Source organism: Amblyomma maculatum, chromosome 11 (assembly GCF_055883805.1).
Source record: "Amblyomma maculatum isolate TAMU_Amacu chromosome 11, ASM5588380v1, whole genome shotgun sequence".
Taxonomy (NCBI): Eukaryota; Metazoa; Arthropoda; class Arachnida; order Ixodida; family Ixodidae; genus Amblyomma; species Amblyomma maculatum.
Window position 1 is genome coordinate 140,006,846 of NC_139354.1, and position 72,089 is coordinate 140,078,934.

Below are 72,089 nucleotides of genomic sequence, written 5' to 3' on the forward strand. Positions count from 1 at the left end.
ACAAACTTTAGCGTTTGTCGTAAAGTCAACTTTATATATTATGCCAGTGTGCGTACATGCGTAAATGCTCGCACGCGTGCGCGCGCGCGTGTGTGTGTGTGTGTGTGTGTGTGTGTGTGTGTGTGTGTGTGTGTGTGTGTGTGTGTGTGTGTGTGTGTGTGTGTGTGTGTGTGTGTGTGTGTGTGTGTGTGTGTGTGTGTGTGCGTGTGTGTGTGTGTGTGTGTGTGTGTGTGTGTGTGTGTGTGTGTGTGTGTGTGTGTGTGTGTGTGTGTGTGTGTGTGTGTGTGTGTGTGTGTGTGTGTGTGTGTGTGTGTGTGTGTGTGTGTGTGTGTGTGTGTGTGTGTTTATAGGGGAGACAACGCCAAATTCAAACTGCCTGCGGCAATCGCACATGTAATGCCTTTTATTTCACTCCGTCGCTGTTAAATATGACCGCCCAGTTGTCAGGAGACTTTAATTTACCCTTGCCGCTTACCGCGGGGTCATTTACCACGACCGCGCAACGTAAGCAAAGCACGCGCTGATTGGTCCCTGCGTGCGGAGTCCGCCGGCATTTGACTGGAACGTGGCTTCATCTGTCGTCCTCAAGGTGATCTGCGAATGTGTACTCATGGCCTCCTAGATCACCCTCGCGCGCGTGTTTCTCTCCGGCCGTTCCAACCGGCGCGCGCCCCAGCCGAATGTTGTAAGTTTGTCAGTTCCTCCAGGCGCCACCAGGCGGCAGTGCATGCGTCGAAAGCATGAGCAATCACTTAAGGTCAAAGGGCGAAGGAATGCCGGGATAATGAAGCATAAGGTATTGTGGGGATACAATAGGTATGAGGTTTTGAGGGGTATTTGGAAAGGAATTATGGTGCCCGGACTTACTTTCGGAAATGCGGTTTTGTGCCTAACATCAGAGGTACAGTCGACATTAGAAATAAATCAGAGATCCGTTGCACGATTAGCACTAGGTGCCCACGGCAAAACTACGAATGAGGCGGTACAGGGAGATATGGGCTGGGCATCTTTCGAAGTACGGGAAGCTCAGAGTAAAATATTATATGAGGAACGCCTGAGGAAACTGGACAGTAACAGATGGGCAGCTAAAGTATTTAAATACCTGTACTTAAAAAGCGTTGACTCAAAATGGAGGAAAAGAACTAGGAAACTAACTAGTAAGTATGCTAGTCACAAGAACGGAGAAATAAAGAGCATTAAGCAACAGGTGAAAAACACAGAAGGTAAAAAATGGATAAATTCGATGGAAAAGAAACAGCGTGTGGAATTATACCGAAAGTGGAAAATGCAGATCAGGAAGAAAGATTTCTTTGATAACTCAAGAGGCAGTGCCCTACTTTTTGAAGCTAGATCAGGGTGCCTTAGAACACGCAGCTACAAAAAGAAATTTAACAATGGAGATGACGCATGTGCTGTATGTGGTAACTCCAGTGAAACAATTCACCATTTTATACTCGAATGTAATGGTATCCATCTGGAAGTTGATGCAGGCGCAATCACTGTTCCTGAAGCTCTGGGGTTTAGAGATAACAGTGGCCGGGTGAATAAACCGGCGGTGGAAACTAGCAAAAAGCGACTGGAAGACTGGTGGCTTAAAAGCAGAGAAGTGACATAATGTTAGTAATGCAGGAACAAAAATTTAATAAATAGAATGATGGTTTAGTGAACCATTTTAAATCAATAATTAAGATATAGGGAGAAAATTGAGCATGATAGTTACTGCTACCACCCCGTTTCAAAGGGGACGCTCCTATATTCCATCCATCCATCCATCGATACATCGCCCAGCCAGCTCGCGGCGTACCTCCGCTGCCGGTTCTCTCGTTTTTTGCGCGTGTACAATGACGAAAATTTTGTTACGAACGTGTCACGTAGCCTTTCATTTTCACCTGGTTTTCCCGCAAAGACTGACCGCAAGGTGTGTCCGAAATATTACACAATTTAAGTGTTGTGTTTACTACCGAAGCGGAGTGTTGATCTTCTTGCTGCGTTCACATAATGCGTTCCGTTCTACTTATGATTTACGCATTGTGCTCGGGTAGATAGTTTTCGTTGCTTGTGAAGCAGTTACTCGTCAAGACTACCTCGTGTATGGTAGTCTTTGAGTGCCTAACGGTCACTCGTGAAGCCGGCATCAATCAACGTTATGAGCGTATGCTCGAGTGGGGAAACACATGCATGTTTCTCAGCTGCAAGGTGTTGTTACAGTTTGGTTAATTGATGAGACAATCGTTTTCCTCCCCATTTTTAATCCTAAGGCTTCTGCGCTTGCTTGCAAAGATAACAAATTCCAGTGGAGCGTACATATCGCTACATTTCATGTGCAGCGTACATGTCGCTAGCTTATGTTGCTTACTTCGAGAGGTGCTCTAGCTTTGTGCACTAAGAAAGGACCACGCCACTGAAACAACGAAGATAATCATAGAAATGTTGCTTAGGCCACAGCTAATCAACGCAGGAAAAATAGTAATTGATCAAGGAGCTTACCGGAAAAAAAAAAAAACCTGCTGAGCAAGATAGGAGCTGCGTGTTTAGTCTGGCGAGTTTTATGTTTGCGAATAGAAAACTACCAAGTAGTCATCATATGTGGTGATTGAACTTTGTAAATAACGAAATGTTTGTGTATACTTCTTGATTGTGCTTGTCATTGTTTTTCTCTTTGTCCACCTCATGAGTTTTGTAAGTAGAGAAATATGTACGTCTTTTTTAAATTGCTCACAGTGTTTGCCTAGTAGTTTTGTTCAGAAAGCGGCTAGTATCATTACAACCGGCGGATGTTTAGTGCCAAAAATGTTCTGATAAGTTTCGCATATCATTGAAATTAATGGAAAATTGATAACTAGTTTGGCAGGCGTGTATGATAGCGCCATTCTATAGTCTAATCATAATTCGTTTGAATTAACCCATTTTCTCGGCTTGGCCCTCTGCGTGTATAGACATAGGAGTAAACATTAAAAATAAAAGCACTGCACCCAGTCTGTAGCATATGCAAACAAGTGAAAACGAGAAATAAGCTGAAACTAGCGTGATAATTGCGCACATTTATGCTATGGCGGGCCGCGTAGTTTACAAACGAGGTAATAGCTTCTCCTCACTTTCGATCGTACAAGCTGATCCTATTTTATCGGGATCATTTCCGAAAACCTCGCATATACTCCTGTGACGGCAGAGGTGCCTGAACGAGCCCCGATTACCCTTCACCTTTATCGAACTTTTTTTATTTATTACGCAAGCTTGCCATAAGGCATATTGTAAAAACACGTGTAAATTGTTTTCCGTAAGGACTCTATCGAACTTGCGTGCTTACGATCTTCCAAGGTTGCTTTAAAACCGTGCGAGAAAAAAAAATAGCTATCGTGACATGCATCTAAGAGGCTGTGGTGGAACCATTTAGAGAATTGCATTCGTGCGATGGATGTTTATGTAACTCGCCGCACTCGTAAATACTGTATTTAGCAGGTTAATGAACTCGCAAATGTACGGCGTGTATATACACACTGACAAAAAAAATAAGACGCGGAGTCTCAGCAGAGAGCGCCAGAGCAGGCATGCATGCTTAGGGCCGGCATGCAGCTTCGGGTAGTCGCTGCCTAACTTTGCGCATGTGGGCCTTATATTATTAGTACTTTAACGATAGCGAAATTGATGACTGCCGTCTTGCCCGTGGCATTTTAAAGCTGGCAGCTCGACTGTGGTACGAGCGCAAGCTGAGAAAACTCGTGTTTTATAGTTTGCTCCAAGCTGCGGCGGAACACTTGATGCATAGGTGGCGAGCGCAGCGGTGCGGCGAAAGACGCTGCCATGCCCCTTTTTCAACTTACGCTCTCTCCAGCCGATTGGAATGGCCGGAGAGAAACGTGCGTGCGGAGGTGATCTCGGAGGCCATGATGTACTAACGCGCGCGCGGTAGCAGTAGATGGTAGCGGTAAGCGGTAGTGCTAAACTCGAGAATCTATTGACTGGCTTTTCCCATGCAACAAGCAAAACAAGTTTCGTAGTCCCTGAACACGTCACCGGGCATTTTTTTTTTTTGGTATGGCGCCACCTTTTGCGCATCTTTAACGCTCAGTTTAAGTTTAGTGATTAAAGAACTTGAATATCTTTGCGCTGGAACGCTTTAGCAATTAAGTTTTTCTTGGTATTTAAAAACTGATATGGCGTTGTCTCACTCTTAGCTTCAAACTCCAAATAGGATTGAGCATCATACCGTGATAATTCAAAAGTAATTCCAGATAAAAATAGTTATTTCTGCCATAAAGCATTTCTACTCGTCAACATCTCTGCAAGCGGTATTCAGCCTAGCGTTTCCTTAGTGAAGAATTCATTAAACTTTATAAATACTCACAACGATGCCACTTGCAGTGGCAAACGTCGTCTTTGCAGAAGGCTTCCAGGTTGGTCTTGTCCGGATACTGCTGCTGGCACTGATACACACACCTTGGCAGCAAGCACGCTGAATGCGGACAAGTAAAACGCAAAAAATAATACCAATGCGTAACTGGAGAGCTGAAAGCGTTATTGCTTAAACCCGAAATAAGGGATTTAAACACATTTTGCAACTATTCTCAGTTGGCAGTTACCCTCACGCCAAGATAATAGGCAAATGACAACGGGTAAACCTTGGATTTCAAACCAAGAAAACGGAGATGCGAATTTGGAACCAGGAAGGTTAAAATTACGGTTTGATTCCCGCGAGAAGTAATTCCGCACAATAATGTAATCACATTTATCGTTCAATTTAAAGGACTACAAAGAGCTGCACGCTATCAAAGCTTGCAGGCTACCACAAAATAGGGCTCCGCACGTTAGACCTATGCAAGTCTGTCGCTTTAACTTGAAGCCGAATTTCATTTGAGGCTTATGTGACATTTTCGATAAATGTGTACCGTTTGTCAAATCACGCTCACGAAAATATCCTAGGCAGCAAAACTGCAGCGAAGAATACTTTCTTTATTTTAATATTTCTCTATTTCTTTCTAATACATTCAGGGCATAGATATTAATTGCATATAGGAGAATTCGGTACCAGATGTATAGAATATGAATACAGAAGCCTGATGGAATAAATGTACCCGAACCAATACAGATAACCACATTTGAAAAAAGCAAATAAAATTAAAAACTAGGATGTGGAGCTTAATCCAGGTGTTCGGAAGTTCCAGTCTTCCACTCCGGCGTCTCCCATACCCTGAGCTGCTTTTGTACGTTAAACCCTAAAAACTAATCAAAACATATAGTAATTTCTATGAGGCCTCATTGGTGTTTCCTTATGTCACGGTGCAGGTGTTCACATAAGGTGTGACAGATAGGCAGATACACCGCATTTCCTTTCCTGACAAACCAATCATTAAGTCAAAAGCAGATTTCCTTCCGGTTGTCGTACCGTCACATCCACTGGACATTAGTCGCATGACTAATGTCGAAGGATGTTTCAGTTTATTTTCACATTATTGGTTTCAATAAACAACTCATTCTATCAAGAAAAGTTGTTTTCTGCAGCATCCTCCAATCATTCTCTATCGATCACAACCATTCGTTTGATCCTACCACTTCTGAGACCGGCACAACGGCTGCAGACACATTTTGCGGATATAGACTTGCCGACGAAGCCTCAAAAGGCTTTCGCCGTAATAGTGAAGGCGTGGGAGGAAAAAGAAGCCCACTTACTTTCGAAGAAGCTGCAGTTGCAGCGATCGTTGGTGCAGTTTGCTTGAATGCCGGGCTTTCCTTTAAGCTCCTTCTCGCAGATCGCCAGGCAACGTTTCTCCTCACAGGCTGCAAAAAATAGGATGCCTCCTTATAGTGTCCAAGGGCGTGCAAAGGCTGCGCTATGCAACCATTAGGAAAGTATCGGAGGAAAGTCATTCGTGATGCCTGAAGCAAGGTTCACTCACTCGTCCCTCCTCGCGCTATCTGTCATCGCTACTATATGTCGTCGCTACGGACATCCACATAACAAATGTATTTATATTCGCTTCAATTGCACGATACTACGACATGCCTCTAGACGTAGAGCACGTCGGGTGTTTTAACTGTGCACAGTGCATGCATAGATGTACTTTCTGGACCTGATATGCAAAAACTGTCCCGACCACAACGAAATTCACTATTTTTGAAAGACTGAATTATCAACGTTGGTTAATATTTTTTTTTTTTTCAAAACGAAATGTTTTACGCGGTAACGTAAGGAGTCCGTCACAAAAAAGTCCACCTTGTTGTTGTAATGCGAAATACACGCTTGATTTTGTATCGAAATCATAATATATACCCTGCAGCTTTCAGAGTGGTGTCATGCTAATTGGCTTCACATGTAGCGTCCATTAGTTGCAGGCTACTTTAAGGTAGGGGATTGGAACAATTGTAAGTTTAGCTGTTCACCAAGAAAGAGAAGCGATAGTCAGTTTTCCTTTCCACACAAACCAAGCATAACAAGAAAACATTAGTGGAATGAAAAGCCGGTGTAATGTGCTCTATTGCGTCTACTCTTATGGCGAATATTTAACGTCCCTCTGTGATTTTATTAAGGCTCGTGAGTGTCCGCCCGACTAGAAGTGTCCCTTCGCGAGATATCGCGGGATACCACAAGGTTGTTACGGCATAAAACTGGTGACGACAGTGGCCATTACCGGACGATACGTCATGATTGAATGTGAAGACATCATAATGTCATATCCAGTCAGTCACGAATAAAACCGGAAACTGGCGTCACAATGACGTCACAATCGTTCATGACATCCCGTCTGGCCATGTCCGATGAAGTCACCTGAATACCTCGCCGGGCGCACAACCCAGACGTCCATGCTGCATATTTGATTTGGTGCTTCCTCGAACACCGCACCACACTGCATACAGAAGCAGACACAGTAATGCAAGTTTATATCTGTTGTTGGCCGTCATTGTAGGGGCGGTCGGGGTGGCTTTTCCTGGCCATTCGGAGTTGGGACAGGTAGGACGCCGCCGCTTGCTGCGGGGACTAACCTGCCACCAAATTTTTATCTGCTGTTGGCCGTCATTGCACCTGCCACCACTTAGATGGTGGACGACGGCTGTTGCGTTGGGACGGTGGAGGTGGTGAGTGGCTGTTCCAGGCACTACGGGGTTTGGACAAGTAGGTCCCCGCCGCAAACGGCGGGGACCTACTTGTCCCAACCTTGCGGCGAGGACTAGCCTGCCACCGAATTTTTGTCCTCAGCGGCGATTCAAACAAACGGTTTCACCTCATCGCAATTTAGTTGCATAAAGTGTTCCCTAGAGTTCTTTCTTTTCATTTTTCATTTACCCCCGCCAGAGTGGCGCAGTGGTTACAGCGCTCGATTACGGTTCCCAAAGACGCGGAATCGCATCCCGGCCTCGGCGGTGTTTTTTCGATAGAGGCGAAAAGCAAGGCTCCCGTGCGCTGTGCGATGTGGGTGCACGTTAACGATCCCCAGGTGGTACAAAATATCCGGAGTCCTCCACCCCACAAACCAAACCAAACCGGTTTTTCGTTTACTCTTTTGCGCTAGAAAGAGATGTCCGATATTTGATATTTATGCCTGAAAAGCAAAATTTTGGTTTAAGCAGACATTTTTTTTTGAAGCAATGGTTGACAAAAAAGCTACGGGGACACTCGCATCAATAACAATAATAGCAATAATAATGATAGTTCGTTCACAGGAAGGGAAAAGTTCAGTATTTCTCATACTTGTTTCTGTGTAGACCTTTATCGCACTGTAAGAAGAAGGTGGCAGTGAAAGTCTATGGAGAGAAAGAGAGGCCATAGTGAAGAGCTACGAAGGTATTTCGACCACCTGGATATCCTTAACATGCGCTGACATCGCACAGCTTCATTAACACCACTTTGTATTTTTTCAGTGCGAGATGAACATTTATATAATTATTTTTAGTGCGTAGCACTACTAGACGCAATCGCGGATTTTGCCGATGTCTGTCCGAAGTCGCTCATACTCTCTTCGTGAAAGTGGAGAAAGAGAAGGTGGTGACGCGCACATCGCGCGGCTCAGCATTGAGGAGGAGTGGTCGTATAGCTGCAGCAAAAGCAGCCCTCTCTCTCTCTGTCCATTCGTCTCTTTCTCTGTCCACCCACTGTCCGCCCTCTCTTTCATTGTCCAGGAGGAAGGGAAAGTGGCGACACCCGCAGGTCAGTGAGAGAGAAAGACAGTGAGAGTCACCAGGCAACGTTTCACAGCGTGTGGTACTCTGGAGTGAGTAGTTGTGTGTCGCTCGCGCGTCCTCAACTTCACCATCTCTTCCCTCGCATCAGTCACTCCTCAGCCTTCACGGACAGCGCACGTGCACGAGCGGTGCTCCCTGAATCACGGCTTTGAGCCGCTCGCCGTGTCGTGAAGCTCTCCCCCTATCATCCCACCCCAGACCTTTCGGCCGCAGAGCAATGCATTGTGCCTGTTTGGCTCCTTTCTGAAAATGGTGTAAGAAAGCAGAGGACGCGACTGCGCCGCGCGTTTGCATTGCGTTGCAATGGATAAGACCGGGCCGTCTGTTACTGCGGCGCAGGTTCGCCGTGCTCGACGGGCTGAAGTACAATTGTTGAGAAGTGCTACGCACCTACTTCGCGTTTGATTAAATATGCAAATCGGCCGTAATTTTTTGTTTCAGTTGGCACTGGGGGAGGGAAAGGCGCAGTATGTGTCTGACTTACCAGCGGACACCGACACGACCATACGTACATATGTCATCTATTCGGGTCCGTCTCGTAAACTAGTTTCCAACTTGTCAAGCAGACGGATGCAAATGTAAAGCGAAAATGTACTAAACAAGCTACTTCACAATGCAGGGCTGCGTCGCGATTTTATTATTAAGACACGTGTGCATTTTCTCCGACACCATTTCTCTCAGTTCCACGCAGCAGCGACGGCGACGCCTTTTGAACCGGGCGAGCTGAATACGCTTTGACTAAATGTAATGCTAGAAAGTGTTCTTGTGTCAGTAAATAATTTCCATAGCAAAAAATAACGATAATTATTGAACAGTTTTATTTGTCGCGTTAAATATAAACAGATAGCGGCATGGCCAGGCGGTGGCTGCAGCGTATATTTTAACAACGCTGTAGTTGTAGCGTTTATTTTTATTATATATACAAAAGGAAGGAAAAAGATGTTTGACAGCCCTGATATCTGAAGCACCTGAACTGGGGCGGCGGTATTAAAGAGATAACGAGGAAGCGGTAGAGGAAATCAAAGGCGTGAGCGATAGGGATAATGGACAGGGTAGGTAAAAATAAAAAGAAATATATATACTTTGGCTTTGAAAGTTTTGAATATCTTTTCTTCGTGTAAAGTATCCTGTAGCAATTTTCAGGAGTAATTTAAAACTAAAACACTATGGGGCATAAGTAGAATAGAGTCACTTATAATTATGGCAAATTCAAGTTAGTATACCGTCCTGGAATCTGCTCTTAGGTTTGGCATGTTAAATATGTACATTCATGATGACACATAAGTTATACAGCGAATCTCAAATATATAAGCAAAATTGCACAGTGATTTCTTCCCATGCAGTAAAGCCATATTCCGTAAAATTGTTCACGTTTGAGTCCAGCCTATTAATAGTTTTGGCAGATTGGTCGCCAGAGCACTTCGCCCAAAAACAATTATGGCTGGCGCAGGTATTGCTGCCCTTCTCAAGTACAGACTTCGCACGCAATGCATGCGTGCTCTCTGGCACTGCCTTAACTTTCCTCTTTTTTTTCAGTTTATTCTTGAAGGAAATCTTCCGAAGTGGCAAAAACTAATTATTATATAGCTTGATAGTCGTCACAAACTCCGCATCATAGTTGTTTCGAAAACCGTTGGGCTAAACAACAAGAGGAGTGTCGTTACTCCTCGTTCACATAGCTCTTTGGTATATTTTCTAGTTTTAAAACGGTTAAGTTATATTGACGTTTGCAGTTCGTTTCTATGAAATGCGCTAATGTGCAATCATAACTGCGTAACAGTGAGGGAGCCCAGCTGTGCCATTTCTAAGGTACTGTCGGCTTGTGCTCCACTTTTGAACACATGTGACAGGAGTGGCTATAGGACACTGTTCTTTTAATTTCTTTAGCTCTTCATCACACAAATCGTTGGTTGTTTATCGCAGAGGGTATGTAAGATTCCTAGTTGCATTTTGATACGCTTTCAAAATCTATATTTTTGGCGCAGCAATTTTTTTTTATTTTTTTTGTTTCCGTAGCGCAATACACACCCAGGTAAAATAATGAGTCATTCTTAGTAGGCGCCGCTTACAACTGCAATTGCCTTCCCAACCATGTGGCACACCTCGGTGATCCTGTACACGCTTCAAGGCTGCCATTGAGGAAGCTGTCTCATCGTAGTCTTGTATAACGGTAGCCTGTCACCATTTATCACCGTACACAAGCCCACCCCCCTTGTAAAGTGCCATAATGAGGCCCTTGAGGAATCAATAAATAAAGAAATGAAAAGATAATTCCTCCCTCTTCCCTTGGCTTTTCTTTTTATATTGTATTGCATCAAGTCATTTCAATTTAGATATTTGAGCTAGTCGATTGAGTATATATTGCAATGAGATGCTCTTCACAGCCAAACTCTAGGCTACAAAGCGTTAAAATAGTCGGAAAGTCGTTGGATTGTGTGGTTGAAGTGCGTTTCGGAAATGTGCTGCAGAATGCGTCTATGGTCGTTACATTGATGTATAATTGGTTGCACACTACAGCCCAAGACAGAGCATGTCCGAATTACAGCGTGTTTGAAATAAAACTTCAATATTGTGATACCGAAAGAAAACCTCGACATTAATGCGTGAACGAAAAAAAGTGCATCACAACGTAATAGTGCAAAATAATAGAATTTTTCGCTCTAGGTTGGCTTAGTACACTGAGACATTTTGGTTACATTGTGACTGTGGCGTAATCAATGAATCTTTAACTTTAGCAAAGGTTGTAGTAACAGTAGGCGACCAGGTGTATGCAAAGGGAAGGTTTGAGATATAAGTTTAATAGTGTGTAATTTTGAAGAAAAAGTTATTCCATGTGTTAAGCGGATCGCAACGACAAAATATAAAACTTTCTCCTTTACGTGCGTTTTAATGAGCTTAGTTTTGTATATTTTGCGCATTTCGTAAGTTTCAGTTCCTTTTTTTGTCCTGCTAGTTCACGATTATTTTGTGCCATTTACCTTCCATGTAAAAATTTGTGTTTTGTTTTTGTGTTAAAAAAGAGGCCTCCTGTACAACTGTTTTACATGGGAAACATTTTACGCTTTATACAATCACATTCTCTCATCTTAGGTGTGAAAGTTAGACATGAAAAAATATTTTACAATCACATTCGAAAAAACGGAGTTAACTTACGTGAGTGGTAGTAGCAGCGGCATGTCGAATTCTCGCACTTCCCAATGACCGTGTGATACTTGTCTTGGTACTGCTGCTTACACTTCGTCTCACACAGGAGTTTGTCGCATGCGCCAGTGGCACTAGAGTGAGGACGAAAATACATATCACACGGCGCATCTAAACTCGTGATTTGCGAGCCCTCTACTTTAACTTAACGTTGTTGCCTACTTGACAAAACATTACATGTTAACTAATTATCTCCCTAACACGTAAGTGTTAAAGAAAATTGGTCGAACGACACCAAATCCCTTCAATTACGATCTTCCGAAAAGCATGCTCAAACGTAGCCCTTTTTAGTCAGTGAGGACCAAGGCCTTCGAATCTTAAAATAGTACCACTTGATAGCGCACTTCGTGCGATCGAATGCTCCACAAATACGCGCTGCCATCTGCGACTGTGTAAAACGCCGCCAGGTGCCCTGATCACGCGATGGCCACAAGAAAACTCTGTGTTGTCGCTTCCTGAGAGATATGTGGCAACACTGAAGCCATCGCGCCTGAAATTCGCGCTGACAGCAGCAGTCAAAATGTTTACGTAAGATGTATCTATTCGACATAAGGAAGATGTCCGACACAACAAAGTGTAACACAGAGAAAATCGAGCGTGCTCTAATGAACGGTGGCAGCCTGAAAGCAGTGAAGAGAAAATCAGGCATAGGCAGAAATCAGACGTATGCGCACAAGGACAAGGCAGGCATGTCATCACTAATATGGGCTTAGCCGAGGAGTTCAATAATTACCTATACTGTAGCCGAAGTAGTCAGGAATATAATATGATTGACAGTAGTGAAGAGCAATCAGAAGTTCTTCAATTCGGGAAGGAAAATGTTGGGAAAGCTTTAGAAGCTATTAAAAGAGGGAAAGCAGCTGGCGAAGATTAGGTAATTACAGGATATTTGAAGGAGGAGGAGTGATAGCCTGCAAGAAAAACTTCAAACTCAGAATGCAAAATTCCTGGTGACATATACGATACCGGAATCACGGAAGAACGATAACATTATCTTTATTCATAAGAAAGGAGAAACTAAGAACTTGGCACGTTACAGACTAATCAGCTTGCTTCCGTTGCGCACGAGGAATCTACTAAGGCGATCGCTAATAGGATCGGGGCAACCTTAGATTTCAGTCAACCAAATGATCAAAGAGGTTTGCGGAAATGGTACTCTACTATCGACCAAATCCATACTACCAACCAGGGATATAAATTTCCCGGAATATAACCAGCCCCTATAGATCTTTTTAGTTTCTATGTCTGGGAGCAGCCATCTTAGTTTGATGGTGGCTCCCCGTATGAGCCATACTGAGAACCTCCGCTCTGGCTCCTCTCGACACCACCTTGGGCTGTGCTGTGCGTGTTGATGATGCCATACGGCAGAGTAAAAGTGCTGTTTCAAGGTGCTCGTGAAAGCTATCCGACACCTTGGTGCTATTTCTTTTTTTGTTTTTTGAGCGCGCCAGCAAACGCTATACTATCTGTATGGCATGGCGGCAGCTGTTGGAAACAGCACTTCCGGCCGGGGCGACTGCGAAGGACTGCGCTCCGCTTCTGCAGGCCGAACACGTCAGAGTTAACTGTGAGGATGCATCTGTTGTAACTTTCACGACACGTGTACATTATAATCTCAGTGGTAACTGTACACAAAAACGCATAGCGAATGAACCATAAAGGGGTAACTACCGAACGCGGAATACAGATACTACGAAAGATGCGTTCCATTCATCGTCGCATTAATTTAACGTGAAGTGCGACCCAATACATGTCTGTTTCCTCTCGACTGAGCATATTTATATTCGATATTGCGCTGCTTTATTTTGCTCTACAGGCGCAGGCAGCGTTTACCGCAATTACGTTGCTAACCGCTGCTATGGCGTACCGAGCTTGGCGAATGCATGTGTGTCTGTGATGCACCGGCGACCGAGTGCGAAAAGTTTACGATCGAGCTGTGCTGCTTCAACGATGTATACTTTCAAGCTAAACAACGGTTCAAGAACAGCATATAAAAGAAGTAGTGTCTGAAGTAGCATCCGTCGACGTTTTTATGTAGCCTTGGTGTACGTCCGTTGTTGTTGTTGTTGTAGCTGTAGAAAGAAGGAAGAGAAAATGCACGGGCCTGCTACTGGCTCTGTAGCTGAGCCACCTCCGCTGCCTCGTGCAGATAGAAGAGAATATAGATAAGAAAGAAAAGGAAGAGGGAAAGAAAGACGCGCGCCGCAACAACAGCCATCGTCCACCACCAGCGGTGGCGTGTGCAATGACGGCCTAGAACAGATAAAAATCCGGTGCCAGGCTAGTCCCCCGCAGCAAGCGGTGGTGACCCACCTGTACCAGCCCCATCAGGGCTTGCGGCGCAGCAACACCGCATCCCCGTCCCGTCGTATCAGCATCGTTTGTATGACGTATTGTTGAACAAAACGTCAAAAAAAAAACATGCGCTCTCATCTGCACAATGAACGAAGACGACAAATTCGCAGCACACACAGCAGCGCTTACAAAAACGGCGCCACCCGCTGGCGCGGTGGAAGGCGGCACTCTCGCCGAGCGCTGCTCCCTACACTCTAAGAAAAAAACCGGCTCATATGGGGAGTAACTCACACTTTGGTCCTCAAATCGGGCCGTTAGTCCGCAAAAGGACCAACTGCGGCGACCTGCGTGCCGTGTGCAAATTTCGAGGACTAAAGTTTAGTCCTGGCTTGAAAAAAGGAGAAACGGAAAGACGAACGGCTCACTTGATCCCCCGCGTGCTTTCTCGCGTGTGCACATGCAGCCTGAAGCGAAGTCTCGCGCTACAAAAAGAACTTTGGCGAAACTGTGCACGGCCGGACTGAATGCCGCGCGCGCGCCTGCCTTGCGGCAATCGTTATCTTCAGTGGGCTTGTCATGCATATACCACATATGCCGCGCTTGGCGAAGCGTCCGTGAAGCATCCGGGAAGCATGCGGTCGAACAGTAACAGCTCGGCAGTCGATCTTCTGTTCCATGCATCGCACATGAAAGCAGCTATGCGTCCAACGTACCCATTCGATTGTCGTAAAGATACGGTGGACGTCGATGTATAGTCGAACATAGTACGCATATCCGCATTGCGCTTGCACGTGAATGAATCATGATATCAGCTATAGCCTTGGCGACTCTCGGTGAGATTCTACGAAGGGTTTGCCCATTCTAACATAGTTGCAGATCACGGTCTTCACTCACAATTTTGTGCGGAGAGCACGCACAGCCAAAGGCGACGCGACGTACTGCACCATCTGGCATCGAGATGCGCACATTCACGAGCAGCTTTCGCTTCGCACTAGCGAGCTATTCCTAGCATTTACGCCTGCATCTTTATCTCGTCGTTGAATTTTGCGTGCATGGAGTTTAAACCCCCGCATGCTCGAGGTTAGCGTGACCCGATTGAATGGTCTCCGCTTTCACACGAGCGGCGCGCAACGCCGGATTTCGGTATAGAAAATGTCCGCTGCACATTTAGTTGCAGAATCTGACTCTTGGGATTTTGCAGAGGGTGCCACGCAAGCGATCGTTGTCACAACCACCCAATTATATGTTCCCGTGGCTGGCCTACTCTGTGGCGCATGAATGCAGTCGAGTACGCGCCTTCCTCATGCGTTGACCGGCTGTGCGGAACTCGCAATTCCGCCCTCGATCGCGTCGTTTTATTTTCTTGCCTGTTGGGCGCTTCCATATCGAGTTTTGATGTGTGCAAAATAAACGTGAGGTGTCGCCAAGCACTTGTCCTGTGAATATCGTTCCTCTTGCGTTTTTTATGTATATATATATATATATATGCAGCGTCGAACGTACTGTACGTCCGCGCGCTTTCAAATGAAACATGCAGTTACACGATAAATATTCTACTTTCAAGCGGCTGCAAGCTGTTGTACAGCAGTACGGGAAGGAGAAGTTTTATAATTTCTGCCTTGACCATGCACAACAGGTGTGGTCAGTAGCGCGACAAGCGGAGCGATTTTCCATGCTACACCGCTGTCTTGCTAGAAAGCCAACCTAGGTAGCGTTTGACGTTCAGCTGGTTTTTATGTGCTCCGTAATGAAAAACAACGCCTTCAGAAACGCGCTAAATGTTCAAAAATATTCAAAAAAATGTTTAAAAAAATCACAGTCATCAAAAATCCATCATGGAGGACATTTTAATCATCTTCGCAGAAGACACACCCACACTTGACACAGAGCTTCATACTTATGAAAGAGGACAAACTAATATGCAAAGAGTGGAGACGAACTAGCAATAAACCATTGGGGGGGGGGGGGGATTCTTTTATCTAACACTTTCACTCCAGGTTGTCTTCAACAAAAAAAGTGGGCAGACGCTGACAAAACAATTCAGCACTCCAGTCAAAACCAAACACCCGCACGTCTTTAGAGATCTGTAGAATTTCCTTCACTGTCTTTAAAATTATGCTAGAATATAGAAAAGGTCACTTTCCGATTGCTAGGACATTAGAGCCGCATGACAGTGCTGTCATGTGAATAAGGACCACACCAGACCAAAGGCTTCTCATATAGTATCGCTAACCAGGGTATAGCAGCCATGAAATTAGGAGATGCCTGCTTCTATGAAAGAGAGCCATGGCTAGCCTTGACCGCCTAGTAAAGAGCAGAGACATCAGATTGCCAACCAAGATCCGTATAACTCGTGCTATGGTCTTTCCAGTTGTGATGTATGGATGCGAGAGCTGGACTGTGAAGAAGGCTGACCGCCGAAGAATTGATGCTTTTGAATTGTGCTGCTGGCAGAGACTCTTGAGAGTTGCTTGGACTTCCAGAAGATCAAATCAGTCGATACTGTTGACCATAAACACTGAATACTCATCGGAGGGTCAAATTCTGAAGTTAAAGCTCAGCTACTTTGGTCATCTGATGAGAAGAGAGGAGTCGCAGGAGAAAACTTTGATGCTGGGAAAGATTGAGGGTCACAGGAGGAAGGGTAGGCAGCGAACGCGATGGTTAGATGGCATCCTCGAGGCGCTGCAGATGAGGCTATGTGACATTAGGAAGACAGTGGGAGACCGGAAAGCTTGGCGTGATATGGTCCATAGGGTCACGAAGAGTCGGACACGACTGAACGACTGAACTGAACTGAAACAAGGTATACCTAACAGTGTTGTGTTGATTTTTATGGGTCATAAGCGACTAATGCTACCATGTACATGTACAAGGTGTAGTGTATTTTTTTTTTGCACAATGACTAAAATGTTCTTTAAGATGCAGCTTGTTTACGAACATCGCTTCCTTTAGGAAACCAAAAATGCAGGGAATTTGGAATAGTGCAGTCTCTCCTAGGATCATGCTGGGATAGAAAGGGATCTGTTGCAAAATTGTACAAAATGTTTTCCTCTTAATTTCTCGCGTCTGGTGCATATGAAAGTAAGGTATGGTTTATTGCTAGTTCACCTCCCCTCTTTGCATAGTGGTTTGTCCTCTTTCATAACTATGAAGCTGTGTGAGGTGTGGGTGTATATTTTGTGAAGACGGCCTAAAATGTCCTCCATGATGTGTTTTTGATGACTGCATTATTTCCATTCCTCGATGACAGGTTTGACAAAGTGTAGTTTGTTGTTTATTTCAATGTTCCAAACATTCTGCAATTTCATTCTCAAATTTCTTTGTACAAGCTTCTTGGTATCTTTATGCAGTATATTCACCCTCTGTAATTCACCATTGCGGCTAGGTAACCTGGTTATTTCTCTTCAGCACCTTTCAAGACAGCTGTCCCATCTTCATAAAGTGTAGGGCTTCTGACGACAGGAACTCCTTGCAAGTCATAGAAATAAATAAGACTCACAATCATGAGCTATCTAAGGTATGCATATATATATGTCCATCGCTCAGTGGAATGGTGTCAGCACGCTGTTAGAACAGGTCTTGTAACAACAACCACTGCCTGAGGTGGTCCTTTCATAGGGTGTCATGTAGGTCCTCTTGATCATGTTATGTGATGATGCTGCCCTTGTATAAATATAGGTATACATTTCAGAATATTTAGTGCACCACTTGACCATTTGCCACCAATGTTTGTGCGAAAATGTAGTTTTCATGCATGTTAACCAGCATGATTAACAGACGGACCCTGTGCACAAGCCAAAAGTGCCAAGAGCCAAATGTCACGAGGCCATACCACATGGCAGGAGCTGCTAACACGAGCTTGCAAAGTTACATTTTGAAATATGTTCTGGGACGTTTCAGCTCCAAGTAAGAAAGGTTACTTCTAGGCCATATAGGCACATTTGTACAGTTTGGTTAACACAAGCCTTACAGAGGTCTACGTCAAGTTGTCTTTCACATAACACGGCAGCCTATGACTGCACACTAATGAGTATTTGTGAGATAACAGAGACATGAATTAAGGAATTAGTGATTAAGTGTGTAGCATAGGGCATGTGCAGTCATGAGCAAAAGTGGTATACTCCACGCGCTGCAAGAAGACTGCCCTCCAGATTTTTCCGACAGAGAAGCAGTTATTTCTGAGATATGCATTATGTACCCTCCTTGATATACTAGTTGCAATCTTGGCCAAGCAATTTTACATGGCACATTTTTTTATACTGAAAAAAAAAATACAATCGTTGCGGTTCGCATGGAGTATACCACTTTTGCTCATGGGTGAACATTAACGGGAATCCACAGTGGTATCCGCAGACAAGAGCCATTAACCCTGGCAAATCATACCCTTACAGGTGGAGGTTAGGTGTCTCCCTAATTTTTTGTCTACTCAAGGCTTAAGTCATTTTCTTCGTTCTTCCAGGTGAGGAGGATGTGAAAATGATAGCATCGAGAATGCCCAAGACCATCATTAACGAGGATGCTGGTCTCAATAGCATAATAAAATATTTCACAGAATATGGGTGACTATACAGTGCTAGCAACAGTTGAAGCTAAGCGGAAAGGCATGAAATTGAAATGCAATGAATGCAGAGATGTGATGCGAGACGATCAATTGTCGTGTGTGATATCTGTCTCCGTTAGTTTGATCAAGTGATTGGCCAAAGTAGATGAGGCTTGTGGTTTTGTGAGAAGTGCAGTGTAGTAGCATAGATGCAACCTTGCACATTAACAATTTGAGTGCAGTAAGTGAATCGTTTTGCTTTTGTAAGATGTTCACAGTTTCCATGCAAGCATTGTGAGAATTTTCTTTCTAGTCAGTGTTTGCTGAAATGTGAATATAATGTGCAATAAAACTAGTGTTTTTTTGCTACTTACTTTTTCATGTATACATTACTTCTGTGATGGACTCCACAGGCTAGAAGGAAATGTAATGGCATGCTTTTTGTTACTTGACCCCATCTTGTTGGCTCAGTAAAGAGTGCCCGGCTGTTGAACCCATGGATGCAGATTTGATTCCGGCCGCAGCAGAGGCATTTCAATAGAAGTAAAACAATAGGCTGTCATGCACAGTGCAGTGCCAATGCTTGTAAAAGAATCCCAGATGGTTAAAATTATGCCGGGGCCCTCAAATATTGCATCCCTCATAGCCATAGTTAATTGTTTTGGGATGCTAAACCATATATTATTTATCACATCATAGTCTGAGTAAGATGCTATTCATAGTCAGTTAATCATACACAAAATGACCAGTTTTTTTCTGCATGGCACAGCAGGTGTTCTAGAACTGTATTTTAGCCTTCATGAAGAATGCCACACTGGCTCCACACAGCCTTCTGTCAACCCTTGGTATGTGTCACAATCACACGCCCAATTATGTATTTGTCTAGGCGCACCTGTGCATGCATGGAGGGGACCGTTACCTTCCATTTCTCAGAACTGAAATGCATGCTTTAATCATTCCTGTAATGCAACTGCTTGGTATTTGAACTCTCCAGTGTTGATGCAAGCTTCAAAGAAGTGCAATTAGGAAATTAATCCAAGCAGGAAACCATGCCAAGAACTGCTTCAGTTTCATCTTCAACAACTGTTTGAGAGCTATAATTAGCCAAATGTTGCACAGCATGGATGAGAGGTTACAAAACCTAAAGAAACACACATCCTACAGGTGGTATATGTAGGGTGTCACATCCTAAAGTGACATATATGAAGGATACTGCAGTGGAGGGCTCCAGATTAATTTGACTGCCTGGGGTTTGTATCTTGCGTTGACATGTCGCAGCAAACAGATGTGTTTGTATTTCGCCTCCACCAACGTGCAGCTGCCATCACTGGGATTAAATATCACAACATTGGGGCAAGTAGCCGAACGCGATGCTGAGATGTCGCAGCGTGTATGTACATGCTATACACATCAACCTCTTCAGCATTACACCTGTCACATATGCATGGCAGATATCCATCTTCAGCTTTGGATTGACAAGCTTAAATGTGTACCATTTGCATTTTCCTAGCATGAAAAAGCAAAAGAAACTAAGGAGAAACTAAAAAAAAATATATAAAAAACATAACACACTGAAAAAGCACTAGTCATTAACACATAAAGCATACTTGTTCCTTTATTAATGATAAAGTGGCCTTCAATAACAACACAAAGCCTGAAGGAAGGTGCTGTGCCTGGCAGCTAATATTTTCACCCTATAGAAATGCGCATCTTGGCGGTGTGAGCTGGGCACTTATTTTTCTGTCCACTCCAACATGCGAAAACTACATCATGTGCATTCCCAACTTTGTGCAACGCCAGGTATTGCCGTTCAATTTTTTTTTTCGAAGCTTCAAAATAATAGGCGTGTACCTCGTAGAAATAACGCATTTTCGAGTTTTGAGCTCCGTAGTGTAGTCTGATATAACAAATTGTCGATGACTTATTTTGGTCTGACTTGCACAGCGCGCGTCAATAAGTTGCCACGACGCTCTCTTTGCGCGACATTTTTGGATTTACCACTGAATAAACACAGACATGCACATGAAAAATCGCCGATCATAAATGAAGACGCTCAGCGCACAGCATTCTCATAGGACGTAGTCCGGACATCACGCATCTTACGGAAAGCACAAACCGGCGCCTACAGCTCCAGCCGTACAGCAAACAAAAATGACGCGATGCTTGAACTAGAGCACGATGGACTAGAGACACGCAGGCGGTACCCAGCAACTTTTTCAGCGCACCGCAAAGCAGCGGCAGAAAGCGACGCGTGATGGAAGTGAGAAAACTTCGAAGAATCAAAACTACATAACTACCGTCGTATACGATAATCCACAGGATAACGGACCAAATGAGCGGGCGTGCGGGCCACGGGCTAGCCGTCATCGACACCGATTACATATGCGCTTGCGCTTTGGCCGTACTTGCCACTCTGCCGCGGCCCAACTCACGTAAACCATGCCATCACGTAATCACCCAATCTAGGCTACATGCGGCTGGTGCTACAATCACACATCCGGGGATCTCGAATCCGTTCGGGTTTTCCGACGTATCCCGGAGAAAAAACGCACCGTGTCCGTCCGCCGTACCCCTGAAAACTATTTCCCGGATCCATCCGGCTTTTCCGACGTATCCCGAAGAAAAACGCACAGGGTACATCGGACCTTTAAAACCATTGATCAGGTCCGTCCGACGCACTTTTATCCACAACCTTCACCAAAATGCACATTCAACTTGATCCTCGGGCCTCTTCATGGTTACAGTGTATTTTTGGATTGCAGTACATCACAAATGGGGAAGCGGCTTTGAGTGAATCACACAATCTGCACTCCCGGGGCTTCGAGCTCGTCAAAATTCCAGTTTGATGAACGAGATAACAAAGAATTATCTATGTGCTCTTTAACACTGTACGCAATGTTGCACTTGTTAGATATGGTGATATACAAGTTGAATAACCTTTTAGTTTTGCAGCAGTCTTCGCTCTTATACTTGCGCGGCCTTTATCACTTTGTTTTAGTTTTTCTTCTGCTGGTTACAAGTGTGTTGATTCCGCAATATCTTATGAGCACTTTGAGATAGCAGCGATCAGCAACGAGCCGCGGCGAAACCGTTGTCTTGGTAGATGTCCTGACGGCATACGATGATGACTGCTGCTTGACTGTAGGTCGATCGGTACACTTCACTGAGAGCATACATGTCTGTTAGCACTGCCATGCATTGGAATGCACTTCATCGGAGGTAGAAAATAAGACAAGGCAATATGCATCTGTAGAAATAGGCAATCTCGTGACGCGAAATGTTAGGTGTTGCTGCTGCTCCTCAATAAGTCTAATTACATGTAGCCTTTTATTATTATCTTAGGAGAATGGCTGCTGGTGTTATATGTATAATGGCAAAATGGGCTCAGTACATGGGCAGATAAATGGGGCCAGCTTTTTTCGGCATTGCATCCGCCTCAAGACATTTCACTTGCAAATACAATTATAAATGTCCGTCCGGCTACTCTCCTTGATACACAGGCGTTCAATAATTTTCCCATTCAGCTCTGATTTAAGAAGGCAAGCAGATCTTTGTCTAAACTCAAGCTTAATTATTCAATTTATGCTTATGCCTGTGCTTGGCTCAGCCATATCTTGTTAGTTAATTAAGTGGACAACCTATATGATGTGTGACTAGACTCTACTCACCCCTGGTAAACGATTATCAAAGCAGTCATCATTAGCCTAGCTGTATACCAGCTGACCTTAATCACTTTAACAAAAACAAGCCAATGAAATCTTTGCAATAATGATTTTAGCTGATCAGATATGGAAGGTGACCTAGCCAAATTCAGATTATTATAACCACCAGCCTGACTACACCCACTGCAGGACAAAGGCCCCTCTCATATTGCGCCAATTAATCCGCTCCTGTACCAACTGCATTTGCATAATCCCCACAAATTTCCTAATTTCATTTGCCCACTTAATTTTCTACTGCCCCCTGCTGCACTTGCCTTTCCTTGGAATCCAGCCTATCACCTTAGAGACCACCTGTTATCTTGCCTTCGCAAACATGACCCGCCCATGCCCATTTGATTTCTACCTGCCACAGTGGCTCAGTGGTTAGGGCTCCTGACTACTAAAGCCATGGTTGCGGAATCGAATCCTGGCTGCAGCGGCCACTCTTTGATGGAGGTAAAAAGCAAGGTGCCTGTGTGCTGTCAGTGCACATTAAAGAACCCCAGAAACTGCATGTAAACAATATTTGCGCATCAGCTGAGTGAAAACTTTGGTATTTGAAGTAAACTTCGACTTGCACCTTCAATAGTTAGGCTTACGGCCTATATGACCCTAGTATGCCCTAAGCTTGAGTATGCAAGTGTTGTACGAGATCCTTTGAAAAAATTCCAAATAGATAAAATTGAGAAGGTGCAGAGACGTGCCGCAAGGTTTATACTATCAAAATACAGATCTACAGACTCGGTTACAGAAATTATTGCTAAATTGAACTTGTTCCAACTTTCACAGCGAAGACAAATAACCAGGTTAATATACCTTTATTTAATGAAGAAAGGCAATTCCAATTTCCATTCCACAATGGTGCTATTAAATAAATACATTCAAAACAGCAATCTGTGAGGAATGTGTTTCTTCTTTTGTTTGCTTTCTTTGTGAAGTGTGCGGTAATCTGACGTGCGATATTCAGTAACACTGAGACTCCTTTTTCCCGTTCGTTTCAATTCTTGTGATCTTGTGCATTCTTGTTTTTTTTATCCATATATGAAAGTGCTTTGGAAAGAACTGTTCACGAAGGAAATTTTGTTTATACAAGTGTGTTATTAGCTTGCACTGTGAACCTATGCTGTCATTGATACAATGTGTTCATGCTGCTATGGACATTAATTCCCACCTGTACCAGCCCAAAAAGGGCTGACAGTATTATTAAATAAAAAAATAAATAAACCTTATGCAGCCACCTAACTTCCTGCCACATCCTACTATGTTCCCCTTTCTTGGAATTTTCTTGCTACCTTTAGAGACCATTAGCTATGCTTTCACATTACATGCCCTGCTCGTGCACATTTCTTTATTTTGACCAAGATGTCATTAACTCCTGTTTGTTTGCTGATGCACTGCTGTCCTTTCTTGTCTGTTAACGTTACGACTATCATTCTCCTTTCTATTGCTCACTTTGTTGTCTTCAATTTGAGTGCAGCCTTTTTCACTAACCTCCACATTTTTGTTCCATAGGCTAGCATCGGTAAGATACAGCTGCTAATAATTTTGTTTCAAGGAATATTGGTAAACTGCCATTCATGAAGTGAGAAAACATGTTAAATGCACTCCACCTCATTCTATTGTCTTGGTTATTTCATTCTGTGGTCACTACCTGCCCTAAGGATACATACTCCTTTACCACTTCAAATGCTCTGCTACCTGTCAACTGCTGTCCACCTCCGAGATTGTTGAACATTACTTCAGTTTTCTAGATTAGCTTTCTGCTTTGCCGTTCTAGCTCCTCCATCATGCTCTGCAATTTGTTCCCTGTCCACTTAGAAAGGCTCACAGATAATTAGGGTATTCTTCATTAGCTATCTCTACCCCTTCCCTATCCAATTCTTTGAATACCTATTGTAATTTGGTTTGTGCACCTGGCACTGACTTTTGTACTTTTCAGCTTTAATTGTAGCCCCCCCCCCCCACCTCTCTATTATTAATGCAGGTAATGGAGCTAGAAAATAAATATTAATGCAAAAGCAGTTCTTGACTCATGGTTGTATGAACAATGTGTGCTATCATAGGCTATGGACAGAGTGTGTTCGCATGAACTACATTAACTGCATGTTTAATATTGTCGCGTAAACGAGGAACCTCACAGTTGTGCCCGAGGCAGGGCTCAGGATTTTAGTAACAGGGTTCGAGCTCAGTCTTCAACCTAGCGCGCTTCTTTCTTCCACACCTCTGGGCGTCTTCAGCGAATGCTATAATATCAGTTGTTTAAAGTCATATGTAAGCAGCAGGAATAATTGAGTGAAATGTATAAATTATTGGTTAATTAAGTTAACAAATTTAGCTGTGGACCGTGCATGTCTGCACAAATAACCAGGCAATTTACCAAATTTGGCTTCCAATCTAATTTGAGCATAGCCTCCAAACTGGCATGGGCCACCCCTGAAATTTGGTGTCCCTGGACCCACGAAATGCGACTTTGTCCCAATTTGACCGAAACTGGCATCTAACTCAATTTCAGTATTGCCAACTCAGTGGGGACTTGCAAATTTTGAAGCACCACACTAAAAATTTTGACCCCTGGATCCCCCAAATTTGACTTCATCTGAATTTCACTTATAGAAACAGCAACTGAGCAATAGTACTAAACTCATACAGAACCAGCAACAGAACTCGCAATGCTTTCACATTTATGCACATATGTGCATCGCTGCAGTTTTTGAAGACAGCTGAGACCTGTGAACACACTACATACATTATTATAAAGATTTTATACAAGTACGAAACCTCAAAAATATTTACTTCAAGGCATAAACAGAGATCACAAGGCTGCATTTGTTTACAGCAGAGTCTCCCACTTCGGAACAAGTTCACCACTCCCATACAAGTCCAGAAGGTAGTGTTCAAACTTCTCACTGGGTTTATAGATTTTCTGTTCATTTGTTCTATGGACACAGTAGCAGTACCTGTGTCGGTCGAAGTGCTGCACCTCCAGAGTTCTTGCGAGGATGTAAAGGAGTCCATTTGCAACTAACAGTGACTCAATCTCATAAAACTCTGGGTATTCCTCTCCTATTGAGACTAACACACTCCCACATGAGTACCTGCATCGATCAAGTGTAGCACTTTTAACCTTGTGAACAGTGTTTGGAAGCACTTCTTTGGCACAAGCAGGGAGCGTATTCCAGTCGACAGGTTTACTTGACGATGTTTTCAGGTCTTGGTACAACTGAAAGGTGCGGAGTTGGTAACTCTGTCGCAACTGGTGCCTTTTTGCTAGTGTGTATGTCAGGTTCCTGAAGTTTTTGACACAGGCTGCCAACTTTTTGAGGCTTTGATGCTTTGCTTCAAACCTCATAGACCAAAAATGTCTAAGAGGACCCACTTCACGTACAAACCTGGCATAATGGATCATGAAATGAAGCTTAGGGGTTACTGCACCAGATCCGTACCTGTTAGCCAGGTCAGTTAGAAATGTCTGCACAAGTATTTCCAAGTAGGCAAGCCGGGCAGATGTCATTGCAGATGCAAATACAATGTCAACAATTTCCCGGAACTTTAACAGTAATTCCCAATCCTCATTTCCTTTTGGAATTCTATCTCCAAAGATCAAAGGCAAGTACCTTATCAAGCACCATTTGCTTGAAGCGGTGCCTATTAAAACAGATTTGCTGTCCAAAAATGCCATGTTCATCAATGGAGGCTTGTTTTTAGCATCATTTGCTCCGTACTTAAATGAAGACAACTCTTCAAGGTTCTGCTTAGACAATAAGCCGCTGGAAAGGAGTGATTTTAGAACATGTCGAAGGATACATTCTATCCCTCCTTCCAAAATATCATGCATAATGTCTGGTGGTAACTGTCTGGTAACATCAAAGTATGGCAACTGCAAAAGGGGCGAGGCCACATTTACACCATACAGCCTCCTGTTAGCAGGATTCACTGTGATTGCTTGAAGATGTGACTGGTGGCTGCTTAGTATACGTGACTGGCACATCATTTCAGATGTTTTTAGTGACAAATGTTTCACAGACACCATGCAGAATCTACAGACTCGTCCATGGCTGAAGCAACAGGTGAATCCACCCAAGCGGTTCATAGAAAGGTTGTCTCCACAGAAGCCGAAAACAATGACTGTAGCCCTTATCTCCTGTCCTTCTAAGCAAAAGGTGTGACCTTTTGTGTACAACTGGTTCAAGTCTTCCAGTAATGGTTGCAGCACATCGCTGAGGCCATACATCTTCACATGAACATATCGAACAAGCAGAACCAAATATATATTCTCAAGTTTGGATCTATACTTTACATGAAGATTCAACAAGCTGCAGTATACAGCAAGCAGCTTGTGCTTTCCTCGTTTTGCTCCCAGAGGATTTACAACTTCAATTTCATCCGTATAAAACAAAAGAAGTATTGTGTGTGTGCTCCTCTCTGGAATTGCATCTTGAAGATGTTCTCTGTACACTGCACCATCAGTGTAGTCTCTGTAGACAGACGGTGCGCTGTTTTTAAACACAGGGGTTATTAAATGGGCTGCAATGTCGGGGATTTCACACAGTACAGTGAGCAGTTTGGGCAAACGGACATAATGGTACTTTGCAGTGCCATCCAAAAGCTGTTCCTCAGGAGGAACAAAAGGAAAATTCTCTTCCACATATTGGTCACGCCTGTACTTGCTCTTAATTTCACTGAAGATGTCAGACATAAATGAGCAGCTCAGCATTTGTTGTAGTTCTGTTGTTGATGTTTTTGCAGCACGTGCTACCTCTTTGCCATAAGCCTTCAACACCACCTCAAAAACCAGCTGCAGTTCAGAGAACACCTCCTCAGCCGCTGCATGGGGCAAGCTGTGCTCTTCAGTGACGACGAAAAAGAAGTTGCAAAGGGTCGATTTCGCCTGGCTCAAAAAGTTGCTGAATCTGTCATGCTGGGTTGTTTGTTGGGATGAACAATCATTCTCCGAAGGTCGTCCTTTCTGAGGGTGGCCGCTACCACTGTCCACTGTGTCCGTACAGTCCATTTCATGTGAAAGAGGCTCGTCATCGGGCATTTCTGAATCTATCTCGTTTGGCTTCTTAGTGCATCCATGCCTTAACGTGCTGCCGTTTTCTTCAAGCACATCTCGGTGGCGACGATACAGATGCGATCTGTAGGATGCAAAATTTGAGTACGTGTTCGCACAGCCTCCGATGCCGCAGAAAACACTGAAGTTCGCATCTGCACTGTGAGCTAATCCTATGTGCGTGATAACTTTCGTCAGTTGGAACGAGAAGAATGGGCACCTCGGGCAGTACTTCACGTCCATATTGTTGCATTCACAAACCGCAAGATCACAATGATAACTCGCAAATGCCGTATGCACCGGAAAGCCGCGCCAGCCGCAGATGTTAGCGACGGTCGGGATCTGAACAAGTTGATATAGCCACTATTGCGGCCATAAACGGCAGCATAAACCAAGGTATTTCTTCCGCCATGCATAAACCACGAGACCATGAGAATTAACTCCCCTCTCCACTCGACAATGCAGAGCACCGTGACTGTAACCACTGAAGTGAACAGAATTAAAAGATAGTGTGTTATAAAAAAAAAAAAAAGAAATCCGCACAAGTAAACAGGCGCTTGTCTGGTTGTCGAAAAAAAATACGTTGAAAAAAAAAATGTTGAAAATAAACATGCTAAAAAGATCACAGCATGCCACATAGAAAACAAGTTAACTTGAAAGTAATTTATATTATTTTTCTTTTGCAATGACATTATCGACATTATGATATCTAGCTGCAACACAAAAGGCTGGCTTTCCAGAAATCTCATGAAGCCAATACAAGGTGTTGGATGTCATGTTTCGCGCCAAATTGCCCTATTTTTTTTGTGCCATGCTCACAGTCACCAGTCACGCTTTGTGGGCGACGCACGGCTGTGTTGGTTCGGTTGGTTCCGGACGTTTGCGGTCAGCACTCAACATGACGTCTAAATGCCTAGTGTCATTCCATGAGAGGAATTTTGTTGTATCTTTTAATGAGACATTAGCACGCAACGAGCTGATTGAGCGCATAAAGGGCCACGAGATCTTCAGAGGGATCGACGCCGCCACCCTCGTCTTCAGGGTGAGTAATTATGTTAACTTATTTACATTTTAGGTTCGTGACAAGCCCGGCGCCGGTTCTTTTCTCGTTTCGGTTGGGTGCTCCTCATGCAAATGTGTGTGGGCCTCTTCTCAAGCAGCACACTTTTGCTACAGCGCGTACAGAGCGCGTTGACAGTTTACATGCAATATAAAGCTTATATATCTCGGCACGCTTGTGCTTCCCTATGCATCGTGCATTAGAACTTTTCCTTTTAATAGGAATTTTGCGTCGCAACAAAGGCCTACCAGTATTGAAAATGCACGTCGCCTTAACACTTCAGACAGGTATGTAGTCCATGTACATGGAGTGCTTTTCATGTATTCGTTCGAAAGCACTTATCCGGACATTCATAGCCTAGCAAAATTGTCTGTTATACTTCATCCCACGCCACTGGCCGCTCATCGTTGTTTTCTACGCAGCAGTAATCTGGATGTTGTGCCCCGAGAAAAATCGCCTCTTGCGTGTCCTATAAAAAAAAATACAAATTGAATAAATCACGTATGTGCCTTAGTGCAGTCATTCATGCACGTAAAAATGTAAAAACATCATTGCCCCCCCCCCCCAAAAAAAAAAAAAAAAGCCTGAGCTTTTGTGCTAAATTGCATGTTGTCATTGAGGTACTGTCACATAATATGAAGTGCTGCTAAGGTTTGCAGTATTTTTATTGTCACTGCTGTCCTAAATGTTCAGCATGTAGCCTGGTGAGATCTTGAAATTCGACGCGACAGGCGTGCAATATTCTTTGAACAGTAATGCGACACTTGTGTTGAAGGGTTCCACTCTAGATTATCAGTTCGCTATTTAAATGCCATAATCTTGTTTCCCCCAGGTCTTTGATGAAGATTTCCAGGTATTTTGCGAAATGCCGGAAAACTTTGTTGCGCAGGACCGGACAAAGATAAAAGTCTGCGAGAACAGTCAGGTTCGGTGGGTACTCTTTTACCATTGGATCATTCTTCGACAAATGTCTGACATTGCACTTGACCGTCTCAAATTTTAAAAAAAGATACAAACTAAAAATATGCTAGCCGAAGTATTTTGCCGAAAAACAATTTCCCCCTAAATTCGAGAAACCAGGCATACTGTTCAATAATTAGTAGAAGTTTTAAATTTTTTTTTATTCCTACTGTTACAGGTGATAAAAATGTGTACATCAAGATAAAAGATACTAAAGTTACAAAAAGGAAGTGTGTTTTGAGTCATAAACACCCGCTCATTTCACCTTTATGTGAACAAAGTAAACTTTAGCAGGTTAAGCAGAACAGGTTATTACCTTTCATTTCTGAATTTTTCAAGAGACTGTTTGTTTCAAGTGAGACAATAGTTTTTGAATTTCAGCTATAGTGCGGCAAGTTGCTTCATCTCTTCACACCTCTTCACCACAGAACACGACACCATCTGCACTGTTATTGTTCTCAAGTGAGGTTAGCACTTCATTCAAGCATTGGAAAGATGAGTAGTTGAATTTGAGAAGAGGCTCTTCACCTCTATGCAAGTGGCACACTTTGCTCTGCCAAGGTCGCCAAGGCCTCTCAATCCCCTCAATCTCAATAGCATATATACCAGCTGCTGAATGTCATGCAGTATCTTCTTTAGCTTCAAGGCTAAAGGTGCACAACAATGAGGGACAGAAAATTGAAACTGCCATGAAATAACCACCTGCCCTAAGTATTGTGCCATTCTGGGTGTCGTGGTTTGCAGTGCAGAGGCATTAGATGACACAACTTGCAGCGTGAGGGCCCAACTTCAGAAGTTATTTTCTCACTTAAGGCAGCATCTCGATGAAAAATTCAGAAGTGAAAGGCAGTAAACTGCTCTGCTTAATCCGCTGTTTGTATTTATGCTTGGACCATTTCACTGTGAAATTAATGTGTGTGTATTTTGGAAAATTTTGAATCTGTATATATTTATTGAGCCGCGCCTGCATGCAGTGAAGTCGCTATGGTCACCCGCACCCGGTCCGGAGGCACCCCCCTCCCCCCTCGTCTCCGCTTTTAAGCACCAGATCACAACTTCCCTTTTAATTTCTCTGTAGTGATCAGACTTTCCATTCAACTGAGCAAAAGGCATTCCGTGCCTTTTGGCGCTTTGAAAGTGTGAGGTGGATGTGTGATTGGGTCGAGGAGTGAGAAAGACAGGAGATAAATGAACAAGACAAAAGACTACCAGATAGATATACTGCCAGTGGCCCTCGCTTGGGAAAGGAGAGTGAACTACACACAAACAAAAAGAGGCGGTGTGGAGGTGCGTCTCGCGCAGGGGTTTTCGATGGGTATCGGGTTAATGCAGGTGTTTCCAGGGTACACGCACCACTATCACAAGCAATATGAGCAGGAACACCCCAGCGCATGGCCCTTGAAACCCACTTGGGGCGTTAGGTGGTGCTGCCGCTGTCCGAAACAAAGTAGAAAGGGCGCCGCGGTTCCCCTAGCTGTTGGCACTCCCGCCTTGCTAGCGTTGCTGCAAAAGCGGCAGCTGACTGCAAGACGCCGGCCGCCAGCTGTGATAAGGCGGTTATGGAGCGCACGTCGCTGACCGTGCTGTCTGTAGTTCTGCGACAAATACCACTGTTAACCCTTTATTTTCTATGTGGGCCAATTTAAAACGTTGACCAGAAAATATTCGTTTAGAGCATGCTTGACACACGCACGCCCACATCAGAAAAGAAAAAAAAAAGATAGTAAACAGCGATATTAAGCGCAGTACTTGAGACACCACTGTCCGTAATCCATAAGCGCCCTACCCGAGCGAGTCGGCCCTACGTACTCAGACATTCTGAACTACTATAAGGGGGTACGGATCCGCTATCCGCTGCCTCATCGGGATCTAAAACAACAAGAGGCAGTGTACTGGCGAAGACTGCAGACAGGAACATTCCCAAACCTGCATATCCTTAGCAAGATTTACCTGTCGCAATATCGGGACGCTTGCCCATGGTGTGGTAGCAAACCTTCGTTATACCACATCATGTGGGAATGTAAAAATAACGATAGCTTTCGTAAAGACCTGAGTGCGGAACAGTGGGAGAGCCGGCTCTCCAGCGGCGATCTGGGTAGCCAACTAGGTCTGATCCAGCACGCCCAGCGAGCAGCGAAGCTCAGCGGAGCCCTGGAATAGGGGCACCGACCCTGTGAGAAGAAGGAAGATGGACCTCTTCTGCTCTAGCGCAAGACCTTCCTAGAGAAATTAACATATTTCCTATCCTATCCTATCATCGCTAGCGCCTAGCAATCAGCTGCCGTTTCGCAGCAAAGTGGGTTTCGAGGCTATTCCTGCTCATATTGCTCATGATAGTAAGTACACAGGCCCGGTCCAATGTTAAAATGGCGTGGAGTCTCTGGCGTAGACTAAGCATGTGTTTTCAAGTACTCCTCACAAAAAAAAAGATAATTCGTTCTACACTTGCCAGTCAGTGTCTCAGAGGCACCAATGCACGCCTTATCGCGTCTTTACACACTAATTCATTTTGCTCCCCACCCCTTCCTCCCTCTCACCGTCCAGCTGCACCCCCCTGAGTGCTGCACCCGGTGCGGACCGCATCCCCCTCGCGACCTCGCTGCCTGCATGGTTTCTCACCTTTTCTAAATGTTCAAACCCTGCTCACCTCACAAATAAGTGTTCAGGCTTTGAGTGTACATACTAGGATAAGTTCCTATCACTTTTTTTTTTGTAACAAATCGGATTAGTGAAGCGCAGTGTCTGGTACATTTGATGTGAAATGACCGCAATATTAACTGTTATTTTGGTTTATTTTAAGTAATACTAGAACGTCATGCAGCAGTGAAAAGTGTCCAAGTTGTGTGCCCCCTTGTGATCAATACAGTTAGAGCCAAAATAATGGAAATGTTTGTCACTATGTAATGATGCTTTTTCTTTCCGTCTACCACTGTAGGATTGCAGATGTGCTTGAAAGAGAATTGCCACAGGCAGCTGAGCAGCAGGCTCAAGTAACGGCCACATACCGATTGGCGTACAGCCTTCCAGCTGTGCCACGTGATATAGAAGCAGCTATTAAGCGACACAAGGAAGGCACACACTTTGCATCCCGGAACCGGGTGGTTCAGTGGATATATCATGATCTTTGTTTGTACAGCATGTGAGTTGTTTGCAAGAATTTTACTGGGCTATTTAGGGGAGAGTGGAGTGATTTGGGTTACAAACTTGCATGGCCATGAGCCATTTAATGCTAGCATTGAGGAGCTCATGTCTCAGAAAATGGTGTCTGCATTGATGGCAGCATTAGTGGATTTGGATTGGCCGAAAAGATGGCTTTATCGCATGTGGAGCAGTGCATTTGAGAAGTTTGTAAAAGTAGTGATTACAAGATCATAATGTGACATCATTAGGACGTGGAAGCATATGGTAAAATGATTGCACTGAAAAGGAAATTGGAGTTATTTGGGAGTCAAACTCCTGACCTTTGGGCTGCAAGTCAGTCGTGCTACTGGTAGGCCACACAGGCACGTTCATGGGGCTTGATTGAAGCGGGGCTTTATATTTGCATGGCGTGGCCTTTTACATGATTGTGCTCATGAAAGAAGCGCATGTTTATGTTTGGACAAGAGGAATTGCTGTTGTGCCATACTATCGTTAAAGGTGATGCTTACTTAACAGTCCCCCTAGTTTTCATACCTAAGCTGACAGCATCTAAAATTAAAATAGCTTCATAAGCCTACAAAAGAACATTGTCACTGTGTACTCTCTTATATGTTTGTTTTCACTGTTCTAGGTACCCTGGAAAGCTGTATTCAGAGGCTGCTCAAGCTCTGGTTACCAGTTACCCTAACCTGGCTGATGCGTCCGGTACTGGCTATGTAAGTAGGCAGCTGAAGCTCCTCAAACTAACCTTGTATGGACCCTGAACTTTCTTAACGGGGTGGCTTAGCATTCTGGGTGTGACAGTAACGCCTTCTCTATTTCTTAGTGACAGCACTAGCTTTGCAAGGGGGCCCTTGGGTGCTACTGATGGTAGAGTCCGTGGTACAGTGCATGCTGCTGGCATGGCTGGCTAATTGTCCTTTATAAAATTTTGTCTTGGGAAAAATAGAACAAAAAGTGTTAAGGAAGATTGCAATAATTTCTAATGCAAAATTGGAGCATAGCAGTTGAAGCATTTTTTGAAATACATTCAGGCAAAGAATTTGAGAGATGCTTGTATGTATGTATACATGTATGTATGTGTGCCTGTGCAGTTACACAGCACTCTTTATTTGCTCACGAGTCAAAGGAAATTTCTTAGAAGAAGAGAAAGAAGAGCCCCTAGCAAGTGGGCAGAACTCCTGGCACTTCTTTCTCTTCTGAGAAAGTCTCTTTGGCTCGTGACTGTCATTCACTTGGTTACACTGGCAATGGCAACGTGGCTCAACCACCGAGTGGACACATAAGAGCTGTGCTCTAAAACTTTAGGCATTTCTTGTAGTATGTCACAAATCGCAAGTGATTAGGTGCTCTCTCTCTCTTGCTGCATCAGTGGAGTGGGCTTGATGACTAGAATAGAACAGCATAGGAAAGGGTAGTAAGAGAGGGCTTGATTTGTTTGCATCAGCTCATCTGGCAATTAAACGTATGGGATTTTGGTCTGAGTAACTCTTGGAAGAACCCCAGGTGATTGATATTAAGGCGAAAGCCTTTAAATGCTCATACTCGCGGGGTCTGTCCGTCCATTGCATCCAAAGGCTGGAGAAGTGCCAGCTGTGACCATCCCCCGCACCGGTGCATTTATAAACGATATGCGATCACGGGATGAAAGTTCTCTGAAAGGGCTGCTGAGTTGGCAGCACGTGGTTATGATCGCATTTTGCTTGTGAATACAGCCGATGGCAGTGATATATCTGGTAAATATTTTGCCTTCCCTGTAGTAGGAATACAGTAGTAGTAAGTGGTTTTATTCACATAAACAAAAACGGAAGTAAAAAGATGTTCGCCAGCACCAATATCTGCTATCTAATCACCAGAAGGACCTGAACTGGAGCGGCGGAAATGAAGGAATAGCAAGGAACAGGGAAAAGAAAACGGTTGAGCGACAGGAAGAAAGGACAGGGACTTTTGCCTTTCCTCTCTTACCATATCCCCGTTTTGGTCCGATTATGGTATGGTATATATAACTTTAATGAAATGCCAGCAAACAACAGTTCTATCTTTGTTAATTAACACATCAGTAAAAGCCAACGTCAGTCTATGTCCCTTAAAAGCAGGCCGTTATAAATGCAGAAGACAACAATTAGGCATGGCGAGAATTTTAAAGAAATGACATCCGACTAATGCACTGCAACGACCAGGGCACACCGGAAAGCCTGAGCTCGGCCTGTTCCACATCTGTTGAGACCTTTCGGCTGTCGGGCGTGAGTTGAAATCAACAGCCATTTTTATAGGACCTTTCAAGTAGTTGTATTACGTCAGTCCGTGGTCTGTGCTGTACTGGTTGCAGAATGATCAATTGCTTGTATATACTTTGTCCTTATCATGCTATACAATTTGATTTATTGCTGCTCTAGACTGCTATCCATAGTGTTTCCATTAACTGACAAAATAAATGGTCTCTTCTACGAGAAGTAAAAAGGCTGCAGGCCAAATATCAGGGCAATTATTGCGATGTTGCAGTGCTTGAAAGGCAAACTGGAAATAATGTACAAAGCTCCCCGTGTCCTTTCTTGCTGTCACTCCCCTCTGCACATCCCCTCGCTATACTCTCCCTATCCCTTTGCTTTGCCGCTGATCGCAGCTCACTTGCTTCAGATTTTATGTAGGAGTTGCCGCGGCCGGCAGCACTCTTTTCCTTCCTTTTCCACTACCACCACCAGTCGTCAAATCTAAAGACTTGCGACTGTTAGTGAAAGCCTCGTTCAAAGTAACCGCTGTTAGGGGTGCCTTTATAATACATCCAAAGCAAAGAAAACAAAGAAAGGCAAACTGAATGATTAGAGAACTTTATATGAGGGCCATAACTCTGAGAATTCCAGCTATGGCTTTCTCAAATAAAATGCTTGAATGAAACCTATTCTCCTATTCTCTTTCATTCGTTCGTATAAAAAGGAGGCAATCTTCAGTGCATAATTTTCTTTTTATTTCAGTTTAGAATGTCGCATACCTTTTTTGGTTGGCGCTTTGCAGTGCCCTCATGCCCTTGCCATGCGAACGCTCAGTTCAAAAGGAATGCACAGCAACACAAGCGATCTATGAAGCCTTAAATGAAGGCGTCAGGCATATGTAGTAATTTTTTGAATGGCATGAATAAGCCCGAAGCTAATGTTAACCACATGATCAGTGAGCAGCAGTAGGGCGGCGTCCTTCGCTTCTCCTGTTTAGTTAGCTGGCGTGCGGAAGGGAGCTAGCGGGCTAGCGTTCCCGGTAGCCTGCTTACAGTCGTCTTTGTGAGCTGGGTGTGATACAACTTGAGGGCGGTATGTTTCACAGCTCACTTCCTCAAAAGCGGTCTTATGGTCAGGGTGCTCGCCGTGCTCGGCGACGGGTCGCGTTCGGTGTTCTTTGACCGTTATTTATTTGTTGCCGAATTATCAGATATAGGACTTTAATGCGATACATAAGAGAAGTGCTGTGGCGAAAAACGAGCTTTTACCAAGATGGATGGAGGAATAGGCAAGAAAGAAAGAAGCCAGGGCTAGAAGTATAGATAGAGAGGGAAAAAAGGAAGTGCATGAAGCAGCGAGAGCACGCGTCGGGGAACCGAAGTTGAGCGAGGTGAAATATATGGGCCGACCCGACCCGGCAAACTTCACCGTGTTTCATCCGCTCCAGGAATGCGGTATTGTCAAAAAATGTTCATTAACTGGAAAACAAAGGGCTATACTATGCAGAGCTCTAGAAGCCAATCTTCTAGAAAACTACAGCTATACTCGATCTCTGTACTTCTTGGCTGCGCTACCAAAGCTGCGATGAATAAAATCGGCATGCGGAAAACTGAGATAGCATACTTGCGCCAAACGAAAATATTGATGTCGATGTTGCAGTGTAATTTTTGATCAGTGCTTTTGCATGCGACGCTTATGCAGCAGGTACAATTCGACCGACACGCAAGGTCAGCATGCAGGGTTGCTTGATGTTTGCATAGGGAATCCGGGATTTCTCGCGATAGTGCTAACAATACGGAATGCATTGATATTACAATCAGTGCGCTTTCAGATTGAGTGCAAGATTCAATTTAACTAGAACAAATAGTTTGAGCTCTGCCGCGGCAACTTCTCCCACGTGACCGCACATCAGAGGACGTCCCGGTGTTCGTCAGTGTTCGCATGCAGAGCGAGCACAGTGACTCTGCTCAAACCATTTGAGGCTAGACATACACTATGTCCTGTTGCAGGCTGATGATGATCGCAATGTCAGCAGGTGAAACCGATCTACATGAAACGGACGTTTAGCATGTTTATCGTTTCCAAAATCACAGCTTACTTTGACGCCGGACCCATCGCTTAGAACAGATCTCGTAGCTCTAATTTTGGTTTATTTTTTATACAGAGTGATGATTTTGCCGCAGAAATGGGACCTAACAAGTTTGTTTTTTTTTATATATAAAAACGGCTACAATCCTAACAACACGGTGGCACCAATAGACTGAATTAACTGCTGAGCCAAAAGCGCAGAAGTAACCAATATCGTAATGTCCTGCATGATGCTTTTTTAGCGTGTGTAAACCTATCTGTGCTATTCTAATACTTCCTTGCATCGGTCAGCGCACTCACTCAGCGCACTCACTCATGAGTGCACTAATATTGCCTCACTCACACTCACGCAGTGGTCGTGAGTGAGTGGCCATGAATGGGAGCGGCCATGAGTGTGAGTGTGTGGCCATGAACAGGACCGGGCATGAGTGTGAGTGAGCCCCTCCTCATGGTGCCGACCTATGTGTTAGTGAATGTTTATTTGTAATTTGTTTTCAGCAACATCACTGTTACCAAAATATTGCACTGCGCTGTTGTCACTGCACATAGTAATATTTTCTTTGTGTGTGATGTTTTAAACGCAGGACTCTTGGCGGGAAGCTGTACGCTTTAAAGCGAAATACGAGCGCAGGAAAATAAGACTGCAGGAAGCAGAGGAAGCCTCTGCACCATCAAAAAAAAAAACAAGTTGTTCAGCCAGAAGGCTTGATTGCAGGAGAAATCACGCAGCGTGTCACAAGGCCATCTGTGGTATGCATTTATATTTCTTGTAGGCCTTATTCATCCAGCATACTGGTGTGAAGTGTGAAATGAGTTACTTTTGCATGCAGGCAGCTGCACTGGGTGCCGCAGAAGATGATGAAACCATATCCTGCCACATTCAAGGCATGAAGAAAGAGCTTTTAAAAGCTCGTCCAAACATGGAATACATAGTTGATTCAATGCGACGAACACTCACTAACCGAAGGAATTGGATTTCTTGTGAAGATCCATCTGTGGAAACAATCCTGCAGGAATATCCTGCCTTCTCATTCAGCATGATCGTAAGTCCTTGTAGTAAAGAATAGGACATCAGTCAGCATAGCAAGAGATTTTCTTCTTTTTCCTTTCTGTTTGCCTTTTTTTTCTGCACATGCCATTCTTCAGTTGCAGTGGATATACTTTGCATTCCGTATCAGTGGAAGTGAAATGCAAAAGTGTGCACAGTTACTGTGCACATGTAGGTGCACATTAAGTAGGTGTGCCAGGTGAGGGACATTATGTGGAGCTGTCCACTATGATGTCCCTCATAGCCAGAGCTGCATGGGGACATTAAATTCTACAAACCAATCAGGTGTTAGCGGGACAGTCTAAATGTACAGAGAATTCAGCTCAAATTTATCTAATTTTCCTTCAGTGCAGTCCTGACCAAATTTCTCACACAGTTTGAATTTTAGAATTAAAGTGTCGGGTCTCAGTTTACCGTGAGGCGACTCCACGCTTGGCTATTTTTATTTGCTGCTCTAATTCTGCTATACTGAGTAATTTCTTTGTGGCTTAATAGCCTGTCCCTGCTCAGTGTATTGCTGTATTGCAAGAAATGCAAGCCAGCGCGAAGCAATTTTTTATTTGCTTTGCATCTGCATGAGCATGCCTGCAAATTAATTTTAGGAAATTCCCTATCATGACAGCTTGTGTGTCGGACCTGTGCTAAAATGTTTTGTTGTATGCAAAAGCAACCGATGTGAGATATATCTTAATGCTGCTGTTTATACTCATATTTTCAACATTTCAGGTTCAGCTAGAGTTTGAGATGATTACGAATGTGCCAATCCTGAAACATCTGGAGGAGGTGTTGGCTAAGGCAAAAGAAAAGATTGTGCAGGCAGCACGAAAGAAGCGCCACCTGGAGAGCTTTCTTCAGGAATTTGATTCACACATCGCTGGTGCCTCAGAAGCTACAGTATATGGTATGTATATTATACTGCTTATCTGACATGGCTTACTGCATTGCGTGGGGGAGGGGGGGGGAATGAATTATTCTGTAAAGACGTGAGAAGGAGCACATTGGTGCCACTGAGGCACTGACTGGCAGGTGTGATCTCGTAGAACGAATTATTGTCTTCTAAGGAGGGCTTAAACACACATGCCTTAGTGTATGCCATAGACCCAATGCCATTTTAACGTCGGACCGGGCCTGTTTACATGCGCATACCCTAGGTATTGCAGCTTCCCACACCAAGAGTTAGCTGTCTCAAGCGTGAATGATAACGAAACCAGTTTTTCTAGCATAGAAGGTCGTGTTTATTCCAGGCTGTTGTAGTTTGGAGTGTAAAAATTAAGAGATGAGAAAATGTGCTGCTAAATTTTTGTGGTTATGATGCTGTGCCCCTCATCAGTAGGTGACACATTGAAGGAGCTTTTTAGGAAGGATAGTGTGACTATATGTTTGACATTGTTAGCCCTTTTCAAAGTTAATATCCCTGACAGACAGGGCAGCCGATTAAGCTGTGATGTGAAAATCACAGTTCATACTTAGCTCTTTACTGTGTACATAAATGCTTCCATGGATTTGGCTTGCGAATTTTTTCGATAGTAACTCTGAACTGGGGAGTTGACTAATACACGATCCACAGCTAAGCTGAGGAGCAAGGCAGGCTAGAACTTGAAATGAAATAGGGAATGATGTTGCTGAGGAAAGTAATGCATTCTGACCATCTTTAATCCTTCAGATACTGTGGTAGGGTGATTCGTTGAGAAGTCTAACTGCCCAAATATTTGATTCTAGTTTTCTCTTTTAGTTTACATTGTATGTGTTAATTAAGCAGACCAATAGTGAACTTCATTTTGTGAAAAAGCTAATATGTAAGAAAAAATTATCAACAATGGCGTGTCAGAGGCAACGTTTTCACACACAACTCAGTTTTGAAAATTTTCAGTGGCACAATAATTAAGGTATTAAAGCCATGATGGATGTTTTATGCATGTTATAAGTACAGGCAAGTAAAGATCTGTCAGGCTTGTTTATGCCATTGTGAGGCAGTGTCACCTCCTAGAAAAGCTTCAAAACTGGCAGAAGTTTCTAATTGAAGTTTTGAAGGCTATTTTCAAAAATGTTTTTCTTATGAAATATTAAGCAAATGTTCACAAAATTTGCAGAATACATTAGCATATAGATGCCCTGGGAGTGTGCACTTTCATTGCTGTATATTATAAAGGAGCACAAGAAATATCGCCCTAAATTTGGCATTTTCAAATGCTGTGGTTATGTTAAAAATTCAAAGAAAAACCCTCCCCAATTTTATGAATTTCTGAAACAAGTCTCTAGAAGGAGGTGAAAAAGTATACAAAATAAGACATTGCATTATATTATATTCCTATATCTTCTAAAGCATCTCTTGTGCAGTACAAAAATGAGTCTGCTATGGTGCCTTCGAAGGGACCATTATAGTATGCATGTAGTGTGCAGTAAAGACCTGGTTATGCCAGGACTTTCAAACTTAAGCATGCTGTGACCCGTAATAAGGATAAAATTTTTTATTCAATTTGGTGTGGGTTTTCTGCTGACATATTTCATGTGACCATATTTGAAATTCATTTGTAACTCTTTCAGAGGCAACAGTCACGGCAGCTCTGTGTGTTCTGCCAAGCTTCGTGAAAGAAAGGATTGAAAGCATCGTGCACCATTCTGTAAGTTTATAAAGCACAATATGTTCATATTTTTCAATAGAATGCCTGGAGCATTTTATTTCTGCTCTTGGAGTGCATTTGACATTACTTCTGTTTCTTGCATAAGTGAAACTGTGTCAGGCTGAAGAAAATAAATACACAGTATTGTATTACATTGTTTTGCATACTCTTGCATACTAATTTCAAAGGCTATTGTGTCCAGAGCCTTAATGAATCCCAATTGCTATCGAACTTGAAGAAATTGCACACAGTAAACTCAATCGCAGTTGAAAGATTCCTTCTTCTTGACTAGAACGACAGGAGAAGGCCACAGGCTTTATAATCTAAGCGCTGTGTAATTTAATTCGAGTGCCAAGAATTTAATCATAGCGCCAGCATATTTAATCGAAGCGCTAACTCGAATAATGTCAGCGCCAACCAATTTAATCTGAGTGCCAACGCAATTAATACAAGTGCCAGCAGATTTAATCCAGGTGCCAACCAATTTAATCCACATGTGAAAAATGAATGCGGTAGAGGGCTCAAAAGCACGAAACATGAATTCCAGAAATAAATCTAAATTGAGATCACTTTGCAGACCATGCGATGAATAAGCGTCACATCCGCATGCACTATTTCGCTTCGTTCTTATGTCTTGCAACAACCAAGAACCACGCGCAGCTGAAAAAAATGCGGTTTGTGACACGTCTCTTGCAGCTGTTAACTTAGACTCATGGCAAGTGAATAAATATGACTGTCATCTTCTAATTGGCTTGCTAAGCACTGCTGCTTATCATGGGTTGTCATAAGCACTGAATCTGCATGCTGATGGCAAGTGCAACCTTCACACAACAGCCGGCTGTTTTTATGAAATTGCAACCGGTGCAGAAATGTATTTGCATTTCTAATCATGATTTAACACCACCAGCAGAAAAGGATTAGTGTAAAGCACAGTTGGTTCAGGCGTGAAGAATTAGAGGCAGAGAAACATTACCTCATTTCCCCGCTTTTTAAACTTTACACGACCACTACCACGGAAAGAGCGAGCGCACCCCTGCATTCAGTCTGGCCGCGACACTGTAGAGTGAATGAAACTATGTACAGTGGAGCTTACAACCGAGGCCAGGAATAGCTACTGGCCTCTCACTATGGCCACTTAATATGGTACTTAATTTGCCTGGGCGGCAATCCTAGTGGTGTAGGTTGCCAACAAACTATAAGCACGTACAAGCATAGAAGTAGCCGACTTTGAAATGCAATTTTATTTTCTGGGAGATATTAGGCAGGTCTAAGTGTAACTCGGCACTTTCTACATATCGTTTTCATGCAAAGCTGCCCATATAAAAGAAAAATTATAGCGGTCGAAAGCAGCACACACTACCCTTTCTTTGTATTTGCTGCATAGAGTGTCGGGCAGCGTCGAGCAACAAACTGCGCCGATGGTCCTTTTTAGTCATTTCGGGAGGAGTGATTAGCACCAGGTCCATCTGCTCGCTGAGGAAAGCTTTGACTTCCGACTTGAACTTCGAAAGCACTTCCTCTTTAGGGTTGAAAAACGGGTCGTAAGGAGGCAGCCGCTTGATTGAGTGCATCTGACTGGTCAGGCTTGCCTGTTCCGCACGACTGTGAGCTGGAGCGTTGTCAAAAATAAAAACCGCTTCAGAACCAGGTTCTTCACTTTCGACATGGGCTGATATGTCGCTCAAAAATTCATTGAACACGACCCAGTGAACCTTGTCGACGGCCGTCCAATGTATGACACCATTTGCTGACATGCAGGTGATAATGTTAAGGTTTGCTCCTTTGGTGCCAGTCGTCGTCTGCACCGCAGGCTGTCCCTTAACTGCACGACCGAAGCTCCTTGACCACCATATGTTATAGTTAGTCTCATCGACGAAAAACCTGCACAAGCGAGGTCCTTCTCACTGTAGCCATTGCGCGTATGTTTTGTGGTTGCGTTTCACGTCGTCTCTGTTGCGGTCAGTCGGCCTCTGAGTCACCAACTTCATGGAGTAACCGTGCGAATCCAGTAGACAATCAATGCCACTTGTGCTGATGGCGATTCCTAAAAATTCTTCTTCCACCGCTTGCTTTATTTGCTTCAGCGTGAAAGCAGGGTTGTTATCCACAATATTCTTTAGAGTCGTTACTACCTCATTTCCGAATTTCTTCGATGTTCCGCCTTTCTTCAACGCTTCTCTATCGCTCGCTGCAATGGATCTCGCAGTCTTTAAATTGATGCCCAGCGTGTCTGCCAATTTTTTCACATCTCCACGCCTCGACACTTCGAGAATTCTGGCCCTGTCATGCTCGGAGACTTTGCTGTTCTTTCTTCTTGGTGCACCTGGAGGCTTGAACGGCGGTCCCAGTTTTCGGTGCCCGATTAGGATGTCAGAGCCCTGCTCATTGGAAGCTTCCATGGAAGAAAATAATGTGCGTTAAAGTTCATGCGAAATCAATGAAAACATGCAGACTACCACCTGCTTATATAGTATACGAGTACGCACCACCATCGTCCGGCTCTACTTCGTCGTGCAAATGCAGATGACAATGCAGCACACACAACGGAGGCGCCAAGATTGCTGCCTGCTTTGAAATCTCTTTTCTGCGTTTCTAGCAAAGTTTTTTTTATGCTCTTGAGAAAACATTTCTATTTCTTGCAAAAGAAAGTACACCTATTTCTAATAGTGAATTGACGTGTCTTTGCTTTCCTCCATTCTCCTGACATGGCACAAAAACAGACAATTCGGCACCGAGTAAACGGAGGTGCAAAACTTGCTGTCTGCTTTGTAACTTTTTGGCATTGGATGTATAACGTTTGGCTGATGAAATTACATATTGGTAAATTAGATACGGTTTATTAAAGCTTTATTTAATTGTGTGATCAAATAATTCTTTCATCAAAGGCATTTTAATTCTGTATATATTTTGTAATCAGCAGTGCGTACATTTGTGGGCTAATATGTTCTCTTGGAATATATAGAGCTAGTAAACCACAACGCTGGGACCCTGCAGTATTTTAGTGCCGAGATTATTAGTTTTAAACGGCTTTTTAAAACACTTGCATCAAGGCAATGTTTGTCATAATATTGACGAAAGCCATCCTATAAGTTGACGCTTCGCTTACTCAGTTTCGATTTATTTTTGGAATTAATGTTTTGTGCTTTGGAGTCCTCTACCGCATTCATTTTCCACATGTGGATTAAACTGGTTGGCGCCCGGATTAAATTCACTGGCGCTTGTATTAATTGCGTTGGCACTCGGATTAAATTGTTTGGCACTGGCATTATTCAAGGTGGCGCTTGGATTAAATACACTGGCGCCTTGATTAAATGCTTGGCACTCGAATTAAATTATACGGCTTACAGATTATGCTGGCACAAGGATTAAATTCAGTGGGAAAACATGTAGGCATATAGTGTACATGCACTTCCTAGGAAGCTCGTGGTGGTTCTTTCTGTACTGTTAGCAATGAAGCCTATAATGGTCAAAATTCATTTCTTACTGTGTGCCACAGGATATGCAGAGAAAGGGTTTACTTGATTCCAGTGACACAGTTTTGCTTAGATGGCCTGGTTGGTCAGCTAATTAGTTATATCGAAAAGGAAAGGTTCCACAGCGCTAACAGAGACGAATTCACAAACAGACACGGACCTGTGAGCTTTGGTTCGCAGTTTGGCTTTAAATCCCACTATAGGCAGTGGATGGATAAATGTAAATTTGGATTGCTCTTCATAGACCGCTTGTGCTCTGCTGCCCGATTATTCACACATCGGTCAGTTTGTCTGACGGCTGATGTAACCTTACCCCAGGTTAAGGGGATTTGATAAATGACCCCAGTAGTACATTTGACATACGGCTTAACATGCTTCTTAGAGCAGCTGTTGGCGTGTTTTCTTTTTTCATTGCCTGTCACTCGTACACACATGTTAGCCAATTTTGTTGCAACAGGTCTGGTCACGACCTCGTGATGAGAGGATGTTATTGCACCTTATGTGTATAAGGTGGCTCATAATTTGAAGAAGGTTGCCAGCGGGCGTGGCATCAGATTGGTCTTCTCCACCCTCCAAAAATTGGCTAACGTGTGTACGAGTGACGGGCGAAGAAAAAAGAAAACATGCCAATGGCTGCTCTAAGGAGCATGTTAAAGGGCCACTGTCCAGGGTATGACGTTTTAAGCAAAGGAGCTCAATGCTTCTATTGTGTACCGGAGATAGTCTGTGCAAAATGCTACAGTGACACGCGCGCCGCAAAGCAACGAAAATACAAATCAAAGCTCTCTCATGCTCTCCTTCGAGAAGCCAGCTTTCCCTGTCCCCGCGCTGGCCCGTCGCGCCGTTAGCCATGACGTGTTTGCTTAGACGACGTCCATTGGTCCGTCTCGCTGTCTGAGGGTGAAGGATGGGTGTCTACCGCTCGCTGCGCGCTTTTCCCTCACCACGGCTGGACTGAATCCAGCGGCGCGCTGCCTCGCCCATTTTTTTTCTTCGCGCACGCGGAGTGCCACGCCCCACCTCCCGCCAAACGTGGAGGAGGAAGGGGAATTTGTCTTGCGGAAGCTAGACGACCTGACAGGAGAGTGAAAAACCTTTGCGAGGGAACGGAAGGAGAGAAACAAGACAGAATTAGGTGACTGCGGTGGCTGTAACTGCGTTATTAGTTACTCTTTTCAAAAACGTTTTGCAGCCATGCGGTGTGGGGACGAAGCCTCGCAGCCATCGCGGAAAAAAAAAATTTCGACCGGAGGGTGGACAGTGGGCCTTTAAGCCAAATTTCAAATGTTGCGCCGGGGTCATTTATCAAATCCCCTTAACCTGGGCCAAGGTATACCTCGGCCAAACTGGCCGATGTGTGAATGATCGGGCTGCAGAGCACAAATGTTGTGCGAAAAACAATCCAAATTTACATTTACCCGCCTACTGCCAATTGTGTCGTTTAAAGCCAAAGTGTGAACCAAAGCTCAAAGAAATCGGGGTTTTAAGCAGAAGCAGGGACACTTTCACCCATGAGTTGCTCGAAGCTTCTCACCAAAAAGCTGGGATCAGACTGCATCAGTGAGACCTCGGTATTACTATTTAGTGGTAAAAGTTGTCTTCTTAATTTCATTAGATAGGGATGGCCTTGCCGGTGATGTTCAGGCATTTGTGGGCATTTACTTGCACAATTTTTTTTTTTTTCAAAAAAAAAAATTGCTGTTTTGAAGAAGCGCGACCAAATGGAGTTCAGTGCTTGTCCTGCCCATGTCTATATGTGAACTTGTCTTTGTTAGCACTGTGGAACCTTTCCTTTCTGTTAAAAATGCACCAAGTAGCCCACAATTGGTTTCAGTTTATTAGTTGTAATAAGTCATCATTTGGTGGTAAACAAGCACAAGCTTGCAGGAAGCTCCTTTATATTAGAGGGCTGGAGATTTTAGCATGGGATTTTTTGGAATGCTTTGCAAAACAGGCTACCTGGTAAACTGATTTGTACTTTTTTTTTTTTCAGGACCCTGCTGCTATGCACTACAGTCCGACTGTGGTACATCAGGGCGACATCCTGGCCACAACAGACTTTTTTGCATGCTTAGAGACAATCTCTATCGAAGAAACGAGCCTGCTGGCGGCGCTGGCAACACAAGTGGCCCTTTACTGGGCCTTCAATATAGTGTTTCCCAGAAAGGCACAGCGGTCTTTTGACCTGCTGTGCCGGCTTATTAAAGTGAACAGCGGCCTTCAGCCTACACCACTTGTGCGCATTGCTGAAAAACTTTTTGAATAAAATTTCATTCTTGATTACTAATGTTTATCAAGCTTAACATTGTCACTACCCCCTGTTGCCCCCTTTTTTGTTTTATGTCAAATTTTCTCAATATTACCCACAAGGCCTCATAATTGAAATGAAAGGTTTTCGAATTGAAGTTAAACTGTCCATTTTTGCATTGCTATAACACATTCATGCAGCGATGAGTGAAGTGCAGTCAACAAGAGCTATACCTATAGCATGTCTGAGGTGGGTGAGGATCACCAGCTTGCGGTTAAAACGTTGGTCTCGGTGGTTTAATGGTTAATCCTTTGAAAGTTGTTCATTGCATGAAGAGTTAATTTTCAGGTAGTAACATTTGCTCTCCAAGGGTCATTTCTAAGGATAAACAGTTCATCCTGTGGGAGTAACATTTGCTCCCCCAAAGATCATTTCTAAGGATAAACAGTTAATCCTGTGGGAGTAACATTTGCTCCCCCAAAGATCATTTCTAAGGATAAACAGTTAATCCTGTGGGAGCAACATTTGCTCTCCTAGGGATCATTTCTGAGGATCAACTGTTAGTCCTTAAGGGAGTAACATTTGCTCTCCTAGGGATTATTTTCAAGGATCAACAGTTAATCTCTTTGGGAGCAACTGTTACTCCTCCTGCAGTTAATCGTTTGGAGTCTAACTGTTTATCCCCTTGCAGTTAGTCCTCAAAAGGATTAATGGTTGTGGCAAATCAGTTGGTCCCCAAAAGGACTAACCTCACTACCCCTTTTAGTCCTTTTTTTCTTAGTGTGTAGTCGTCGCTAAGCCTAAATTGTTTCACACCGAAAGCACAACCGACGGCGCTTTGTAATTGCTCAGCGATAGAGTAAATGGTCTCTCATGGAACTGCCTATTTATTTATCGCATTCTATTAGTGAAAGAAAGATGTAAATTTCACTGACGCGCCTTAGCAGCGAAGCCAGCGTGCAGACGATGAGCCGCGCGCCGCACTAGCGGCAGCTGGCTGTGCTGAGAAACTTGTTTGTAATGCTATTAAAAACAACACGGTATGGATCAGAGATCCGCCTGATTTCTTTTTTTTTTCCTCTTGGCTTATTGTTCAAGTGGAGAAGAGATTTTGGCACTCTCTTCTGTCTCTGGCGGAAGAGATCCACCGTTTCGTTGGCACAGTGGGCTTGCGGGAGGCACGGCGTCCGTGTTCACTACGGCGGAGGATGTAAAACGGACCTTAAATTCATTATTACGTCATTGGTACTAAGTGTGCCTGGCTTGCACGAAACGTTCACAGTCGAATTAAATCAGGTTGGACTGGACAGCGGCGAAGCAGAAACATATCACAGCCAAACTCGGACTGTCGATGCATGCTTCCCGCATACGCTCTCGGCCAATCATCTTGCGATTTCTTTGAATGTTTGGGAAGTGCACGGACACGCATTGCTGTCCCGATAACAGTGCCAGCGAAAGGGACACTAATAAAGGTATTGAAGTCTCTCAACCTACAATATACCGAGGTGCAAGACCACTCTGCTAAGCATGAAGCGTGCGAATGCACAGCCCACTCGGAACTGGCAACAATGGGCCGGAGCCATTAATCTGATTAGAGAGTATTTTCCTCCTCTCCTGCTTGCTCTCGGTAAAACAGTCAATACGTAGCATTCATTGACTACAAGTAAGCATTTGACTGTCCAAACCTCATAAGTCCAGTTATGGAGGCACTGCGAAATCGGGTGTAGGTGAGACTTGAGAAAGTAATCTGTAGTGGCCGCCCCGTACCTATAGTTCTCTATAACAAAATTATAGAATTCCCGTAAAACCGCTGTTAGGCAGGGAGACACGATCTTCACAGTACTATTCAGATTTGCTTAGGAAAGTTTCAGAGACTTGGAACTGGAGAATTTATGGGTAAGGGTTTATGGAGGATATAATCTGCGATAAGTAATTTGTGATGAGCTGATGGCATTGCCTCACTAAGTAACCAAGGGTATAAAGTGCAGATTGTGACTGATAACTTGGGCAGAAAAAGCAGGAAGGTAGCCCCAAACTTAATATGCAGAAGGTTAAGAAAATATTCAACAGCCTCGGGAGGAACAGCCGTTTACCGTACGTTACGAAGCACTGTAGGTGCATGGCCATTTTTTTTTAATTAGGACGGGTAGTAGCAGCATAACCGTACTATGAAAGGGAAATAACGGGAAAATACGATTAGTATAGAGCGAATTTGGGACTACTCGTGGAGTATATGACTAGAAATTAGTATTGGTCCAAAGAAAAGTATGTAACAGTTGCCCCTTACTTGTACTCATTGGGCTGAAATATGGAAGCTAACTAAATGGTTCTAATAATTTGAGAAATATGCAGAGAGATATGGAACGCAAAATGGCAGGTGTAACCTTAAGAGATATACAGCGTGCAGAGGCGATCAGAAAAGTAACTTCAGTAAGGACATTCTAATATAAATGAGCAAGAGCAGGGAATGTAGTGCGAAGAGAGGAAGGAAAGAGTAGTAGGTATACCGGCATAATGTTAGGTAGCGGTGAGATTAAAAAGTTCGCAGGGCTGAAGTGAATGCTGCTAGCTTAGGACAGGGTTAATGGCAGGAATATGAGAGAGGCCATCACTCTGCAGTGGTAAAGTCTGGCTGATTATGATAACGGTATCTGTAAAAGTTTGCAACCGGTACGCTTATTCCAAACTAGCAGGAAACAAAAGCTGTATCTTGAGAGGCGTAGAAGGGGTGATTTTGGCAGCAGGTTACCTAGCCGCCACGGCATACTGTAAGCGAACAGCAGTTTGAGCACGGAGCGCGATGTCACGCGGTATCTTTGAAACTTTGCGACCTTTCATTACCTCCAAAATAGAAAAGGCAATGCTAAGGTTACCTCTTACAAACAGCTTGGACGAACGAGTCTCATTTCTTTCGAAACTGCTATTCGTCGCCTTTAATTTCAAAGCCATACCTAAAAAGTATTAACTTATACAGACCGACTATTCAAGTAATCTGATCAGCGACACTTTCCCGAGCAACCCGAGTTTGCAGCTTCTTCCACATTTCTGGTATCACGTGGTCTCGCTAAGTAGCAGTCATCATCAAAAGATCAGTGCTCGGTCATGCTAGCTGCCAGCTATCCCGTGCTAGAGCCGACGGCCGTACTTTCGGTAAATGGGGCCTTTCACGCCATCGCATTATCATTGAATTTATAATCTGTAAAAAATCTCGAGAAATGACGTTATAAATACTGTTAGGCTGCATTATTGAATGTTTTTCAGACATTTTCTTGAATAAAGTGGAGCCCTCTGTATTAAAAATGAGCCAAGGATAAAATGAAGTCCTTACCTGTGTTCTGCTCCACACTGTGGTGTTGCGAGATAAAGCAACAGCGGCGTCACTATGACCAGGAAACGCACCATGTCGCACTCCGGGCGTTATTCTGGAAAGGGCGACAAAAGTTACGACGAGAGTGCTTTTTCATTGAACAAACTTCGCAGCCCACCTGTGATGTTTTAAATTTTAAATAAAAGAAGCAAGTCACGTTGAAGTTACGATTTCAATATCGTTTTTGTTTTTCATGTGCGCATCGCAGATTTACATAGTCACTGAAAAGGTGACTATGTAAAGGAATTCTGCTGCCAATACGGCGTTATTAGGAAAATGTCTGGTGGAAATTTTATTACGATATATTTGATGAGTTGCCTTGGTATCACAAAATAAAAAAAAAAACATTGGGAACTGAAAGTTCCAACAGCGAACTACGTGAAATGTGTTGTTCACGAGGAAGCATTGGGGGACACGAGCGACGCCAAAACGTACGAAGTATGCTAAATGTATGGTGGCACAGCGACATTCGCTCCGGCATGCTTCTCCCCTGGAAAATCTCGTTTCGCTTATACAGTGCGCCACATTTATTTGCCACGGTTACAATGATACTTGTGCGCAAACTACAACGTTGTATGGCGAAAGCGTCAACCGCGATGTGTACATAAGTCACGATACGTCGTCTACGTTTTGTATTAATTTGACACTGAAACCTCTCCAAATTTTGCGGAATCGGCGATAAATTGCAGTCAGCTAAGGCAGAAAGGAGCAGCCGATTCAACTCGCAGTGCCATCTGGCGAACTGCGAGGCACTGTTCCAAACGGGGCATTGGCAGACCTCGCAATTGGCGATACGATGCAGCCTATCGAGTCAGCTGTTTGGCTCGGCACCATGAGGAATTCTGGCGTGAGTGCAGTTTGTTGACAATTTCGCGTAACTGACAAAAGTTCGTGTGCTAAATTACTTATCAAAAATTAAAACGTACACCATTTCACGTGTATCTTCCTGTCGGTTTTCATAGAAGCAGTTGATCTCTACGCCGCCGCGGTGGTGAAGCGTTTAGGACACTTGGCTACTGTGAACAAGGACGCGGTATCAGATCCCGCGCACGGCGGGTGCTTTTGAATGCAGGTGAAATGCAAGGCGCCTGTACCCTGTGCTGTGGTGCGATGTCAGAGCCCATTAAAGAACCCCAGGTGGTCAAAATTTCCGGCGCCCTCCAGTAGTGTCTATCCAACAGTTTCAGTCGCTTGGGGCGTTCAACTTCATAAACTAAACCGTAACTTAACATCCAGCGTTAGAATTGTTGGTTGGTCGGTTTGTGGTGTTTAACGTCCATAAGCGACTCAGGCTATGAAAGACGCTGTAGTGGAGGACTGCGGAGTATTCGACCATCTGGGGTTTTAAAGAATCCCAGGTGGTGTCCACTGACATCGCACAGCACAGGGCGCGTTGCTTTTCGCGTTTATTGAAAAGCGGCCGCAGAGGCCGGGATTTGGTCCCATATCCTTGGGAAAAGCAATCGAGCCCAGTAACCACTGCCAACCCGGCTTTTTTCTTTCTTTATTTCTTGTTAACAGTGAAAAATACAGTCGGGCAAAGTCTAAGTATAATACCACGAAGAGCTCTAGCAAAAAGTAAGGTTTCACAAGATTTCAAAAACGCTTTAGGTTATCCAGCTCGCTCAAAACTGGCATCTAGTTCAGGTTTCTCAGTTTGGGTAATATAGATAACATTCAGGTAATACAGAAATTTGAACTAGTTGATACATGATTGCAAGCACGAGAGAGGAAGGACAAGGAGAAGCGTTACTATAAACATAAAATTTATTTAAAGAAAAACATGTTAAATACTCGCACAATACAACCGAAGGCACATGCGCTTCACTGATGTTTCCTAGGTATCCAACTATGAAATCTCACAATCTTGGATGGTTACAGATGGTGAGCTCACGCACGTGTCACTGTTCTTGTGGATATGACTCTGACAATTCCCTAGTCAATTGATCTTTGTGTCCAAACTTAATCTTGGTTTTATTAAAAAGCAGTAGGAATGTTTCCTAATAGACACATTGGACCCACCGGGTTCGTTCAAATTACAGAGTGGTTCAGTCGTGTCCGACTCTTCGTGACCCTATGGACCATATCACGCCACGCTTTCCGGTCTCTCACTATCTTCCTAACATCGCAAAACTTCATCTGCAGAGCCTCGAGGATGCCACCTAACCATCGCGTGCGCTGCCTAAACCTTATCCGGTGACCCTCAACCTTTCCCAACATCAAACCTTTCTCCAGCGGCTCCTCTCTTCTCATCAGATGACCAAAGTAGCTGAGCTTTAACTTTAGAATTTGACCCTCCAATGAGCAGTCAGGGTTTATGGTCGACAATATCGACTGATTTGATCTTCTGGCAGTCCAAGGAACTTTCAAGAGTCTTCGCCAGCACCACAATTCAAACGCGTCAATTCTTCGGCGGTCAGCCTTTTTCACAGTCCAACTCTCGCATCCATACATCACAACTGGACAGACCATAGCACGAGGTTTACGGATCTTGGTTGGCAGAGTAATGTCTCTGCTCTTTACTAGACGGTCAAGGCTAACCATTGCTCTCTTTCCCAGAAGCAGGCGTCTTCTAATTTCATGGTTGCAGTCTCCTTCCGAGGTAATCTTGGATCCCAAGAACAAAATATCTGTCACAGCTTCTACTTCTTGTCCATTGATGCTCCAGGACTTCATAGGGCAAGACGCCATGATCTTTGTCTTTTCAATGTTCAGTTTAAGCCCAAACTTCTCACTCTCTTCTTGTATGCGCATCAGAAGTCTCTTGAGTTCCACTTCACTTTCTGCCATTAAAGTGGTATCATCCGCATATATAAGGTTGTTGATACGTTTTCCAGCAATCTTCACTCCAGCTGAAGAATCGTCCAGGCCGGCCTTCCTCACGATGCACCCCGCATATAGGTTAAATAGGCAGGGCGACAGTATGCAGCCTTGCCTCACTCCTTTCTCAATCGGAAACCAATCAGTAAGACCATGTCCAGTTCTGGCTGTGGCCTCTTGCCCTTCATACAGGTTCCTGAGGAGACAGATGAGGTGAATTGGAACTCCCATCTCTTGGAGAGCTTGCCACAATCTGCTGTGATCTACGCAGTCAAACGCTTTCGCATAATCAATAAAGCAGAAGTAGATGGGCTTCCGAACTCTCTTGCTTTTTCCATGATCCAGCGAAGGTTGGCAATTTGGTCTCTAGTTCCTCTGCCCTTGCGAAACCCAGCTTGCACGTCCGGAAGCTCCCGATCCACATACTGCTGCAGCCTACCTTGGACGATTTTCAACATCACTTTGCTAGCATGCGAAATAAGCGCGATCGTGCGGTAGTTGGAACAATCTTTGGCACTGCCTTTCTTTGGAATGGGGATGTAAACTGACCTCCTCCAATCCTGTGGCCACTGCAGGGTTGTCCAAATCTTCTGACATAATGTATGCAGAATGTTAACAGCATCATGGTTGAGGTTTTGAAGCAACTCAGCTGGAATGCCATCAATTCCGCTAGCTTTGTTCTTAGCAAGGCTGGCTAAGGCCCATTCAACTTCACTCTTCAGGATGCCCGGCTCGAGATCAGTGATCACAACAGTCTTATGTTGGGTTTGCACATTCGGGTCCTTCTTGTACAGTTCTGTGTATTCCTGCCACCTCTTCTTTATCTCTGCGGCTTCAGTGAGGTCCTTGCCTCGTTTGTCCTTTATCACGCCCAGCTTAGCACAGAAGCTTCCTTTGATATCTTTGATTGTCTTATACAGAGCTCTTGTGTTCCTTAATTGGCTGTTGTCCTCAACTGCTTGGCACTGTATGTTCAGGAAGGCATTCTTATCTCTCCTTGCTATATTCTGAAAATCCGCATTGAGAACCTTGTATCTTTCTCTTTCCCCCATAACTTTTGCCATCCTCCTTTCCTCAGCTATTTTCAAAGCCTCTTCAGATAACCAGTTTGCTTTCTTGCATTTCTTTTGCTTTGGAACTACCTTAGTAGCAACTTCTTGTATTATATCACGAACATCAGTCCACATCTCTTCGGGCTCTCTGTCTTCTAGAACGAATTCTTGAAATCGATTCCCCACTTCCACAGCATATTCTAATGGAATTTGATCCAGATCATACCTGAAAGGCCTTCTAGTTTTCTGCGTTTTCCTCAATCGAAGCTTAATTTTGGCAACAAGAAGCTGATGATCGGTGCCACAATCGGCCCCAGGCCTTGTTTTTACTGCTTGTATAGCGCTTCTCCATCTCTGCCGGCAAAGAATATAATCGATCTGGTTCCTGTACAGACCGTCCGGTGAAGTCCATGTGTACAGGCGCCTCTTGTGTTGTTGAAAATGAGTATTCGCTATGGTCTAGTTGTTTTCTTGACAGAACTCTACTAGCCTCTGCCCAGCTTCATTTGGCTCGCCAAGACCGAACTTGCCTATAATTCCGGATATTTCTTCACTCCCGAAATTAGCATTCCAGTCTCCTATGAGAAAAACAACGTCTGATGATGGGGTGCGGTCTAAAAGGCATTGTAGGTCCGCATAAAATCTCTCAACGTCAGCTTCTTCAGCAGTAGTGGTTGGTGCATAGACTTGGATAACTGTTATGTTGAAAGGGTGACCTTGGATCCGAAGTGAAATCATTCGGTCGTTTTTGGGGTTGTACCCTAGCACTGCTTTGCCCATTCTGTTTACTATGAGAGTGACCCCATTCCTTCTCTTGGATTCGTGCCCACAATAAAAGACATAATGGTCGCCGGAGTTAACTTCTCCCATTCCAGTCCACTTGAGCTCGCTGATACCCAAGATATGAATGTTCAATCTGTCCATTTCTCGCTTGACGACATCTAGTTTACATTGCGTCATAGATCATACATTCCATGTTGCTATGTGTTATATCTCCTTGCAACATCGGACTTTCCGGTGCTAAGACTTTATATGAAGGGCCAAATTGCATGAAGGACGTACTATTTAAAGAGGTGTTATGGTGCAGCAGGTGCACAATAATGCATTTGCCGGTTTTCCCTATGTACTTTTTCGCGCATTTAAACGGTACTTCATACACAAACCCTCTTCACATGAGACAAAAAGCAAATCATGGTCCACTTCGCACGCAGTTTTCCTTGTACTTATTCTTTGTTTCTGATCCCTAGCCCTTCTATCAACAGCCGCGCAAATTTTACTTAGCTTATTTAGAACCGAGAATAACACTTTAACACCATCGATTGCCGATTTGCTTCAGCTAATGAGATAACCGATGAATATATGGGTCACCACATACTTCTATCGCTACTGAAATGGACCTGTGTATCATCTATACCAAAAGACATAATCTTTCTTAGAATTATATCGCCTGCTAGAATTATCACATACATCGGGAAGCCCGCTAACCTTTACTTTTGGACCTGTTGTTCGAAACGTTTTTTTTTTTTTTAACGATGTTGTTATATCCGACTGTGTTCTCTTGCTGCATTCTTCTGTCCTACCCCGTGTGCTAGGGGGTCAGGGCCTTTCAAGCTGTTCATACAGCTTTTTCCTGTCCTCCTCGCAGCATCTTTTTGTTGTGGAATATATTTCAATTTCAATTTCAATTTCAACTGCTGTTTATAGCGGGAACACGTAATTTGCTAACAGCATAACCTAAACAAGACACTGGAATGCCACATTTTACTATTTTTGAATGGACTGAACGATAACTAAGCAAGGGCGTCTCTGACCGCTGTAAAAAAGACCAACAAACATGATCCAAATTTATTTGCAATCTTATATAAAAAAATTGAAGCTGGGGCCCTACTCTTGACAATTCGCCATTTTGTTTAAATTGTGACCTACGCGTGACGTGTGCAGCAGGACGGTGTCAGGTTACGTAAGCACACAGTCGGGGTACGCATTCTGAATAAAAAGAAAAATAAAGTGACGGAAAAAGCGCGCTTTCGTCGGCTACTATATATTGGCGCCAAGTATGAAAAACGACGATGCTCCTGCAGGAACCGTGCCGCTGTGGTGCATTCGGCGATTCGGAAGCCTCGGGTTGCAGTGAGGTGAGTGAAGTATGTTGTGGCGTTGCGGTATCAGTGTTTTTGCACGTTCGAACATTCGTCATCAGCTACGCACGGAAAGGCTGCTCGAGTTTTTGCTGAAGATCAAGAACGGCAACGGAATATTCGCAGTGTTGCAAAAAAGGGGCGGAAAGTAGCATTGCTGTTCATAAGCACCGATGACCCCTCACGTTTAATTATCAGCGGCTTTTAAATGCAGGAACTAAAACGTTTAGGAACCTGGTCGTATAGAAGGAATCGACAGAATTGTAAATAGCTTTAGCACTGACGAAGAGGCGCTGGCGCAGCCGACATTGCCCATGTCAGAGGACAACTCTCGCAGTCTCAAAGCATCAATTACTCTCAAGTACTTGCTGTGCTACCCCCCTTTTTCGGAAAGCCGCGTTATGACCAGCTACCGTCAGGTCACCAAGTCTGCCTATGTTTCTAACATATTGTGTCGGCATGAGTTGTTTAGAGCGCAGAAACTAGCGCACAGAGAGAGATGGAGGGAGACAGAGAGAGAAAGCTAGTCTTCCGCAGACAAACGAAGTCAAAGGCATATTGCCGCGAAACCTTCAAAACTGTATTTGTTGTTTTTCAACAGCCGCCGGCATACAGGCTTATCACTCTGATTCTGGATCGCGTATGAGTTCCGTAATCTTTGTTTGTTAATGCTCGATGTCGCGAGTCACACCTTTATCAGTTTCGTTGTAGCGCAAGATGCACCGAGATCTATCTCGAAGATTCCGGCCACTCGTGTGTCTTTCCACAATGTTCCAGCCTGTGCTGATAGCTGTTTGCGACGTTATCTAGATTGTTCTGTGCAGCCTTTGAATTGAGCGTTGACGAGTGTGACGGGCATTCCTTTATTCGACGATCGAAGAGCACGTTTGTTGCTATCGCCGCCGCCGAGTTGCTTAGTTCTTTTGCGGGCGCAAGTCAGCCCAAAAAAGAGTTAATTTCCGTACCATCAAGCCTGTGTCTTCATTTGTGTTATCGATCCTGGTCACCACCACGTGACAATATGCTAGGCCTTACACCTATTCGGTTAAATTTTCATGCGCTGGCATGCGAAAGGCTCTTGCGAAACGAAAAAGACGTCCGAGAAAGAGAAATATTAATAACAATAATAATTGGTTCACAGGAAGGAAAAGGCGCAGTATTTGTCCCACTTGCTCTGTGGACACCTGAACCGCGCCGTAAGAGAAGGGAGGGAGGTTGGAATGAAAGTGGAAAGAGAGAAAGGGGAGCCGTAGTGGAGGGCTGCGAAGTAATTTCGACCACATGAGGATGTTTAACGTGCGCTGATGTCGCACAGCACACGGAGGCCACTTCATTTCGCCTCCATCGAAACGCAGCAGCCGCGTTCGGGTTCGAACCCGGGAACTCCGGCACAGTAGTCGCGCGTCTTACCACTGCACCACCCCGGCGGGGCAGAAAGAAACAAAACGGAATAGCAGGAAGGTTATTAAGGCGTTGTTCAGGCTACCGCAAACGTGAAGAGAGGGATAAACGTGGAATAAGGAGAGACCGAAAGATGACTGAGGAAATTGTGGTATGAAGCTAGGGCGGCGCCGCTCGTCCAAAGGGACTTAACGCGGCGTGCGCGGGCGGCGGCAACCGCAAATGGGGTCCCTGGCCAGGGTCTCCACCCAGTATTGTAAGGCCGAGGCCCTTAAGGCTCCGCGTCAAACCTCCCAATATGAAATAAACGTTGTCACCACCACCACCACGAGCGCATATTCCTTACTGTCGAAACCATAAAATGCAAATCAGTAAAGGGAGATTATTTTCCGCTGTATTAAAAAAAGAAATCAAAACAAAATGTCACTCAACTACATTATATGATTAGAGCGTAGCGTCATAACGAGCTCACGAATACTTTTTTTCTAAAAAATAAGCAAATGGTGAGCCCGCATGCATACCAAAACAAAACTTAATATATGAAACACATCACATGTGGCAAGGAAAAACGTGCCTTGTACTTGCAACATACATTCCTTTATTAAAATAGAAGCTGTGAGTATTTTTTCTTGCTTTTCCCATCGTGGAAATAGTGCTCAATTCATTAAAATTGCAGCCAGTTCATAGTGCAAGGCAAAAAAGTCAGTGTTTAGGGCCGACGTTTAAGTATCCCTCGCTGCCTGTCGCGTGAAATTCCTGCACAGCCCTCGAACAATATGACCCCTCAGGTTGTACTCACGAACTGACCAGAAAGATAATTAGAAAGAATAGCGATGCTCTCTGAAATTCTTGATCGTTTGGTGGGTGCTGTTTACCACAAAGACAAAGAGAAAAAAACACTGGACTGGCGCTTTTATTTATCTAATTTTCTTTGTCTCTGTGGTAAAGAGCGCCCACGAAACCTTCATGAACAACCTACAACTCGACCCACGTTCCCTTCTGCTGCTCTCTGAAATGCCTCGCCTCGCCCAGGTCAACCCCTTGAATTAGGGGGCCGCATTGCTGCGCATCCTCCACATATTGAAACTTTTTTACATATTTGCCTAATTTGTCAATAATGAATCTGTTCACGTAAGAGAGAAATATGTTGCTAAGAAGTGGAGCCGCTTTTGAGCCTATGCACACCTGAGATGTTTGTATAAAATCTACCCTCCCATTGAATAAATGTGGATTTAAGATAAAAATACAGTAGCCATACAAATGAGCGAACAGATACACCGAACTTTGAAATGAATGCCTGTTCATCATTTTCCTCTTCTATACATTTTCTAACGCGACTGAGGAGCCTACTATGGAATAATGAATAGAATAAATTCTGCACATGAATGGTGAACACGCCACACACACACCAGGATTGCTGCATTTCAAAAATTCCACAACTGTCACTGAATTAGGAACGAGAAATGGGTCTTCTACGGAAAGTGAACATAAATTACTTTGCAAAAAACTTGAGACAACATGTTGTCAGGTTCCCCGTTGCGCACAGGCGTCTTGCGTCTTGGTAATCAAATCCACAGCCTTCTCACGGAAAATAATCTCCGGGAGCGTAACAAAATAACCGTCTTTATCGGAACCAACCCCACGCATTTTTGGGGACGTCAGGAATTCGATCAGTGGAGCATAACCCCACCAGCGTATAAGCCCTCCGTCACACTTCTTGAGAACCTCAACACATTTCAGAATGCACCTGGATAGTTCCTCTCTCCGGGCTTGAGACGCAATTGTCCTTCCAAGAGAGCATTTTTCCTCTTCTCCCAAAGAAGGCTGCACACCGAATTTCCGGCCTAACTTGTGGATCTCCTGAAACCTCTTTTTGCACCGCTTGATCGCCCAAAACCAAGAGCTTCCCTCCAAAGCTCGGAGTCGCTCCTTTGGAGGGTAACCACTAACGGGCGGAGTACTAAAGGAAGTCAGTGTGCTTGTACGCTTGTTAGCACTAGGCACGGGATTTACACTTTCAATGAAATACTCCCTAGCGGAGCGAGCATCCACGTCCGCGTGTCTCACAGCTATTCTTGTTTTCGATACCCTGTTAAGGCAAATCAACATGAATAAGTCATATGGCACAGCCCTTTGATTGAACATGCATGGAACCGTATACCATATAGTGTAATTGGTTTGGTTTGGTTTGGGGGGTTTAGCGTCCCAATGCGACTCAGGCTATGAGAGACGCCGTAGTGGAGGACTCCGGAATTTTAGATCACCTGGGGTTCTTTAACGTGCACTGACATCGCACAACACACGGGTGTCTTCCTTCCAGGTCTCCTTCGACGTCACCTTCCAGTTACCACATGCTAAAGCTATGCCCGTGTTTTTTTTTTTTGCTCACGACGAGAATCCTGCTCAGTAATGAAAGGCCTACTGGCGTAGTGCAATAGTATTATGCAAAATTAAGTGTGTTCAAAACACATTTGCACGAGGGTTGCGGTAATCTAAATAACTGAATGGACACAAAACATGAAAAGCGGCTACAAGAATAAATTTTGCAACAAATGAACAAACTGTAGATTTTAATTGTTATATAGTTCGACAGAGTGAATTGTCTTTTATAAGCTTGCGTCTGCTCCTTCGCGCACTGCTTCCACACGTTTCTCTCCCCCATTTATAATTCGCATTCTGCAATAAAGGAATGGCAGTTTTCCACTTTTCCGCTCCTAGAGCACAGAGCAAGCCGTACTACAGGGCGTGTGTATTTTTCGACATGAGCTGCTGGCTGTGTATTTCCGCTACTCGTAATGGAGATGCTGGTTCGAATGCCGAACTCCGCAATGGAACATGGTGGTATCTAAATGCAAGAACGCTCTTACGTTGTGCAATGTGATCCGGTCAACGTGAACAGTCGCAAATGGTCGAAATTATTTCGAACCTTTTGCTGAACTGAGATGTGTCTGCTACTCAACGTTCAGCCTTGCGATGTTACGCGGTACGCACCTGTAGGTACTGGTCAGCATAAAAGTAATTTTCTAGCATAGTAAGCATTTCAATGTGCAATCACATGGCACAACCCACGTGCATGTTTACACTTGGTTGAGATGAAAACAGGGCTCCTGCGATAAAGCTTCGGTCTCGTTGGGTGTTGTGGTCTCTGGCGTTACTGGCGTTGAGCAGTCGATGTCGCAGTTGGGCGCGGATCATTGTACCCCTGAATAAGCCTTCGATGCAAGGTGTCTCCATGCGCGCGTACTTCGCTGGTAAGCGAGTGTCGCTTTTGAGCATTGTCACGGGGATGGAGTTCGCAGCTGATGCAAATATGGTCGCAGTAATTTAAAGGACATAAACAAAATTGCGAAGTGTACGCCGGATGGCATCTTATATCGGTGTTTGCATGCACGCCACGCTCAATTTCAACCATTATTCAGAGGCCTGCCACACAGCCGCAAATTCCAAATATTTCTTCTGTGGCTCCAGTTAAATATTTATTTTTCTATTTTAGTTTACTGTTCAGGTAATTAGAAGCTGTCTACGATAATAAGATGTAAATACACAACTTTTGTGTTAAACAAAATGAGTGTGGAAAGGCAAGCTATTTCGGACACAACAGCCACTATGGCTCCTGTTATTGTTATATGTAAAATATTTCATTTAATGTATATCGTGCAACTCGCTATGCTACACTTGTTACCACCACCTGCTCTCGTTCGTAGAGCGCAGTTGTTATGCGCCCTCTTTTCGGTAAAGGCGCGTCGTCGTCGGTGCCGGTGTAACAGAGCGAAAGAGAATCACGAGCACGTGAGAGCCGCGAGCCAATGAGAATTTCTCAAAAGAAGAGAAAGGAAAACCAGGAGCGAGCACTTGTGGCTTTTCCTCCTTTTCTTCTGTGAAATTATCTTGCTTGTGGAAACAACTGTATTCGTAATTGCAGATAGAATACAAATACAAGCACCTCATACTCTTGATGTGATTATAGCGTAAAGGTGCTTAAATGGCTGCGCTAAAATCTCGTATTTGGGAGTATTGTAATCGGCCTTAGAAATTTTCCACCTTGTCTGAGCCAACTTATTTTGAAGCAAAATTTAATCCCTGATACCACGGAAGACAATTTTTTCAGACCAGACTACACAGTTTTCTGCCTTGCATTTTATCGCGTACATTTGCGTATGGACCACTTCCCCAATTTCGCGTCCTGAAATAAGAAGAAAGCCTGAAAAATGTTGTATACATTCAAAGTGCGTATAACACTGCACCTAAATTAAATTATGCGGAAAGTCATCAACTGCGCTATAACTGAAATAACCTTTTTTTAAGGACAGGCTTCAGTTTTGCATAATTTCATTAGGTAAATTGGATATTTTATTTTACATTCAAAGACGTCATTTTGCAAATTATTATTCCTTATGCACTGTTAATTTTTCACGTACACCCCGTGACCATATGTTCTCGCTGTGGTCTTGGCTACTGGAAAGTGCAGGAGGTGACATGCATTCATTGCTAGCAATGAAGCGCAATAAGAAGTGCTTAATGAAGGGTCGGGCATTTATTTGCAGTGGTAATTTAAAAGCGTCAAATGCACATGCTTTGGCACACTTCGTTCATTGTGAGCGCATACTTCTGCTGCAATTGTCCCCACGTCACCTCCTCTTACTTTTGTAGTTGGTATCTTAGTCATGCCGTGCACCGTTCAGGACTTCATTATTATTGCGGGCTGTTCGTTGACCAGGCATATTTAGTTTAGTGTCCGAACGCATCCGACAGCTGTGTGCATTTTGCCAGCGAAATAAAGCTGAGTGATGATGCATACTCTGGAACGTAAAACCGCTTACATCACTTATGGATACATCACAAAGGCATACCAACATGCCTCTGTTGCGGTATGCTTGTGCATGAATGGTCAAAATGTAATAATAATGGCAGCCCACCGACTTCTGCTGCAAGTTTCTCCACCGGTTTAAATGTGGCCGCAGCTAAAATAATTTTCAGTAGTCAGCAGTTGCCCTTGGGTTCCCCTGCTTTCTTTGATTAACTTCAACGCTCTCAAAGCGTTTATTCCCAGCATTTAGGCAACATGCACTGCATTCCCTATTTCTTTCAATTCCAATTCATTTAGTAATAAAATTGAAAAATGAGCATGGGAGAAACATTCAAGCAGCAGCGTTGAGGCGAACAAACATCACTATGAAATGTGGGAAATAATACGCTCCGTCATAGACTAAATATACATCGATATACTAAAACAGCTCACATTTGGTCGCATATACAAAGAGCTACACATTGGTGAATTACTTCTACCAATGCTTAAAGAACAACTGCGAAAAGACATACTTTGCCCCATGAACAAAGTATCGCAATACAACTATCATATTATAATATTTTCCGCCTTTCTGATGAGCTTCCAGAAAACAACTGGCTGTTCATGTCACATGGCTTGGATAAATCAACCATTAAACTATCAAACAACCAGTAGATGGCGACTTCATTGAGGGTTTTGAGTTCTCCATTACCCAAAACGCTTCTTGCCGACTACCGCGACAATATCTTCACGCTGGTTCTTAATCGAGAAAATAAAATAGAGGTTCATCATAATACGTCCCCAGGCAAAGAGAGCTAAAATGCATGCAAGGCTACAGTGCCTCCTACGGACCAGTCAGGTGCTGTAGTGCACGAAGTTCGTTTCGAATAGTTAGTGCAACCAGCATACAGCAGAGTGCTGTCTCATATGACGGTGAGCAAGTGTCTCCTCCTTCGTTTTGTTGAAACTGCCGGTGAAATATTAGCCTGTTTTATGATGATTGGTAGCGCACATTCTCATATGATCCAAACATTCAATGGGCAATAGGATTTTTCCTGGTTAATTACTTAAAGGGCTGTGCAAAACACGCTGACTTCAACAGTTGGAAGCTGCCGAAACTTAGTAAAAGGTCCCGCCAAAATGCTTTTTCAAAATGCGAGGCGTCTTTTCAGTGCACTTGACTAGCGTAAGTGGGATTCTGGCAACAGGACATCTTCTGAATATGCGTACTGCAGTTATTAAGCGACGAAAGCAAATCATGGTGGGACAAAACAATGACAACAGTACATACATATAAGACCATATTGAAAATGTAGTTTGTCTAGAACGGGTAGCTGAAACAACTGCCACGCGTTATCGTGTAGGCCGTACAATTCTGCTAAATATCTTCATTAGCGCCCTATTGGCTGTTGAACGCAGTCTACATTTCCCTCAGCACAAAAACACACGTTGGAGTAGCGAAGCAACGCGCGCAGGAACGCACGTGCAAAGGCACAGATGGTACAACGTCAAAAATATCATGTACTGCCACTTAGAGTAATAGTTAAGGCGGAGTAAGAAACGCACGAAGTTAAGTGCAAAGAATGCACGCGCCAATGCGAAGCAGACATCCAGGAGCCCACAGAGTACATGCGTGACGGTAAAACCCCCGAAGTCTACCATGGCGAAACATGGTGTCACCACCGTGAAGCTGCTAACATTCGACAGTTGCTGGGTCAGCAGTCCTCAAAGAACCGCTGTTCTGTGAGCACACCACAGCATTCCAGTGCACTATAATCCTACTAAAGCTCATTTAGCAGCTAGACAGTTACAAAGGCTGGCTTTGTGCGAAAATGAAACAGGGCGTTCAACCCCAATACAGAAGGTCAAGATCTACTTACATTCAAGCTTGATAGCGTGGAACAATCCCTAAGGCTTCAAGCGAGGCCACCGACCTTTTCAAAGCTTTGTCGTCTTCCCCCTCGCGATCGCGTGGAAGGCCTTAGTAAGCTTGGAAACTTCATTATTAAGTTTAATTTTGTTTTAATTGCAATGCGTGTATTTGGAGATTTGCTTATTAAAGACATGTTATCTTCCGTACAGATTTGTGTTAAACTATAAGGTGATAAAAATCACCCAGACTTGTTACATACATTTTAGTGAAAAAATGCATAAGAACGTGTTTCCCTTGTTAGTCTTGCTTTGAAAGAATGGCACGTGCCCACATCAGATGATGATTGCATAAAGGTACAGGTGCAGTCCTCACTGATACCGGCGCCGCATTCTTGAACGCGAGGTCTAATATAATTGAGGTTGTTTTAGCATACATAGAGGGAAAAATGGGCCGAGGCTTAGCTCTGCTGGACCAAGATATACGTAGTGAAAGAAGGTGTGCCTGATACTGGACTGCCTACTCATCTCTAATCCAACTGAATTCCATCCAATCCAGTGTAATCCGGTCCATCTTAGTCAAGTACAGTTCATTCCAGTCAAATACAGTCCTATCCTGTCCACTTCAATTCGAATCAGTCCAATCGAGTGCTATCCAATCCTGTCCAATGCTGTGTACATGCTCGCCCGAAGTGCGCCGCTAAATAGCCTATCATCATCACTAATATGATCCTCGAGGATCACCGCTAGACAAGGTGAATTAAGAAGCGTCATTCACGATCCGGAGCGTGGCGCAGTTGGTAACGCGCTCTGCTGGAGATCCGAGGGAAGGAGGTTTTCATGTTCATGAAGAGACTAGCTCAGCGACGTGACGTCATGCCAGATGGCGCTGCGAGCGCACGGCATGTAAAGCCCCTCTATCTCTGGAAAGTAGCGAAATTGTAAGATCTTTGCCGCCGTTTCCCTCTCCCGGCGCTTTCCTCCTCGCTCCTCTACGCTCCCCTCTCCAAAGAGAGAATGAGGGCGGGTTTTCTGGTTTGTCGTTGGCTGCCGGGCCCCCTGACGTGACAAACACGTCACCATACGTCATCAGCGCGCGCAAAATCTTGTTTTGCTTGTTTTTTATTTTCTTGCTGCCGCCATAAACTGCCTCGTCGTACTGTTCCTGTGGCTTGCGCGCGTGCAGTTTCGTGCACGCGATGCTGTGTTGCTGCTCGTTTCAGTGTTCAAGTAGAACAGAAACAGAACATAGAATAGTAGAACAGAACGACTGCCGTGCTTCGCTGATTACCAACACGGCACCGGCAAGGTTAATTGAGTTGAAGAACTTTTCACAGTCTCACATGTCACTGACGAACCCATCGCCAGCCGTAATCGAGACTGTAAAAATTGCTGAGAACTTTTTCCGCAGTAACAGAGAGAGTCTCCTCAAAAATTCAATCAGCACTGCACAACTGCAGGCCCGGATAAAAGATAGCATTTCATTGGTATCTTGCTTCCCAGCTTGCCACGATGTTGTAAAAGAGATTGTGAGTGTTTTCGTGGAATTACGAATCCAGATTTTTGTCCGAGATGAAGCCTCCAAAATATCTCCAGTGACTAGTAGTAAATGCGGTAGCAAAAGCGTAGGCATGCGGGTCGCTGCAGCTCAGATTCGGTGACAGTGTGCATTCGTAATTTCATGTTTTATTAATTTGAAACATTTGTGAAAGTTGTGGTTTGAAAATCTGCATATTGTGAGCACTGTGTGGCGCTTCATCTTCCACACTGCTGAACGTGCTGCTTCATCTTCATCCTGCTCCCTCTTGTAGATACCCATCGTCATCGCGGAGTGTGTTTGGCTGCAGTGTGCGACCAAGGCTTCAGGTCTGTAATAAAGCCTGATTCCCCAAGTCCGACCTTCGCGTTACCTTACACGTGGTGGAGGTGCGCCTTGATTTCCCCGCTGCTTCGTCACCTGCATCCACCTGGAGCTTCGTTCTGGCCGCCGTTTGACCCCGACCACCATCGTCATGACACAAGAAGGCCACTCCGCTATTCCGGCTGCTACCAACTCGACTCCAGCTCCCCTTGCCACTTGGACTGTCAGTAGCCGTCAGCGCGACCCGCAGATGTTCGCCGGTCTCCGCGGCGACGACGCTGATGACTGGCTCGACAGCTACGACCGGGTCAGTGCTTTCAACCGATGGGACGATTCTCTTAAATTAATTAATGTGTCCTTTTATTTGACGGATGTGGCCAAAACGTGGTTTCTAAATCATGAGTCGACGATTCCGGACTGGGCTACCTTTAAACAAAAGTTACGCCAGATTTTCTGCGCTCCTGCTGTTCGCACGGAGTCCGCCAAGAAGAAGCTAGAAGCCCGACTTCAGCGGCCTAATGAGACCTACACCTCTTATATAGAAGATGTACTTTCACTTTGTCGGCGCATCAATGACACAATGCCAGAGGCCGAGCGGGTTCGGCACGTCCTTAAAGGTATTGGGCCACTCGCCTACAACGCCCTGGCCGTGCAGAACCCTACCACAATCGATGCCATCATATCCACTTGTCAACGCCTTGACGAACTACAGTCAATACGCCTGCAGCCTGATCCCACTTCATTTGGTTTCACTGCCGAAGCTGACCTCCGTGTGCTTATTCGCGAATTAATTCGTGAAGAGCTCTCGGCTCAAGGTAATTTGTGCCGCCGTGCATCTGAGCCACATAATTCAAGTGCCGGCCTGCGTAGCATTGTTAAAGAAGAGCTGGCCTCAATGACCTATTCCCCGCCAACATCGGTCGCTCCTACCATTTGTCAGGTGCCAACGTACGCCCAGATCACGTCCTTGCCGCCCGCAGTTGGAGCGCCTACGCCACCGGCGCCTACCACTGCTCATGTCGCTGCATTGGCACCACCTGCCGCAGCGCCGACATACTACCCCAACTGGCGCCCAGCCCGCCCTGTGTGTTATTACTGCGGGTACCGAGGCCATATTTCCCGCTTCTGTCGTCGCAGGCTCCAGAATGAACGCCGCGGCTACGAATCATTTGAAGCAGACTACCCTCCTCGCTTTTCCGGCTCTAACCACCGTTCATTCCCCGATTATCCCCGACGTTCATCACCCCCGCCAGAAAGCCCCGCTCCGCCTGCTGGTTACAGGCCTTCAAGACGCCGTTCTCTTTCGCCTTTTCGCCGCTCAGCCTCGCCTCTCCGTCAAGCTTCTCTGACGACCCCCCGCATGTCGGAAAACTGACCACTGCAGTTTTAGGAGGGAAAACTGCACTCTTCGGCCATCCCAAAAATCCTCCGGAACGTCCCTGGAATATTATTTTAGTGCGGGTTGAAGGATTATCTGTTGAAGCTTTGGTTGACACGGGCGCCGCTGTTTCTGTGATACACACTGACTTGTGCTCCCGCTTGCGAAAAGTGAAAACGCCTTATGATGGACCTGAACTCCGTGGAGCTAATGGTGCAATAATTCGGCCTTCTGCTAAGTGTACTGTGCGAGTTTTTGTTGACGGTGTCCGCCACCATGTACAATTTGCCGTGATGTCACCGTGCGCTCACCCAATTATTTTAGGCTGGGATTTTCTGTCTGCCGCATCAGCCAGCATTTCGTGTCGCGACAGGATCATTTACATGAACGAGAGCGATCCGTCTTCTGAACATCCCGAGCCCCGTTATCGCCTGCTTGCCGCTACTAACTCAGTGTTGCCCCCTGGATGCGAACAACTTGTCGCGCTTACTTCTGCTGACATTGATAACGGAGATGTGCTAATCGTGCCTTCTGATCGCCATCTGACCCGCGGAATCGCGCTACCACCAAGTCTTGTTCGGTTTGAGCATGGCACAGCGCTTGTCGCTGCTTCGAACACTTCCCCAGAGCCCATTGTGCTGACTAAAGGGACATGTTTTCCTTGTGTCCTGGACATTCACCCGGTGTCCCTCACCACCCTTACCGCCCCCTCTTCCTCACCAGCAGCTTCTTACGATGCTTCTCTCTGTGTTCTCTTTGGCACCATCAATCCTGACCTTCCTGCGACTCACCGCCAAGCTTTGCAGGAATTACTTCGAAAACACCAAGCCTCCTTTGATGTCACTTCTCCGACCTTGGGCCGAACGTCTTCTGCACAGCACCGCATTATTACAGAAGGTACTTCTATTGTTAGCCGCCGCCCTTACCGTGTTTCCTTATCAGAACGTAAAATCATAGAAGATAATGTGAATGATATGCTCCGGCGAGACATTATTCGGCCATCAGCTAGCCCCTGGTCATCTCCGGTCGTCTTGGTCAAAAAAAAGGATGGGTCCGTGCGTTTTTGCGTTGATTACCGCGCACTTAACAAAGTCACTCGAAAAGATGTTTACCCTATGCCACGAATTGACGACTCCCTCGACTGTCTTCAGGGCGCCGAATATTTCTCCACTTTGGATTTGCGTTCCGGTTACTGGCAGATACCGATGCACGAAGCCGACAAAGAAAAAACAGCATTCGCTACTCCCGATGGGCTTTACGAATTCAATGTCATGCCTTTTGGACTTTGTAATGCCCCCGCTACGTTTGAGCGCATGATTGACACTGTTCTTAGAGGACTTAAGTGGAAAACATGCTTCTGCTACCTGGACGACATAGTTATTTTCTCTGCGACTTTTTCTGATCATTTATGCCGCCTTGATCAAGTATTAACGTGCCTGGCATCCGCCGGTCTCCAACTGAACACAAAAAAGTGTAATTTCGCCAAGAAAGAAATCAAGATCCTGGGCCACCTCGTCAGCCGCGATGGCATTCGACCCGACCCTGACAAGCTTGCTGCAGTTTTGAACTTTGCACGCCCTCAGCGGACTAAGGAACTACGCAGTTTCCTTGGCCTGTCTTCGTACTTTCGCCGTTTCATTCGAAATTTCGCTACCATTGCTGCACCGCTGCACCGCCTCCTTACAGACCGTACTACTTTCAATTGGTCCGAAGAATGCGAAAAAGCTTTCCAAACCCTAAAGAATGCCCTCACTTCGGACCCTGTTCTCGCTCACTTCGACGACACTGCTGCCACCATTCTTCACACCGATGCCAGCAGCCTCGGTATCGGCGCCATACTTCTGCAACGTGATACCGCTTCTCGGGAAAAGGTAATTGCGTTTGCCAGTCGAACTCTAACACTAGCGGAACGCAACTACACCATCACTGAGCAAGAGTGCCTAGCCGTCGTTTGGGCAGTTCAGAAATTCCGCCCCTACCTCTACGGCCGCCATTTCACGATCGTTACCGATCACCACGCTCTGTGCTGGTTATCAACCCTCAAAAATTTGACTGGACGCCTGGGCCGTTGGATTCTGCGTTTGCAGGAGTACCACTTTGATGTCATATTCAAATCGGGACGCAAACATCGAGATGCCGATGCTCTTTCCCGCTGCCCGCTATCAGAATCGCCACCTAGTGCTTCCTCGAGCCTTCCTGCGTGCACCCTCGACGTCCCAATGTCGTCCAGAGCCCCAACCTTAACCTGTGCTACTCTTGCCGCTGCTCCAGATCGCTACGCCATTATTTCAAACCAGCGAGCAGATCCCTACTGTATTTCCCTAATCAACCTTCTCACCGGTGCTTCTCACCCTCCTACCGCTAGGATGCGCAGGCAACTCCAAAAGTTCAAACTTGACAACGGCGTGCTCTCCCGTTATATTTATTGCTCCGAAGGCACCCGTTGGGTCCCCGTTATTCCAAGAGCGCTTCGCACCCGTATCCTGGCGGCTTTCCACGATGATGCTACAGCCGGTCACTTAGGCTTTCATAAAACTTACCACCGCGTGAAAGCCCGTTTCTTCTGGCCAGGCCTCGCCTCAAGTGTGGCAAAATACGTCGCCTCTTGTCTGCCATGTCAGCGCCGCAAACGGCCCACTTCTCCTCCTGCTGGCCTACTACAGCCGCTACCTTGCCCTGCTACTCCTTTTGCCGTTGTTGGCATAGACTTATACGGGCCACTTCCATTGTCCGCACGAGGTAATCGCTGGATCGTCACCGCCATCGACCACCTAACACGCTACGCTGAGACCGCTTCCCTGCCTAATGGCTCAGCACATGAGGTCGCGACCTTCTTTTTGGAATCGCTCGTACTGCGCCATGGGGCCCCTCAAGTGCTTCTCAGCGATCGTGGTCGGACATTTCTGTCGAAGATTGTAGCCGAAGTTATTGAAGCCTCAACCACACATCACAAATTGACCTCCAGCTATCACCCGCAGACCAATGGGTTGACTGAGCGGTTCCACCGTACGCTTTCTGACATGTTGTCTATGTATGTCGACCAGGACCACCGAAACTGGGACGTAATACTTCCTTTTGTTACGTTCGCCTACAATACGGCTGTACAGCGGACCACAGGTTACACCCCGTTTTTCCTCGTTTACGGCCGTTCTCCCGCTACCTTTCTTGACGCCTCTTTTCTTTCTACACATGCCAGTTCCTCATCCTCTCTTCCTGACCAGTTCCTTTCCCGAGTGGCCAAATCACGCCGGCTTGCTCGCGTCAACACGGAAGCTAGCCAGGAAGACCGCAAGTACCGCTATGATGCAACCCATCGCCAAGTTTCGTTCCGTCCCGGCGACGAGGTGTTACTTTGGACCCCATTACGCACTCCTGGCCTTTGTGACAAGTTACAGCACCGTTACATTGGTCCTTACACAGTTCTTGCAAAAACCTCCCCGGTCAACTATCGCGTCTCCCCTGTTTACCCTCCTCCGGACTGTCGTTACCGTGGCACTGAAGTTGTCCACGTTTCACGTATGAAACCTTTTGTTCGGCGCATTCCTGCGGACTAATTGCGGCCAGGCTGGCCGCTTGACCTGCGCGGGCGAAATAGTGTGAGCACTGTGTGGCGCTTCATCTTCCACACTGCTGAACGTGCTGCTTCATCTTCATCCTGCTCCCTCTTGTAGATACCCATCGTCATCGCGGAGTGTGTTTGGCTGCAGTGTGCGACCAAGGCTTCAGGTCTGTAATAAAGCCTGATTCCCCAAGTCCGACCTTCGCGTTACCTTACAATATAATTAATATTTTGCCTGTCGCCTGAATGAATCTGTAAATTGTTCAAAATTTCTGGTAACTGCTTGCATTTTTTAAAGATATTCTCGTGCATATCTGAAGCTTATATTCATCGAAATTAAAATTGGATTGTAGCGTGTGTGAAAAATGTTTCTACGAAAATTATTTGCTTGCACTTTGTTTTCATATCTTTTCATTTCGTTAAGGTTTCTCATCATCTTCCAATTGTCTAACAGTGTTTGTCTGTGAATTTATTTTTATTTGAAAATGTGTGTTTTCAATTAATGTGCGTGCGCCAGTCTTAGGACCCTTTTCAAAGCGACCTGTGCTGTGTCAGTAAAATCAAAGATGCTACTTGGTTCCAATGTGCAACAGTGTTTATCGCTACATTTCTTCTGTATTTGGAACTGTGCATTTTGTATGCGCCACATCTTACGACCTTTAAAGCAAACCAGTATTGTGACAATAAAATAAGACCCTATTTTGCCTGAGTCACTTTGCCGATCAATTGATTTTGCGAAGAAATAAAAGCCACTTTTTTCACCTACACTGCCTCTGATTAGCAGCTGTAGGAACACTGCTTCATCGTTTTCTTACAGATGTGATTTGAAAATGAAAGCATACAACAATCGACGTTTTTGCTTATAGGTTAGCCAGAAGCGAACGATGTTAGAATTCGCCGGTTTGCCGCTCACGCGCAAAGATGCACAAGATTTCTGAAGGGGCCATTGGCTCTCATTCAGGGTCATCTATCCGTCACCCAACACAGATGACACCATAATTGCCTGCTCAGTTTATTTCCCGTTCTTGATGCTTCAGAGTACCCGAGCGCGATGCTGAGTGCAAACATTTCTTGCCGTTTTGAGCGTGTCTTCTCCTTCCTTCTTTGTTATTGCGAACAATATGTGCCGCTAAAACCAAACATAACATTTTCAAATCCATTAGTAGTTACCTGTGCAAAGCAGATTTAAAAGAACGCTTTAAAAGGCAGCACAAAAAGCCCCCGTCATTCACTATCATTGAAACTTCCGCGGCGCCCCTCGAGCGCAGGCAGGTTAAGCGTGCCGTGCGCAGCGCTCCCGCCGGTGGGAGAGTGAAATTAGAGGAGAATTGAGCAGGAAAGCAGCCGAAGGGAGGAGAGTTTCGCTACTTTCCAGATAGAGGGGCTTTAACGGCATGCGCCAGCTGCGGCAGTTGCTAGACAACGGCTCGGGCCGTATACACGTTAGAGATGGCGAAGAGGTGGTTGCTGTGCAGCGGCACTAAGAACGGTGCAACCATAGTCGAAATCGCTGCATCGCAGCCAGTGAAGCTTTTCCTTCAAAAACCTAGGAAACAGGAACAGGGAGAAAATATGCTGATAGAGGAAATTGAAAGCGTTAAATATGCAATGACAACAAATAATTACAGGAAAAAATGCTTACTTTAAACGCCACACTGTAGCATTCCGTGTTTAAAGGCGAAATCCTTTCAAGGCTAATGGAACGAAATCCCTTGCGCGAGATTTGTGTGGGAGATTTGTGTGTCGGAACTCGGCGCTTTTGCTTCACTTGTCAATTATTCTGATGATGTCATCAGAAAAATAAAGTCTTATATCCGCCGGGGATCGAAACTCCATCCCTCGGATCTCCAGCTGATCGCTTTAACCAACTGCGCCGCTCTCAAATCATGAAAAAGCACATAATTCGCCTTGGCTACCATGAGGATAATAGTAGCGATGACAATGGCACTGTAATTAGTGATAGTGACAATAATCACAGTAACAATGATAATGACTTTTCAGGCGCAGAAAGCCGGAGCTGCAGCGCTGCGGCTTTCGCATT

General features: G+C 44.6%; 1 pseudogene across 1 annotated transcript; it reads left to right on the plus strand.

The window, feature by feature from the left end:
• Window positions 1–27,621: 27,621 nt before the first annotated feature.
• Window positions 27,622–46,184, plus strand: LOC146175078 (uncharacterized; annotated as a pseudogene). The gene is made up of 9 exons (XR_014702346.1): window positions 27,622–28,010; window positions 28,849–28,958; window positions 31,924–32,127; window positions 32,761–32,845; window positions 37,012–37,177; window positions 37,258–37,470; window positions 38,202–38,376; window positions 40,020–40,096; window positions 45,563–46,184. The product of XR_014702346.1 is annotated as an uncharacterized LOC146175078 (transcript).
• Window positions 46,185–72,089: the final 25,905 nt, after the last annotated feature.